Source organism: Leptodactylus fuscus, chromosome 4, assembly GCF_031893055.1.
Source record: "Leptodactylus fuscus isolate aLepFus1 chromosome 4, aLepFus1.hap2, whole genome shotgun sequence".
Lineage (NCBI taxonomy): Eukaryota > Metazoa > Chordata > Amphibia > Anura > Leptodactylidae > Leptodactylus > Leptodactylus fuscus.
Window position 1 is genome coordinate 13,329,249 of NC_134268.1, and position 72,089 is coordinate 13,401,337.

The window sequence follows — 72,089 nt, forward strand, 5'->3', positions numbered from 1 at the left end:
CAGGATGGTGGTATTATGGTGTTTGGTACAGTGGTGTTATCTAGTTACAGGATGGTGATATTATGGTGTTCAGTACAGTGGTGTTATCTAGTTACAGGATGGTGGTATTATGGTGTTCAGTACAGTGGTGTTATCTAGTCACAGGATGGTGGTATTATGGTGTTCAGTACAGTGGTGTTATCTAGTTACAGGATGGTGGTATTATGGTGTTCAGTACAGTGGTGTTATCTAGTTACAGGATGGTGGTATTATGGTGTTCAGTACAGTGGTGTTATCTAGTTACAGGATGGTGGTATTATGGTGTTCGGTACAGTGGTGTTATCTAGTCACAGGATGGTGGTATTATGGTGTTCAGTACAGTGGTGTTATCTAGTTACAGGATGGTGGTATTATGGTGTTCAGTACAGTGGTGTTATCTAGTCACAGGATGGTGGTATTATGGTGTTCAGTACAGTGGTGTTATCTAGTTACAGGATGGTGGTATTATGGTGTTTGGTACAGTGGTGTTATCTAGTTACAGGATGGTGATATTATGGTGTTCAGTACAGTGGTGTTATCTAGTTACAGGATGGTGGTATTATGGTGTTCAGTACAGTGGTGTTATCTAGTCACAGGATGGTGGTATTATGGTGTTCAGTACAGTGGTGTTATCTAGTTACAGGATGGTGGTATTATGGTGTTCAGTACAGTGGTGTTATCTAGTTACAGGATGGTGGTATTATGGTGTTCAGTACAGTGGTGTTATCTAGTTACAGGATGGTGGTATTATGGTGTTCGGTACAGTGGTGTTATCTAGTCACAGGATGGTGGTATTATGGTGTTCAGTACAGTGGTGTTATCTAGTTACAGGATGGTGGTATTATGGTGTTCAGTACAGTGGTGTTATCTAGTCACGGGATGGTGGTATTATGGTGTTCAGTACAGTGGTGTTATCTAGTCACAGGATGGTGGTATTATGGTGTTCGGTACAGTGGTGTTATCTAGTTACAGGATGGTGGTATTATGGTGTTCAGTACAGTGGTGTTATCTAGTCACAGGATGGTGGTATTATGGTGTTCGGTACAGTGGTGTTATCTAGTTACAGGATGGTGATATTATGGTGTTCAGTACAGTGGTGTTATCTAGTCACAGGATGGTGGTATTATGGTGTTCGGTACAGTGGTGTTATCTAGTTACAGGTTGGTGGTATTATGGTGTTCAGTACAGTGGTGTTATCTAGTTACAGGATGGTGGTATTATGGTGTTCAGTACAGTGGTGTTATCTAGTTACAGGATGGTGGTATTATTGAGTTCCGTACAGTGGTGTTATCTAGTTACAGGATGGTGGTATTATGGTGTTCAGTACAGTGGTGTTATCTAGTTACAGGATGGTGGTATTATGGTGTTCAGTACAGTGGTGTTATCTAGTTACAGGATGGTGGTATTATGGTGTTCAGTACAGTGGTGTTATCTAGTTACAGGATGGTGGTATTATGGTGTTCGGTACAGTGGTGTTATCTAGTTACAGGATGGTGATATTATGGTGTTCAGTACAGTGGTGTTATCTAGTTACAGGATGGTGGTATTATGGTGTTCAGTACAGTGGTGTTATCTAGTTACAGGATGGTGGTATTATGGTGTTCAGTACAATGGTGTTATCTAGTCACAGGATGGTGATATTATGGTGTTCAGTACAGTGGTGTTATCTAGTTACAGGATGGTGGTATTACGGTGTTCAGTACAGTGGTGTTATCTAGTTACAGGATGGTGGTATTATGGTGTTCAGTACAGTGGTGTTATCTAGTCACAGGATGGTGGTATTACGGTGTTCAGTACAGTGGTGTTATCTAGTTACAGGATGGTGGTATTATGGTGTTCAGTACAGTGGTGTTATCTAGTCACAGGATGGTGGTATTATGGTGTTCAGTACAGTGGTGTTATCTAGTCACAGGATGGTGGTATTATGGTGTTCGGTACAGTGGTGTTATCTAGTTACAGGATGGTGGTATTATGGTGTTCGGTACAGTGGTGTTATCTAGTCACAGGATGGTGGTATTATGGTGTTCAGTACAGTGGTGTTATCTAGTTACAGGATGGTGGTATTATGGTGTTCAGTACAGTGGTGTTATCTAGTCACAGGATGGTGGTATTATGGTGTTCAGTACAGTGGTGTTATCTAGTCACAGGATGGTGGTATTATGGTGTTCGGTACAGTAGTGTCATCTAGTTACAGGATGGTGGTATTATGGTGTTCGGTACAGTGGTGTTATCTATTTACAGGATGGTGGTATTATTGAGTTTAGTACAGTGGTGTTATCTAGTTACAGGATGGTGGTATTATGGTGTTCAGTACAATGGTGTTATCTAGTTACAGGATGGTGGTATTATTGAGTTCAGTACAGTGGTGTTATCTAGTTACAGGATGGTGGTATTATGGAGTTCAGTACAGTGGTGTTATCTAGTTACAGGATGGTGGTATTATTGAGTTCAGTATAGTGGTGTTATCTAGTTACAGGATGGTGGTATTATGGTGTTCAGTACAGTGGTGTTATCTAGTTACAGGATGGTGGTATTATTGAGTTCAGTACAGTGGTGTTATCTAGTTACAGGATGGTGGTATTATGGTGTTCAGTACAGTGGTGTTATCTAGTTACAGGATGGTGGTATTATGGTGTTCAGTACAGTGGTGTTATCTAGTTACAGGATGGTGGTATTATTGAGTTCAGTACAGTGGTGTTATCTAGTTACAGGATGGTGGTATTATTGAGTTCAGTACAGTGGTGTTATCTAGTTACAGGATGGTGGTATTATGGAGTTCAGTACAGTGGTGTTATCTAGTTACAGGATGGTGGTATTATGGAGTTCAGTACAGTGGTGTTATCTAGTTACAGGATGGTGGTATTATGGTGTTCAGTACAGTGGTGTTATCTAGTTACAGGATGGTGGTATTATGGTGTTCAGTACAGTGGTGTTATCTAGTCACAGGATGGTGGTATTATGGTGTTCAGTACAGTGGTGTTATCTAGTCACAGGATGGTGGTATTATGGTGTTCGGTACAGTGGTGTTATCTAGTCACAGGATGGTGATATTATGGTGTTCAGTACAGTGGTGTTATCTAGTCACAGGATGGTGGTATTATGGTGTTCAGTACAGTGGTGTTATCTAGTTACAGGATGGTGGTATTACGGTGTTCAGTACAGTGGTGTTATCTAGTTACAGGATGGTGGTATTATGGTATTCAGTACAGTGGTGTTATCTAGTTACAGGATGGCGGTATTATGGTGTTCGGTACAGTGGTGTTATCTAGTCACAGGATGGTGGTATTATGGTGTTCAGTACAGTGGTGTTATCTAGTTACAGGATGGTGGTATTATGGTGTTCAGTACAGTGGTGTTATCTAGTCACGGGATGGTGGTATTATGGTGTTCAGTACAGTGGTGTTATCTAGTCACAGGATGGTGGTATTATGGTGTTCGGTACAGTGGTGTTATCTAGTTACAGGATGGTGGTATTATGGTGTTCAGTACAGTGGTGTTATCTAGTCACATGATGGTGGTATTATGGTGTTCGGTACAGTGGTGTTATCTAGTTACAGGATGGTGGTATTATGGTGTTCAGTACAGTGGTGTTATCTAGTCACAGGATGGTGGTATTATGGTGTTCGGTACAGTGGTGTTATCTAGTTACAGGATGGTGGTATTATGGTGTTCAGTACAGTGGTGTTATCTAGTCACAGGATGGTGGTATTATGGTGTTCGGTACAGTGGTGTTATCTAGTCACAGGATGGTGGTATTATGGTGTTCAGTACAGTGGTGTTATCTAGTCACAGGATGGTGGTATTATGGTGTTCAGTACAGTGGTGTTATCTAGTCACAGGATGGTGGTATTATGGTGTTCGGTACAGTAGTGTCATCTAGTTACAGGATGGTGGTATTATGGTGTTCGGTACAGTGGTGTTATCTAGTTACAGGATGGTGGTTTTATTGAGTTTAGTACAGTGGTGTTATCTAGTTACAGGATGGTGGTATTATTGAGTTTAGTACAGTGGTGTTATCTAGTTACAGGATGGTGGTATTATGGTGTTCAGTACAATGGTGTTATCTAGTTACAGGATGGTGGTATTATTGAGTTCAGTACAGTGGTGTTATCTAGTTATAGGATGGTGGTATTATGGAGTTCAGTACAGTGGTGTTATCTAGTTACAGGATGGTGGTATTATTGAGTTCAGTATAGTGGTGTTATCTAGTTACAGGATGGTGGTATTATGGTGTTCAGTACAGTGGTGTTATCTAGTTACAGGATGGTGGTATTATTGAGTTCAGTACAGTGGTGTTATCTAGTTACAGGATGGTGGTATTATTGAGTTCAGTACAGTGGTGTTATCTAGTTACAGGATGGTGGTTTTATGGAGTTCAGTACAGTGGTGTTATGTAGTTACAGGATGGTGGTATTATGGTGTTCAGTACAGTGGTGTTATCTAGTTACAGGATGGTGGTATTATGGTGTTCAGTACAGTGGTGTTATCTAGTTACAGGATGGTGGTATTATGGTGTTCAGTACAGTGGTGTTATCTAGTTACAGGATGGTGGTATTATGGTGTTCAGTACAGTGGTGTTATCTAGTTACAGGATGGTGGTATTATGGTGTTCAGTACAGTGGTGTTATCTAGTTACAGGATGGTGGTATTATTGAGTTCAGTACAGTGGTGTTATCTAGTTACAGGATGGTGGTATTATGGAGTTCAGTACAGTGGTGTTATCTAGTTACAGGATGGTGGTATTATGGAGTTCAGTACAGTGGTGTTATCTAGTTACAGGATGGTGGTATTATGGTGTTCAGTACAGTGGTGTTATCTAGTTACAGGATGGTGGTATTATGGTGTTCAGTACAGTGGTGTTATCTAGTCACAGGATGGTGGTATTATGGTGTTCAGTACAGTGGTGTTATCTAGTCACATGATGGTGGTATTATGGTGTTCGGTACAGTGGTGTTATCTAGTTACAGGATGGTGGTATTATGGTGTTCAGTACAGTGGTGTTATCTAGTCACAGGATGGTGGTATTATGGTGTTTGGTACAGTGGTGTTATCTAGTTACAGGATGGTGGTATTATGGTGTTCAGTACAGTGGTGTTATCTAGTCACAGGATGGTGGTATTATGGTGTTCGGTACAGTGGTGTTATCTAGTTACAGGATGGTGGTATTATGGTGTTCAGTACAGTGGTGTTATCTAGTTACAGGATGGTGATATTATGGTGTTCAGTACAGTGGTGTTATCTAGTCACAGGCACAGGATGGTGGTATTATGGTGTTCGGTACAGTGGTGTTATCTAGTTACAGGATGGTGGTATTACGGTGTTCAGTACAGTGGTGTTATCTAGTTACAGGATGGTGGTATTATGGTGTTCAGTACAGTGGTGTTATCTAGTTACAGGATGGTGGTATTATGGTGTTCAGTACAGTGGTGTTATCTAGTCACAGGATGGTGGTATTATGGTTTTCAGTACAGTGGTGTTATCTAGTTACAGGATGGTGGTATTATGGTGTTCAGTACAGTGGTGTTATCTAGTTACAGGATGGTGGTATTATGGTGTTCAGTACAGTGGTGTTATCTAGTCACAGGATGGTGGTATTATGGTGTTCGGTACAGTGGTGTTATCTAGTTACAGGATGGTGGTATTATGGTGTTCGGTACAGTGGTGTTATCTAGTTACAGGATGGTGGTATTATGGTGTTCAGTACAGTGGTGTTATCTAGTTACAGGATGGTGGTATTATGGTGTTCAGTACAGTGGTGTTATCTAGTTACAGGATGGTGGTATTATGGTGTTCAGTACAGTGGTGTTATCTAGTTACAGAATGGTGGTATTATGGTGTTCAGTACAGTGGTGTTATCTAGTCACAGGATGGTGGTATTATGGTGTTCGGTACAGTGGTGTTATCTAGTTACAGGATGGTGGTATTATGGTGTTCGGTACAGTGGTGTTATCTAGTTACAGGATGGTGGTATTATGGTGTTCAGTACAGTGGTGTTATCTAGTTACAGGATGGTGGTATTATGGTGTTCAGTACAGTGGTGTTATCTAGTCACAGGATGGTGGTATTATGGTGTTCGGTACAGTGGTGTTATCTAGTTACAGGATGGTGGTATTATGGTGTTCAGTACAGTGGTGTTATCTAGTTACAGGATGGTGATATTATGGTGTTCAGTACAGTGGTGTTATCTAGTCACAAGGCACAGGATGGTGGTATTATGGTGTTCAGTACAGTGGTGTTATCTAGTTACAGGATGGTGGTATTATGGTGTTCAGTACAGTGGTGTTATCTAGTTACAGGATGGTGGTATTATGGTGTTTGGTACAGTGGTGTTATCTAGTTACAGGATGGTGATATTATGGTGTTCAGTACAGTGGTGTTATCTAGTTACAGGATGGTGGTATTATGGTGTTCAGTACAGTGGTGTTATCTAGTCACAGGATGGTGGTATTATGGTGTTCAGTACAGTGGTGTTATCTAGTTACAGGATGGTGGTATTATGGTGTTCAGTACAGTGGTGTTATCTAGTTACAGGATGGTGGTATTATGGTGTTCAGTACAGTGGTGTTATCTAGTTACAGGATGGTGGTATTATGGTGTTCGGTACAGTGGTGTTATCTAGTCACAGGATGGTGGTATTATGGTGTTCAGTACAGTGGTGTTATCTAGTTACAGGATGGTGGTATTATGGTGTTCAGTACAGTGGTGTTATCTAGTCACGGGATGGTGGTATTATGGTGTTCAGTACAGTGGTGTTATCTAGTCACAGGATGGTGGTATTATGGTGTTCAGTACAGTGGTGTTATCTAGTTACAGGATGGTGGTATTATGGTGTTCAGTACAGTGGTGTTATCTAGTTACAGGATGGTGGTATTATGGTGTTCAGTACAGTGGTGTTATCTAGTTACAGGATGGTGGTATTAAGGTGTTCAGTACAGTGGTGTTATCTAGTTACAGGATGGTGGTATTATGGTGTTCGGTACAGTGGTGTTATCTAGTCACAGGATGGTGGTATTATGGTGTTCGGTACAGTGGTGTTATCTAGTTACAGGATGGTGGTATTATGGTGTTCAGTACAGTGGTGTTATCTAGTCACAGGATGGTGGTATTATGGTGTTCGGTACAGTGGTGTTATCTAGTTACAGGATGGTGATATTATGGTGTTCAGTACAGTGGTGTTATCTAGTCACAGGATGGTGGTATTATGGTGTTCGGTACAGTGGTGTTATCTAGTTACAGGTTGGTGGTATTATGGTGTTCAGTACAGTGGTGTTATCTAGTTACAGGATGGTGGTATTATGGTGTTCAGTACAGTGGTGTTATCTAGTTACAGGATGGTGGTATTATTGAGTTCCGTACAGTGGTGTTATCTAGTTACAGGATGGTGGTATTATGGTGTTCAGTACAGTGGTGTTATCTAGTTACAGGATGGTGGTATTATGGTGTTCAGTACAGTGGTGTTATCTAGTTACAGGATGGTGGTATTATGGTGTTCAGTACAGTGGTGTTATCTAGTTACAGGATGGTGGTATTATGGTGTTCGGTACAGTGGTGTTATCTAGTTACAGGATGGTGATATTATGGTGTTCAGTACAGTGGTGTTATCTAGTTACAGGATGGTGGTATTATGGTGTTCAGTACAGTGGTGTTATCTAGTTACAGGATGGTGGTATTATGGTGTTCAGTACAATGGTGTTATCTAGTCACAGGATGGTGATATTATGGTGTTCAGTACAGTGGTGTTATCTAGTTACAGGATGGTGGTATTACGGTGTTCAGTACAGTGGTGTTATCTAGTTACAGGATGGTGGTATTATGGTGTTCAGTACAGTGGTGTTATCTAGTCACAGGATGGTGGTATTACGGTGTTCAGTACAGTGGTGTTATCTAGTTACAGGATGGTGGTATTATGGTGTTCAGTACAGTGGTGTTATCTAGTCACAGGATGGTGGTATTATGGTGTTCAGTACAGTGATGTTATCTAGTTACAGGATGGTGGTATTATGGTGTTCAGTACAGTGGTGTTATCTAGTCACAGGATGGTGGTATTATGGTGTTCGGTACAGTGGTGTAATCTAGTTACAGGATGGTGGTATTATGGTGTTCAGTACAGTGGTGTTATCTAGTTACAGGATGGTGGTATTATGGTGTTCGGTACAGTGGTGTTATCTAGTCACAGGATGGTGGTATTATGGTGTTCAGTACAGTGGTGTTATCTAGTTACAGGATGGTGGTATTATGGTGTTCAGTACAGTGGTGTTATCTAGTCACAGGATGGTGGTATTATGGTGTTCAGTACAGTGGTGTTATCTAGTCACAGGATGGTGGTATTATGGTGTTCGGTACAGTAGTGTCATCTAGTTACAGGATGGTGGTATTATGGTGTTCGGTACAGTGGTGTTATCTATTTACAGGATGGTGGTATTATTGAGTTTAGTACAGTGGTGTTATCTAGTTACAGGATGGTGGTATTATGGTGTTCAGTACAATGGTGTTATCTAGTTACAGGATGGTGGTATTATTGAGTTCAGTACAGTGGTGTTATCTAGTTACAGGATGGTGGTATTATGGAGTTCAGTACAGTGGTGTTATCTAGTTACAGGATGGTGGTATTATTGAGTTCAGTATAGTGGTGTTATCTAGTTACAGGATGGTGGTATTATGGTGTTCAGTACAGTGGTGTTATCTAGTTACAGGATGGTGGTATTATTGAGTTCAGTACAGTGGTGTTATCTAGTTACAGGATGGTGGTATTATTGAGATCAGTACAGTGGTGTTATCTAGTTACAGGATGGTGGTATTATGGTGTTCAGTACAGTGGTGTTATCTAGTTACAGGATGGTGGTATTATTGAGTTCAGTACAGTGGTGTTATCTAGTTACAGGATGGTGGTATTATGGAGTTCAGTACAGTGGTGTTATCTAGTTACAGGATGGTGGTATTATGGAGTTCAGTACAGTGGTGTTATCTAGTTACAGGATGGTGGTATTATGGTGTTCAGTACAGTGGTGTTATCTAGTTACAGGATGGTGGTATTATGGTGTTCAGTACAGTGGTGTTATCTAGTCACAGGATGGTGGTATTATGGTGTTCAGTACAGTGGTGTTATCTAGTCACAGGATGGTGGTATTATGGTGTTCGGTACAGTGGTGTTATCTAGTCACAGGATGGTGATATTATGGTGTTCAGTACAGTGGTGTTATCTAGTCACAGGATGGTGGTATTATGGTGTTCAGTACAGTGGTGTTATCTAGTTACAGGATGGTGGTATTACGGTGTTCAGTACAGTGGTGTTATCTAGTTACAGGATGGTGGTATTATGGTATTCAGTACAGTGGTGTTATCTAGTTACAGGATGGCGGTATTATGGTGTTCGGTACAGTGGTGTTATCTAGTCACAGGATGGTGGTATTATGGTGTTCAGTACAGTGGTGTTATCTAGTTACAGGATGGTGGTATTATGGTGTTCAGTACAGTGGTGTTATCTAGTCACGGGATGGTGGTATTATGGTGTTCAGTACAGTGGTGTTATCTAGTCACAGGATGGTGGTATTATGGTGTTCGGTACAGTGGTGTTATCTAGTTACAGGATGGTGGTATTATGGTGTTCAGTACAGTGGTGTTATCTAGTCACATGATGGTGGTATTATGGTGTTCGGTACAGTGGTGTTATCTAGTTACAGGATGGTGGTATTATGGTGTTCAGTACAGTGGTGTTATCTAGTTACAGGATGGTGGTATTACGGTGTTCAGTACAGTGGTGTTATCTAGTCACAGGATGGTGGTATTATGGTGTTCAGTACAGTGGTGTTATCTAGTCACAGGATGGTGGTATTATGGTGTTCGGTACAGTGGTGTTATCTAGTTACAGGATGGTGGTATTATGGTATTCAGTACAGTGGTGTTATCTAGTTACAGGATGGTGGTATTATGGTGTTCAGTACAGTGGTGTTATCTAGTCACAGGATGGTGGTATTATGGTGTTCGGTACAGTGGTGTTATCTAGTTACAGGATGGTGGTATTATGGTATTCAGTACAGTGGTGTTATCTAGTTACAGGATGGTGGTATTATGGTGTTCGGTACAGTGGTGTTATCTAGTCACAGGATGGTGGTATTATGGTGTTCAGTACAGTGGTGTTATCTAGTTACAGGATGGTGGTATTATGGTGTTCAGTACAGTGGTGTTATCTAGTCACAGGATGGTGGTATTATGGTGTTCAGTACAGTGGTGTTATCTAGTCACAGGATGGTGGTATTATGGTGTTCGGTACAGTAGTGTCATCTAGTTACAGGATGGTGGTATTATGGTGTTCGGTACAGTGGTGTTATCTATTTACAGGATGGTGGTATTATTGAGTTTAGTACAGTGGTGTTATCTAGTCACAGGATGGTGGTATTATGGTGTTCGGTACAGTGGTGTTATCTAGTTACAGGATGGTGGTATTATGGTGTTCAGTACAGTGGTGTTATCTAGTTACAGGATGGTGGTATTATGGTGTTCAGTACAGTGGTGTTATCTAGTCACAGGATGGTGGTATTATGGTGTTCGGTACAGTGGTGTTATCTAGTTACAGGATGGTGGTATTATGGTGTTCAGTACAGTGGTGTTATCTAGTTACAGGATGGTGGTATTATGGTGTTCAGTACAGTGGTGTTATCTAGTTACAGGATGGTGGTATTATGGTGTTCAGTACAGTGGTGTTATCTAGTCACAGGATGGTGGTATTATGGTGTTCAGTACAGTGATGTTATCTAGTTACAGGATGGTGGTATTATGGTGTTCAGTACAGTGGTGTTATCTAGTCACAGGATGGTGGTATTATGGTGTTCAGTACAGTGGTGTTATCTAGTTACAGGATGGTGGTATTATGGTGTTCAGTACAGTGGTGTTATCTAGTTACAGGATGGTGGTATTATGGTGTTCAGTACAGTGGTGTTATCTAGTCACGGGATGGTGGTATTATGGTGTTCAGTACAGTGGTGTTATCTAGTTACAGGATGGTGGTATTATGGTGTTCAGTACAGTGGTGTTATCTAGTTACAGGATGGTGGTATTATTGAGTTCAGTACAGTGGTGTTATCTAGTTACAGGATGGTGGTATTATTGAGTTCAGTACAGTGGTGTTATCTAGTTACAGGATGGTGGTTTTATGGAGTTCAGTACAGTGGTGTTATGTAGTTACAGGATGGTGGTATTATGGTGTTCAGTACAGTGGTGTTATCTAGTTACAGGATGGTGGTATTATGGTGTTCAGTACAGTGGTGTTATCTAGTTACAGGATGGTGGTATTATGGTGTTCAGTACAGTGGTGTTATCTAGTTACAGGATGGTGGTATTATGGTGTTCAGTACAGTGGTGTTATCTAGTTACAGGATGGTGGTATTATGGTGTTCAGTACAGTGGTGTTATCTAGTTACAGGATGGTGGTATTATTGAGTTCCGTACAGTGGTGTTATCTAGTTACAGGATGGTGGTATTATGGTGTTCAGTACAGTGGTGTTATCTAGTTACAGGATGGTGGTATTATGGTGTTCAGTACAGTGGTGTTATCTAGTTACAGGATGGTGGTATTATGGTGTTCAGTACAGTGGTGTTATCTAGTTACAGGATGGTGGTATTATGGTGTTCAGTACAGTGGTGTTATCTAGTTACAGGATGGTGGTATTATTGAGTTCCGTACAGTGGTGTTATCTAGTTACAGGATGGTGGTATTATGGTGTTCAGTACAGTGGTGTTATCTAGTTACAGGATGGTGGTATTATGGTGTTCAGTACAGTGGTGTTATCTAGTTACAGGATGGTGGTATTATGGTGTTCAGTACAATGGTGTTATCTAGTTACAGGATGGTGGTATTATGGTGTTCAGTACAGTGGTGTTATCTAGTCACAGGATGGTGGTATTATGGTGTTCAGTACAGTGGTGTTATCTAGTTACAGGATGGTGGTATTATGGTGTTCAGTACAGTGGTGTTATCTAGTTACAGGATGGTGGTATTATGGTGTTTAGTACAATGGTGTTATCTAGTTACAGGATGGTGGTATTATGGTGTTCAGTACAGTGGTATTATCTAGTCACAGGATCGTGGTATTATTCATTTCTGGCATGGTGTTGCTATCCAGTGATATCTATGTTGATGTTACTAAGATAAGATAAGGTAATCCTTTGATAGTCCTACCATAGTACGGTATAATGGCTTTACTGTGTGATAAACAGTATGGTGGTGTTATTTAGTTACAGGATGGTATTGTTGTTTTATGGTTCGGTGGTGCTATTCACTGACTATATCTTGGTATTATCCAATGACTATGTGGTGACATTATCAGAGCGGTTGTATTGTTGTTATTTTTCCTTTACCTTATAGTGGTATTATCCTGTTATTGTATGTTGGTATTATTATGGTACAGTATGGGGGTGTTATCTAGCCACTCTATAGTACTATTTCTTATTTTTGGCATGTTGGTATTATCCATTTACTCTATAGTGTTATTATTATGTTATAGTATGCTGACGTTATCCAGTTACTGTGGGGTTATATGATTGTGTTACAGTATAGTAGTATTATCTAGTAGTATTATACAGTAGTGATATACACAGGGGTGAACCATTTGTTTCTGCCGCCTGAGGCAGATGTCAGAAAGCGCCCCCCCCTGGAAGGGGAGGGGCCGAGGGGAAGGGGGCGGGGTCGAGCGGAGCGAGCATCTTTAGCAGGCAGAGAGCATGCAGGGAGAGGACCTGCTCTCTGCCTGAGCGTGAGGGGCGGCCGCTGGAGCAGCGCTGCTCCAGCAGCCTCCCCAATCCACTGCTCAGTGACGGTGTCCCTAAGCCAGTCCAGGACAGCTTGTCCTGGACTGGCTTAGGTCAGCAAAAATGCCGGCCTCCCCGAGGCCCTGGCATAGTGCCGCCTGAAGCGGTCACTTCAGATCGCCTCATGGGAGGTGCGGCGCTCACGGGAGGTGCGGCGCTGGATATTTCGGGTACTATTGCGTTATGGCATAATGTTACTATCTAGTCATTCATATTTAATTATGTTATGGTGGTGTTATCCAGACATGGTATTAAGTTATTGTTACTGTATTGTGTTACACTATGGTGCTGTTATCTAGGCACCGTATTGTGTTATTGTTACCATACATCCCAACTTTCAAAAACAAAAGAGGGGCAAAATGTGTGGCGCCCTATGTACGTTGCAGCAACTTTAGCTCCACCCACTTCTACGTTGACGCCGCCCATCCTCATCCATTTTTCTTTGTGTCCCCACATAGTATGATGCTCCTACAGTCACCCTAAAATTATATGCCCGTATATTATAATGTTCCCCTGCAATGGCCCCACATTATGAAGTCCCTCTCCTCATGCCCCAGTTTAAACCTAAGGAGGTACATTAAACTGGGGCAGCTGGAGGCGGACATCTTACCCCCAGCTTAATGTCTCCCCTTCATCTGCCACCAGTTTAATACCCCTCCTTCATATGCCACCAATTTAATGTCCCCCTTCATCTGCCTCCAGTTTAATGTTTCCCTCCATGTTTGCCACAGGTTTCATGTCCCCCTACATCTGCATCAGTTTTCATGTCCCCCCTCCATGTGCCCCCAGTTTCATCTTCCCCCTTCATCTGCCTCCAGTTTAATATTCCTTCTTCATCTGTCCCACTTTAATGCCCCCATTCATCTGCCTCTAGTTTAATGTCTGCACCTTCATCAGCCTCTAGTTTAATGCCCCCCTTCATCTGCCAGGATGCAGATGAGTTGAATCTGGGACATAGCTCCAGCTGACTGGAACCACAGGACACAACCCACAATCTGGAACTGTCCCGCAGAATCCAGGAAGTTTGGGAGGTATGTTATCACCATGGTGTTATTGTTACTATATTGTGTTAGGAGTTTTTTTTTTTTTTCTGGTATGTTGGTGTTATGCAGGCACTAGATGGTGAAGTTCATGGTTTACATGACCCCAGACTATAATAAGTAGAGACTGGGAACATGTGTAAACATAACATACAGCCATACTCACCTCTCCTGGGCTCGATGATGATCCCAGTCCTTTTCTGAGTCTTCCAGCCAATTGAATGACATCAGTGACCCCAGGTACTAAACCTGTTTCTTATCCTGACACATCCCCTTGGTCTCTGCTTATTAGACTCTGGGGTTCCTGGTTGAGTTTGACTGAAACCAAATTTTTGAAAAATTTACTGCAAATAGGTTCACTCCTCCCTACTTAGTACATAGAGGGGCCGTACGATGATCTCTATGATCTCTATGTACGCCCAATACAATCCGAGGCGTGCAGAAAGCGCCACGTCCCGGGATCCCTCCATATGTCAGCCGCTCTTATTACTCCTCGGCACAGACGTCAGGGAGTAAATGCAGCTCTGAGCGATTTGTTGGGTTTTCGTGAGATTCCGCACATGAAGGCTTAATAACTTAATAACTTTGCTGGGTGTCTTTGCGGCGTTGCTCACATTTTGGAGTTTTTGATGAATGGCGCCTTATGCCTCCGGAGCCGGTTGGATATATTTCATTCATATGCAATCCCCCTGCGATTTGTTTCCAGTCTTAGGTGTCTAATGATTTATGAAAAGCTTTAAACAACCCTCCAGTAACTATCACTTACTGCTCCGCTACTAGCAGAGATTTATCGCACCGCAGAGGAATATTGCACAAGAGGCAGATGTAAAGTTCACGTCAGCGGTGACATCCATATCAATGAGCAAGTGACAGCTGTCAGCCCCGTATAGGGAACATGCCTGTTTAACCCTTCCAGACCAGGAATCGGATACTCGTGATCAGACAGATAGTTCTGCATTAGCTTAACTATGGATACACCGTTTTACCAATGTGTCAACCCTGGTTACTCACCTCTCCTGAGCTCTGCCATGGCATCCCATGCAGGGTCCTGTCCTTGTGCCGCTTTTGCTCTCCGGGGGCTTCTGAGGGCTGTATTTGGGTCTCAGTGGTCACATGGGTTGGACTAGCATAATGATACTTGTGTCTAAGTGTCCTGACTAGTGGCACACACCACATAACCTCTGAGCCTCGATGATAGGTCTCAGCATCCACCAGGAGGTGTAATAAAAACAGTTCCTTGGATTGAACAAGTTTAGCCTGAAACATAACTATCAAGTAAACCTTGCAAAGAGGGACATATCTTGAGGGGGTGCAAAGGTGCATTTTCACCTGGGCCCAGAAGCCTTAGGGGGCCCATAAGCACTGGCATCAGTATTGAGATTGTAGTTTCCATCTGGTCCATAAGCCAAGGAGATCCACAGATTACCCTAACAATACTAAGATGGATGAAACTCCTTAGTACCCGTAACCATCACTATCGAGAATTCACTGTAGGGATGAGGTAGGGGGCCCCGGACAAAAGATTGCATCGGGGCCCATAAGATTCTAGTTATGCCACGGCTTGTGAATATTCTCGAGATGAAATTTGCAATTTTTGAAAACACTGCTCTTTAATAGAATTAGATTTGCAGTAAAGCCACTAAACAATGCATGGAGCTCTGTACACTGTCTAGTACCAGGCTTGGTGGTAGTCCCAACAGCTGACTGATGAGGGGCTGAGCAATGTCCCCATTGAACAAACATTGAAAAAGCCTAGAAGACTCCTTTAAGCATGCCAATTTTCCACATCAAAAATTCAATTCAGTATTGTGACATGTTAGCAGAATCCTCAACAGGCAGCAATGCACATCATTTAGGATGTCTTTTATAGTATTGGCCTCCTCTGTTGGAACAAACTGATCTTATTTGGTCCCTCAAACTTTACAACTTGGAGGCACCTACAAACTCTGTACCACATCGGACCATGCCCTGCGAGTCTCCTTCATGGTAGCCAGCTTAAAAATAAACAACAAACCCTTACTTAGAGAGAATATGTCTCCAGATCAACCCAGTCCTGCAGATAGATCTGTTGGAGGACCAAAACAAAGGGAAATAAAAGCAAAAAAGTGGTTACACCCGGAGTCCAAACCATAAGTATGGAGTCCATCATTGTAAAACTGGTCAAGAAATACAGTATGTGCTCAGTAATGAATCACCAACGGAGACTCTAGCATCAGAGACATTGATTCACAAGGGTAAAAGACTGCTTAATTGAGGTGACAGTAACCTATCTATCTGCAGGGCTGGGGTGATATGCTGGTTCTGGTGACAGTAACCTATCTATCTGCAGGGCTGGGGTGATATGCTGGGTCTGGTGACAGTAACCTATCTATCTGCAGGGCTGGGGTGATATACTGGGTCTGGTGACAGTAACCTATCTATCTGCAGGGCTGGGGTGATATGCTAGTACTGGTGACAGTAACCTATCTATCTGCAGGCCTGGGGTGATATGCTGGTTCTGGTGACAGTAACCTATCTATCTGCAGGGCTGGGGTGATATGCTGGTTCTGGTGACAGTAACCTATCTATCTGCAGGGCTGGGGTGATATGCTGGTTCTGGTGACAGTAACCTATCTATCTGCAGGGCTGGGGTGATATGCTGGTTCTGGTGACAGTAACCTATCTATCTGCAGGGCTGGAGTGATATGCTGGATCTGGTGACAGTAACCTATCTATCTACAGGGCTGGGGTGATATGCTGGTGCTGGTGACAGTAACCTATCTATCTGCAGGGCTGGGGTGATATGCTGGTTCTGGTGACAGTAACCTATCTATCTGCAGGGCTGGGGTGATATGCTGGTTCTGGTGACAGTAACCTATCTATCTGCAGGGCTGGGGTGATATGCTGGTTCTGGTGACAGTAACCTATCTATCTGCAGGGCTGGGGTGATATGCTGGTTCTGGTGACAGTAACCTATCTATCTGCAGGGCTGGGGTGATATGCTGGTTCTGGTGACAGTAACCTATCTATCTGCAGGGCTGGGGTGATATGCTGGTTCTGGTGACAGTAACCTATCTATCTGCAGGACTGGGGTGATATGCTGGTTCTGGTGACAGTAACTAGAGATGAGCGAACACTAAAATGTTCGAGGTTCGAAATTCGATTTGAACAGCCGCTCACTGTTCGAGTGTTCGAACGGGTTTTGAACCCCATTATAGTCTATGGGGAACATATACTCGTTAAGGGGGAAACCCAAATCCGTGTCTGGAGGGTCACCAAGTCCACTATGACACCCCAGGAAATGATACCAACACCCTGGAATGACACTGGGACAGCAGGGGAAGCATGTCTGGGGGCATAAAAGTCACTTTATTTCATGGAAATCCCTGTCAGCTTGCGATTTTCGCAAGCTAACTTTTTCCCATAGGAATGCATTGGCCAGCGCTGATTGGCCAGAGTACGGAATTCGATCAATCAGCGCTGGCTCTGCTGGAGGAGGCGGAGTCTAAGATCGCTCCACACCAGTCTCCATTCAGGTCCGACCTTAGATCCGCCTCCTCTGGCAGAGCCAGCGCTGATTGGCCGAAGGCTGGCCAATGCATTCCTATGGGTATGCAGAGACTCAGCAGTGTTGAGCCAGTTCTGCTCAACTACACCATGTGCCAGTCAGCCCATCAGATGTAGCAGAGCCGAGGGTGCATAAGGGTTCTAGTGCACCCTCGGCTCTGCTACATCTGATGTAGCAGAGCCGAGTGTGCATAAGAGTGTACATCAGATGTAGCAGAGCCGAGGGTGCACAAGGGTTCTAGTGCACCCTTGGCTCTGCTACATCTGATGGGCTGACTGGCACACGGTGTAGTTGAGCAGAACTTGCTCAACACTGCTAAGTCTCTGCATACCCATAGGAATGCATTGGCCAGCCTTCGGCCAATCAGCGCTGGCTCTGCTGGAGGAGGCGGAGTCTAAGGTCAGACCTGAATGGAGACTGGTGTGGAGCGATCTTAGACTCCGCCTCCTCCAGCAGAGCCAGCGCTGATTGGTCGAATTCCGTACTCTGGCCAATCAGCGCTGTCCAATGCATTCCTATGGGAAAAAAGTTTATCTTACAAAAATCACAATTACACGCCCAATAGAGCCCCAAAAAGTTATTTTTAATAACATTCCCCCCTAAATAAAGGTTATCCCTAGCTATCCCTGCCTGTACAGCTATCCCTGTCTCATAGTCACAAAGTTCACATTCTCATATGACCCGGATTTGAAATCCACTATTCGTCTAAATTGGAGGTCACCTGATTTCGGCAACCAATGACTTTTTCCGATTTTTTTCAATGCCTCCAGTGTCGTAGTTCCTGTCCCACCTCCCCTGCACTTTTATTGGTGCAAAAAAGGCGCCAGGGAAGGTGGGAGGGGAATCAAATTTTTTTGGAGTTTGCCACGTGATGTTCAATTCGAATCGAACACATCGAACAGCCTGATATCCGATCGAACATGTGTTCAATAGATATGCTGGATCTGGTGACAGTAACCTATCTATCTGCAGGGCTGGGGTGATATGCTGGTTCTGGTGACAGTAACCTATCTATCTGCAGGGCTGGGGTGATATGCTGGTTCTGGTGACAGTAACCTATCTATCTGCAGGACTGGGGTGATATGCTGGTTCTGGTGACAGTAACCTATCTATCTGCAGGGCTGGGGTGATATGCTGGTGCTGGTGACAGTAACCTATCTATCTGCAGGATTGGGGTGATATGCTGGTTCTGGTGACAGTAACCTATCTATCTGCAGGGCTGGGGTGATATGCTGGTTCTGGTGACAGTAACCTATCTATCTGCAGGGCTGGGGTGATATGCTGGGGTCTGGTGACACTAACCTATCTATCTGCAGGGTTGAGGTGATATGCTGGTTCTGGTGACACTATCCTATCTATCTGCAGGGCTGGGGTGATATGCTGGTTCTGGTGACAGTAACCTATCTATCTGCAGTACTGGGGTGATATACTGGTTCTGGTGACAGTAACCTATCTATCTGCAGGGCTGGGGTGATATGCTGGTTCTGGTGACAGTAACCTATCTATCTGCAGGGCTGGGGTGATATGCTGGTTCTGGTGACAGTAACCTATCTGCAGGGCTGGGGTGATATGCTGGATCTGGTGACACTAACCTATCTATCTGCAGGGCTGGGGTGATATGCTGGTTCTGGTGACAGTAACCTATCTATCTGCAGGACTGGGGTGATATGCTGGATCTGGTGACAGTAACCTATCTATCTGCAGGGCTGGGGTGATATGCTGGTTCTGGTGACAGTAACCTATCTATCTGCAGGGCTGGGGTAACATGCTGGTTCTGGTGACAGTAACCTATCTATCTGCAGGGCTGGGGTGATATGCTGGTTCTGGTGACAGTAACCTATCTATCTGCAGGGCTGGGGTGATATGCTGGTTCTGGTGACAGTAACCTATCTATCTGCAGGGCTGGGGTGATATGCTGGTTCTGGTGACAGTAACCTATCTGCAGGGCTGGGGTGATATGCTGGATCTGGTGACACTAACCTATCTATCTGCAGGGCTGGGGTGATATGCTGGTTCTGGTGACAGTAACCTATCTATCTGCAGGACTGGGGTGATATGCTGGATCTGGTGACAGTAACCTATCTATCTGCAGGGCTGGGGTGATATGCTGGTTCTGGTGACAGTAACCTATCTATCTGCAGGGCTGGGGTAACATGCTGGTTCTGGTGACAGTAACCTATCTATCTGCAGGGCTGGGGTGATATGCTGGTTCTGGTGACAGTAACCTATCTATCTGCAGGGCTGGGGTGATATGCTGGTTCTGGTGACAGTAACCTATCTATCTGCTGGGCTGGGGTGATATGCTGGGTCTGGTGACACTAACCTATCTATCTGCAGGGCTGGGGTGATATGCTGGTTCTGGTGACAGTAACCTATCTATCTGCAAGGCTGGGGTGATATGCTGGTTCCTATTTCATTAATATAAAACCAGATATAGCCATCTGTATAATCCAGTATTCTATGGGTTTTGGTGGCGGTTGACCATAGATCTCTGTAATATCCCACAAAACCTTCGTCTCCCAACATAAAGATGAAAAAAAGTTAAATATATATTTAGGTAGTAATAAAAGGAAAAAGGTGGATTTAGTCCCATTTGCCATAACAGAAGTGAAAGCTGCTGATCCTTTTATCTCGTAGAATATGTACATGTATTATTTAAATGATACATTGGAAGTAAAGGAAAAGTCGGAATATTAGCGGCTAATGTCTGGGTATTATATATTAATAATGAGCCGGCTGAATACTGATGTCTGGAGTCGGCTCTTCATTCTCTTCTAAAGCTGTAATGATATTTCTACTGTCAACCAAACTGAATCTCTGGGCAGAGATAAGATGAGTGTCAGGGGCAATTCTCCAGATCCCCGAAAGATGGGACACTATTAGTGCTTATGGTTTGGTTAAAAAATAAATAAATAAATAAATACAAGGATCCCAGGGACTTTCTACAGCCGGGAACGTGAATATGACCCTATTCAGGGATGGAGAGAATCCGTGTACAGTTATTGTATGCTCTATCCTTAGGATCGGTGGAAATTTAACAAATGGCCCCCACATGGATTAACTGTTGGTGGCCACTTCCAATGCCTGTACTGTATACTACATAGAGATGAAAGCTCTATGTCCTCTATAGTGGTAGGGCGCCATTGATGGCAGTGGGAGCCAAGCTCCAGTATTGGATCCTGGACACCATACAGGGACCAAAGTCATGTGTTATGGCTCCGTGCCATCACCCACCGTTCTCCTAGAATCAACATTTGGCTACAGGAATACATAAGTTATACAGAATCCTTTCCTGCTAAGATATATATCAAGTTCCTCAGATCCTCCAGGGATTGTAGCATATCAGACTGCATATACAATGGGCCAGGATTGGGGTTGAGCCGATCTTGAGATTTCAGGATCGATTTTAAAATCCAATTTTCGATCACTTTCCAGCCAATCACGATCATAAAATTTGCTCAATCACCGATCGGCATCCGATCTTTCCCGATCCCGATCGCTCAACCCTACTCAGCAGTTTTTCTATGACTAGGGTTGAGCCGATCTTGAGATTTCAGAATCGTTTTTAAAATCCGATTTTCGATCATTTTTCAGCCAATCATGAAACTTGCCCGATCGCCGATCGGGATCCGATCTTTCCTGATCGCTCAACCCAAGCCAGGATCCCTTTAAGGCACTTACAGTAGACAGGAGAAAAGTGTTTGGTGTTCTGTATTTTACTGTTATTTAGATGTGATCTCACTTTCTTATCTCTGTACGAATTGTGCTCTGGATTTAGCCTCAAAAGTACCTCCTGTGGAGTATGGAGAGTCTTAAAGGCCCCTCTACCCATAAGAAGATGCCGATGTCAAGACTAGAAATGAGCAAGAATCAGGATTGTCTTAAACCTTCCAAAAATTTCAAGTTTGGCCAAATGCACAATTTCTGGAGTTTGTGTGATATGAATTCGGAAATATTGAGTTTTATATTCTAGGGTCTCTTCAAGCCTCGGAGTATAATAATTATGGGTCAGGAGGGTGTTTTTAAAAAATAATAAGGAAAAAAACACTTTTTTTTTGATCTTCCAGGACCATCCTTAGATGATATCATGGAAAAATCTGGAAAACACTCTCAGGTTTGCCTTTGACTGCACCTCCGTAGTTATTTGTGGATCATTTACATCAATTTGACAATAAAGTGTATTTCAAAATATCATGGCATCAACGCTCCCCACTGGGGTTGAGCCGATCTTGAGATTTCAGGATCGTTTTTTAAAATCCGATTTTCGATAATTTTACAGCCAAATTTGCTCGATCGTCGATCGGGATCCGATCTTTCCTGATCCCCATCGCTCAACCCTGGTTACTTTATGTTTATGGAGTAGGCTTGAGCCGATCTTGAGATTTCTGGATCGTTTTTAAAATCTGGTTTTCGATGATTTTCCAGCCGATCCCAATCCAAATCGCGATCGTGAAATTTGCTCCATCGCCGATCGGGATCCGATCTTTCCCGATCCTGATAGCTCAACCCTAATCCCCACATGACCACCGAGGTCCAATCACAAGCCTCAGTGATGACCTGAGGTCAATGCCATTGAGGAGCGAGTTGAGGACGTCACAACAATGCCCAGGACAGATGTTTTAGGTTCTTTTTGTACATGTTCTGTGGCCTTTGAACATTATTCTTTGTATATATTTTTTTTTTTTTATTTATTTATTTTTATTTATTTTTATTTATTTTTATTTTTTTTTGGGGGGGGGGTGTTACATCTTTTACCCTGGTACCCGAACCTTTGTCCTGCTTTTGTTCATGTACTTGAGAAAAAATAACAAGGATTTTTTGGAATGCTTATAACAAAAGGTAACAGATTTTCCTCCCTGAAGGCTCCATGTGAGATCTCATATCTAACACTTTGATCTTTCCGGCAGGACAATATCCAGTATTCTCTATACAGCGGCAATGTTTGTAGGTTTATAAAGCCAGGACTATAATCCCTCTATACCACCTACTGGATGACAGGTCCCTATAAATTTGGGCTTCGAAGCACTTTGCAGATAACATATATCACAGATGTCTTCTTTCTACCTTCCGAACAGCGAGACCCTCGAGGGATTTACATTTCAGACATTCGGGTAAGTCATCAGCTTTCCCTATCAAATATACATGCAATGCAAATTTATTGATGTCTCCTGTGGTCTTCTTCTATAATGATCCCATCACATAACAAACGGGGGAAAAAAAGAAGAACGAGAGAAAGGTCAAGCGCTAAGGCTGTGATGTGGGCAGTTTAACACGGAGGACATGTTTCCATTGAAAGGGTTGCAGATTCATTAGATAATGTCAGGAATGAGCTGCCAAACACCATGAAATGTGCAGGGATTTCAATGCATCTTAAAAGACAAAAGCGCAGCTGAGAATCAGCCACAACACTGTGCAAACCCAGCCGTCTCCATAATCGTCTTCAACCCCCCTCAGGTCCTTCTGTTGCCCTCAACATCACCTTTACTACAGTGATATCATAGACACCGGTGGCCTTGTTCTACGCCAAGTCCTATAGCTGCAGAATATGGAAATGGTACATTTATGGCGCTGCCGGGTGTCATTTATGTGACACCGGGTGTGCAAAAATAGAAAGAAGACATGTCCAAAAATCCACTGATCTGTGGCTGCCTATTCAAAAATGAACATTGCAATGTCGCCACGACCTCAAGATGGGCACCTATGGTATTCGTCTCGGCTGAAAGGGGTGCAACCAGTCTGATGGTCCAAATCCTGGTGTCCAGGTCAAATCTAAAGGAAAGTAGATCAAATCAGTGTAACACAGTGTTACCTACTGGTGAGTCCTCCATTACTGGTTGAAGATGTCTACATGTGTATCAGAAGTTCTTCAGATTTTCTAAGCACAACATAGGCTCTTGACAAGTTATCAGTAACCCCTTGTTCACATCTGCATTTGTATTCCATTTGGGGGAGTCTGCATGGGTACCCCCCCTAACGGATTACCAAATGCATTTGCAGTGAAAGCACACAGACCCATAGACTATAATGGGGTCCATGTGCTTGCTGCCAGATCTCCGCAGGGAACATGCAGAGAGGAAAGTAGTTTGCAATCTACTTTCCTGTCCGCATGTTAAGTGTGGAGATCTCATGGCCAGCACATGGACCACATTATAGTCTTTGGGGTCCGTGTACTTTTACTGCACATGTGGATGGATTACCAAATGCAGATGTGAACAAGGGGTCAGTCATCGAATAACTCGAACACTCAATGCCAAGTATCAGGACGTCCTTGCACCCAATGTGACTGCCGAAGCCCAAAAAATGGACCTCATTGTTTTCCAGGACCATGACATTACCCAGGAGGCTAAAGCACCACTATGGAGTCCAGGAAAGGTGAGAGAAGATCAGTATCAGTGTCATAATTAGAGATGAGCGAACACTAAAATGTCCGAGGTTCGAAATCCGATTCGAACAGTCGCTCATTGTTCGACTGTTCGAACGGATTTCGAACCCCATTATAGTCTATGGGGGGAAATGCTCATTTCAGGGGTACGCAAAATTCGATAAAATTATACTTACCAAGTCCACGAGTGACGGTCGGGCTGGATTCTCCTTGAAGTCTTCTCCTGGCGCAGCGTAACCGCGTCTTCTTCCAGCTGGAATTCACTCTGCCTAGGCATTGGGGCCTAGGCAGAGCCGACTGCGCATGTGAGGGCATGCCCGCGCATGCGCAGTCGGCTCTGCCTAGGCCGGATGCCTAGGCAGAGTGAATTCCAGCCGGAAGACGCCGCGGGGACGCTGCATGGAGAAGACTTCTAAAGGTAAGAGAAGAACCAGCGTTGATTGGTAGAATGTATAGCATTCTGCCAATCAACGCTGGTTCTGCATCGAACCTTAAACTTCGAACAGCTAGTAGTGTTCGATCGAGTACGAGTATCTCGAATACCGTAGTATTCCATCGAACACCTACTCGATCGAACACTACTCACTCATCTCTAATCAGGATGTCCTTGCACCCAATGTGACTGCCGAAGCCCCAAAATGGACCTCATTGTTCTCCAGGACCATGACATTACCCAGGAGGCCAAAGCACCACTATGGAGTCCAAGAAAGGTGAGAGAAGATCAGTATCAGTGTTCATAATTTATTTTTAATGTAGATTGTGGTCTCCATATTGGGCTCACAATGTACATTTTTTCCCTATCAGAATGTTTTTGGAGTATGGAAGGAAATCCACCCAAACATGTGGAGAACATACAAACTCCTTGGAGATGTTGTTCCTGGCGGGATTCAAACCCAGGACTCCAGCACTGCAAGGCTGCAGTGCTAACCACTGAGCCAACCTGTTCATTATTTTTATTCACCTCTCCTTGGCCTGAAGAGACCCAGACTATAATGAAAACTCTTCCAATGGGTGAACCTTGTGAATTGTTTTTGCAAAACAAAGCTTGCAATGTTTGTCCATCTCGCGGTGCAGCAATCCTATAAATGCATCGGAGCTGTGCACACCAAACCATAGAAGATTTTTGCTATTTCCTTTTACAGATGCAATATTGTGAACATCCATTTACTGTTTAAGCCGAGAAGCATGAAAAGCATCTTGGCAGCTGTCAGGCGGTGTCATCCGCCCGTCTCCGCCGCTGTGACTAATCAGACTTAAAAATATATAGATTTAGAGGGGGGGTAAAGTCTTTAATTGAATGTAACACCACCCGAATGGTTGCGAACACATAGCAATCCTATGCTGGCGCGATTAATGATGGCACCCAGAGAACGTGTTATCATCAAACATTATCATACATTGCAATACATTTACACCGGTAGACGGGGATTACAGCCGCTCGCTTCGGTGCACGCATCAACGCCCGCATTTTAACAGCTTTGAAATGTTTGACTGTATGATAACTATGATAGGAAACCGAAATCCCAATTTACTGACATGACTTGAAAACTATCAATTACCGACTTTCTTGCTCAGCGTGCTCGGCCTTTCATGGCGGCCTCGCTCCTTCACATGTGCTAATTGCAAGGTTATTAATATACTAAGAGAACATGAAAGAGAATAAACAGCTCGTGAACTTTCTTCTAAAGGAAATCAATTATTTTTCCCCAAAGAGAACGAAAAGCATCGCCGACTTATTTTGAAATTCTTGTTTACATAGCAAACAGCTTATCGCTCGTGTATCTGAATGCGAAATCCGGAAAAAATTCGCTGGAATCGTAATCTTAACCCTTCGCAATTAGCAACAAAGTATCAGTATTAGAACGTTATGTTATGTTGCGGAGAGATCCACAAAACTCAGAAATTAGGCATTCTGGAAAATGTTATTATTTCATATATCTTGATGGCAAATCGGAAGCATCCCATGGGTCAGTCGGTTAGTAGTGTGTGTGCACCGGACGTTTCGATCCCAACTTAGATCTTTATCAACAGGTATCTACAGCATACATTGCGTTTACGCCTTAATGACGTTTTCAGGATTTTTTCTACATGTGTGTTTGAATATTATGATTTAAAAAATGTTGCATCCTTCAATGATACATAAGGCTTTATGTGTATGGTATTTTTATTTTTGAACTTTAAAAAAAACATATACAGGAAAATATTAAAATATATTAAAATATTTTGTATAGAATATTTTATATTTTATTTTATGCTATTTTCTATGTTCATGAAACAGTTTTGTGGGGCTATAACCTGTGATGCGGGAGTGGTGGCGCTTCGACAAGTAGTTAAAGAAAATATGTGATAAAATTCTGGCTGCCTGTCCTGCAGTCAACACAAGGGGGCGCTCTATAAATCTGGATTCAGTGAGTAATCTCTATCAGTGACTGCATTCATTGAGGTTTTAATCATTTTGTTATGTACAGTTATAGTATGTGATAGGAAAGGGGTTTAGTGCTCTATTTGTGGCATGAGATGATCAGCTTTTCAAAACAACGTAATACCAGAATATGGGAACCCAGTGGTTGTGCTGTGAATTGCAGCCTGCCAAGTGTTTTGGAAATTGAGATCATTCACTAGATTTGAGCTAAGTTTATAGACACATCTGTAGATTCTAGAATTCTGATTATTGAGACAATCCACGAGAATAACATTTAAGTCATTTAAGTATTATGGTTAGGGCTGAGCCGATCTTGAGATTTCAGGATCGATTTCAAAATCTGATTTCTGATCATTTTCCAGCTAATCCCGATCTCGATCATGAAATTTGCTCGATCGCCAATTTGGATCCGATCTTTCCCAATCCTGATCGCTCAACCCTAGTCAATGCTTCTCTATGGGAAAAGTCACTTTTAGGGTTGAGCCGATCTTGAGATTTCAAAATCCGATTTCCGATCATTTTCCAGCCGATCCCGATCATGAAATTTGATCGCCGATCAGGATCCGATCCCCATCACTCAATCCTAATTATGGTTATTTAGTTATATTCAGCACTGTACAGAGAGAATCTAATCCTATTGCTCCTTGTCCTCAATCTCAAGCACTTTCTTAAAGTGATTTTTCTACGAATTTAACAATATTAACATTTGTAGACAATTAAATACAATTTTTGAAGACTTTTCAAGATTTTCTCTACCATCTTAGCAGTGACATCTGTTGTCTTGATCTGTTGGCAATGGATACGACTAGGAATGAATGGAATTTTCTATGGTCTGAAACCAATCCATAACTTCCTTATTGTACCCCTGCCTAATAACCTGTCCACAAAGAGGACCTCGTGGCCAGGCTTCAGACCATAGAAAGTTCCTGCATTTATGGTCAACAGATGTCACCATTACCATGGTCGGAGAAAATCGTTCAATCTCTAAAATCTCTTTAATTTTTTAAGCAAATGTTTATTTCTATTTGCAAAACTGTTTCCTTTTTAACCATCTACACATTTATACGTGGTTACATTTGTGTGACAATTCCTTTAAGACACATAGTGTTACATACCAGCAACTTAATAACAGTTGACTGACTATTCCAGGTAAGCAACCTTGGGATTCTCTGTGTGATAGTCCACCTATCCTTGCGGAGGTTAAGGTTACAAAATGTACAGTCCCTAGACTTTGCTCCATATGAAATCCATTAGTGACCTGAGATGTGTCTTTCCTCTTCACTTGACATTTTATGAAATATTTGGTTCAAGATCACAGTTTCTAAAAAGTCAAATAAGGAAAATGCTGCACTTTCAGCTTTCAGAAATAGAAGGGTTAATATTTATTTTTTGAGCAGTATAAAGAAAAGAGAAATGTAAATCCCATCAATATTTGGTGTGACCTTTGCCCTTTGGAGGAGGAGTCCTGGAAGTGATGATCCGGCCCCCGCAGAGCTCAACATCATCCAGTCTGTCTGGGATAATATGAAGAGACAGACGGATTGGGGCAAGCCTACACCCACAGAAGATCTGGGCTTAGTTCTCCAAGATGGCGACAGGAACAACCTACCTGCCCAGTTCTGCCAAAAACTGTCCGAGAACTGATGGAACGTAAAGGGCAAAGGTCACACCAAATATTGATGGGATTTAAATTTCTCTTGTCTTCATTCATTGAATAAAATAAACTATTAACCCTTTTATTTCTGAAAGCATTCTTATCGTGCAGAATTATTCCTCCACCTTTTTTTGCACAACACTGCATGTTCTGTTCCTGTCTATTACAATTTCAGCCATGATAGAGGTTCCTGTCCATGTGCAATATACTGTAGAATGACAATGAAGGTGACACCTTGTATAAGAGGCAATATGATAGCAAATATCATTTTATGGAATCCCAATTGCGCGGGCCGGCCGGCAGTTCTCCAATTAATATCCTCATTGTATGGATTAGAAGGGCTCCCTGCTCTAAGTGTCACCATTATTTTAGAAACCAATTACTTGTTGAGATTATTTTTATTTCTTGAGTACACAGCCGCCTCCGGAAAGGAACATATTACTCTTGTGACTTCATGCTAATTATCAGTAAAGAAGAATTTTCGGCATCCTTCCTGGCCTTGCTCGCAGGCTTCTTCCTACTGATTTATTCTAACAATTACCTGCTATGTAAGCTCGGACAATCTAACGTAGCGAGGTTGCAAATTGATCTCCCTTCTCCTCTGTCCACCTCATTTGAGATGGCTGATCATGTTAACAGACGGAGGTCTGGGCAGTGTGAGATCTCCCATGGAGCGTGAGGCCATGGACTGCGGCAAGGCTACAAGAAAGGCTGCAATGTGTCTCCAAAGGAAAAAGAAACAATGTGTCGACAAGTGAATGAGTTCTTTTTGTTGTTGTATTCCTAGCAATGTATCTAAATGGGAGATGGGAATGTGTCATGGTATGTCTAGGCAGATTTGTCATCCCGTCGCCTTGTACAGCTGGGCGAGCAGTGATGCTGACCATTAGAGATGGGAGAACCTCACAAGATTCGTTTTTGCTGGTTATCTATTTGGAAGATGGTCTAAAGTGGAGCTTTAATTATATTCTGAGGTCTCTGAAGACCCCGGAGCATAGCAAGTGGACGCTTAAGTGGCTTGTACCCACCACTGCACTGCAACTTCCATAAGGCATCAAAAAAAGTTGCCTTTGTTGCTGGCCTGACCTATGGCTTGTTCACATCCTTGCTGATATGCTGCCTGACACTGACCCTTCAGCCTCTACTTGGCCCCTTCGTCCCCAGTCAGCTCCCACCTATATCGGGACCATTCAGAGAAGTAGCAACACCAGCATGGGGGTTAAAGAATGAAGACCAAGGAGGTTACTTAGATAATACCCTTGGGAATGGTCCAACATCAAACCAGTTGGGTAGAATAGCAGATCCATGACCTATTTCCAGGACACATATGGTCTAACTCACCTTTCCTGGGCTTTCCTGGGCTCCATTTTGTAATTTGTCTCTCATCACCCCTTTTAGACCTCCTCCAGCCTCTTGAGTGACATCGGCAGGCTTAAATGCAACCGTCGTGTCATTGGTGTGTCCCACATGACCAACCACCACTGACGTCATTTAGGAGGCTAGAAGAGGCCTGGATAGGACACCGGGGAGAGGTGAATAACAATAATATGTGTAATTACTTCCACTTATTATATTCTTGAGTATAATAATGGTTTGTGGGTGGCAAACTCCAAAAATTTCGGAAAAACAAAGTCTCGTTACAAACCAGTTCACTCCTTATTTTGCCTAATTTTTATTATATTCTTACTATATTTATAATCGGTGTTCAGCATTGTAAACGTATGGTGCTAGGAGCCAAAATTTAAAGGGAATGTGTCATCTATTTGTGACCTATTTTTTAAACCAAGTTTTCCATGTCACTATCGATATTGAAAAAAAGAAATTCTAAATCCAATTTCCACCATAGCCAAAGGCCAAATAAAAAAGATTGATGTTTTCCAGTTCTGTAGGGGGTTTCTTTGCAGCAGTCGCTTCATATCCATCACAGACAGGATTACAACAGAAGATAACACCTAGATACTTCTCCTCGTTGCCTAGAGACCACATGCCTAGTAGAACGCAATTTGCATAAACACTAGCAGGGCTTATATCTTTGGAATGGCTGAACAAATATGTATACAGAAAACACCAATATGTTCGGGGTGACCGCGCCGATCAGATGAGGTTTGTCGGTACATGAAGCTGCACCTTACAGCAATGTCCAGGATTGGAGTAAACCCCATCCAGGGGTCTGAAGGATTGTAGAAACCCTCGTCTGTGCGTTTATAGATACATTATTCAATGTATTCTTTGAAAAAACAACTTTTCATAAAACTAGACACGAAATAACTAAATCCGCAGGACATGTACACACAGGCAGAATGGATCGGAATAAAAACTGTTTCTATTATAAACAACACACAAAAACGCATAGAATAAATATCCTCTTAAGCAATCCATGTAAAGAATGTAAAGTATCGTCTCGAGCGTTTGGAGAAGATGAAAAAAATACAGTAATATTGTTGTTGTTTTTTTATGAATCACTCCAAGTAATGAATATAAATGAAATGCAAATGTATCGTTATTTACAAACGATACAAAAACAAAAGTTTACATTGTAACAAATTCCAAAAGTTCACAAAAACACCCAGCACGCTCAGGGCCAAAAATCAGACGGGCGCTTAAAAGGTTTACATTTGTAGATTAAAGCAAGGTCACTACTAGAGATGAGCGAACAGTGTTCTATCGAACTCATGTTCGATCGGATATTAGGCTGTTCGGCATGTTCGAATCGAATCGAACACCGCGTGGTAAAGTGCGTCATTACTCGATTCCCCTCCCACCTTCCCTGGCGCCTTTTTTGCTCCAATAACAGCGCAAGGGAGGTGGGACAGGAACTACGACACCGGTGACGTTGAAAAAAGTAGGCAAAACCCATTGGCTGCCGAAAACATGTGACCTCTAATTTAAAAGAACAGCGCCGCCCAGGTTCGCGTCATTCTGAGCTTGCAATTCACCGAGGACGGAGGTTTCCGTCCAGCTAGCTAGGGCTTAGATTCTGGGTAGGCAGGGACAGGCTAGGATAGGAAGGAGAAGACAACCAACAGCTCTTATAAGAGCTAAATTCCAGGGAGAAGCTTGTCAGTGTAACGTGGCACTGACGGGCTCAATCGCCGCAACCCAGCTTTCCCAGGATCCTGAATGGAATACACTGACAGTGTATTCCCGTATACCCCATATATACACCCCAAATCCCCGTTCCAACGGTGTGCCCCCCCACCTTCACCCCAGAAATACCCTGCAAGTCCCCTAGCAATAGAATTGGGGCTATATACACCCACTATTTTTGCTACTGGTATATAGTGCCATTGTCTGACTGGGAATTCAAAGAATATATTGGGGTTACGTGCACCCACAATTTTTGCTACTGGTATATAGTGCCAATTTCTAACTGGGAATTCAAAATGCGCAAGGCTCCCGGAAAGGGACGTGGGCGAGGTCGGGGGAATGGTTCTGGGGAGCAAGGTAGCAGTGAAGCCACAGGGCGTCCCGTGCCTACTCCTGTGGGGCAGCAAGCATTGCGCCACTCCACAGTGCCAGGGTTGCTTGCCACATTAACTAAACTGCAGGGTACAAACCTTAGTAGGCCCGAGAACCAGGAACAGGTCTTGCAATGGCTGTCAGAGAACGCTTACAGCACATTGTCCAGCAGCCAGTCAGACTCTGCCTCCTCTCCTCCTATTACCCAACAGTCTTGTCCTCCTTCCTCCCAAAATTCCCAAGCTTCACAGAACAATAACCCCAACTGTCCCTGCTCCCCAGAGCTGTTCTCCGCTCCTTTCATTGTCCCTCAACCTGCCTCTCCACGTCACGATTCCACGAACCTAACAGAGGAGCATCTGTGTCCAGATGCTCAAACACTAGAGTCTCCTCCATCTCCGTTCGATTTGGTGGTGGATGACCAGCAACCCACCCTCATCGACGATGATGTGACGCAGTTGCCGTCAGGGCATCCAGTTGACCGGCGCATTGTGCGGGAGGAGGAGATGAGACAGGAGTTGGAAGAGGAAGTGGTGGATGATGAGGACACTGACCCGACCTGGACAGGGGGATGTCAAGCGGGGAAAGTAGTGTGGATGTTGAGGCAGGTGCAGCACCAAAAAGGGTAGCTAGAGGCAGAGGCAGAGGTCAGCAGCTTAGGCGAAGCCAGGCCACACCCGGAATCTCGCAAGATGTTCCAGTTCGTACCCAGCCCCGAAAAACTCCCACCTCGAGGGCACGTTTCTCGAAGGTGTGGAGTTTTTTCAAGGAATGCGCCAAGGACAGATATAGTGTTGTCTGCACAATTTGCCTCTCGAAATTGATTAGGGGCTCTGAGAAGAGCAACCTGTCCACCACTTCAATGCGCCGTCATTTGGAATCCAAGCACTGGAATCAGTGGCAGGCAGCAACGGCAGGACAAAGGCCACCTGCCGTTCACGCCACTGCCACTGCCTCTGCCACTGCCTCTGCCTCTGCCACTGCCACTGCTGACTGTGCTGGCGATGCACTCCAGAGGACGAGCCAGGACACCACTTCATCTGCCTCCGCCACTTTGTTGACTTCTCCCTCATCCTCCCCTGTTCCTGTCTTATCTCCTTCTCCTGCACCATCAAAGGCACCATCAGGCGCTTCTTTACAACAACCCACCATCTCTCAGACATTGGAGCGGCGGCAGAAATACACTGCTAACCACCCACACGCGCAAGCCTTGAACGCCAACATCGCTAAACTGCTGGCCCAGGAGATGTTGGCGTTCCGGCTTGTTGAAACTCCCGCCTTCCTGGACCTGATGGCAACTGCGGCACCTCGCTATGCCGTCCCTAGCCGTCACTACTTCTCCCGGTGTGCCGTCCCCGCCTTGCACCAGCACGTGTCACTCAACATCAGGCGGGCCCTTAGTTCCGCGCTTTGCACAAAGGTCCACTTGACCACCGACGCGTGGACAAGTGCGTGCGGACAGGGACGCTACATTTCACTGACGGCACACTGGGTGAATGTAGTTGAGGCTGGGACTGCTTCCCAAACTGGCCCGGTGTACCTCGTCTCCCCGCCTAACATTCCTGGCAGGGACACGAGAAGAACACCCCCCTCCTCCTCCTCCTCTACCGCCTCCTCCTCTGCCACCGCCTCCTCCTCCGCCACCGCCTCCTCCTCCACTGTTAGATTGACCCCAGCTACGAGTTGGAAATGTTGCAGCACTGGCGTTGGTAGACGTCAGCAGGCTGTGCTGAAGCTGATCAGCTTGGGGGACAGACAGCACACTGCCTCCGAGGTGAGGGATGCCCTCCTCGATGAGACGGCAATATGGTTTGAGCCGCTGCACCTGGGCCCAGGCATGGTCGTTTGTGATAACGGCCGGAACCTGGTAGCAGCTCTGGAGATTGCCGGACTCCAACATGTTCCATGCCTGGCCCACGTCTTCAACCTAGTGGTGCAACGTTTCCTAAAGAGCTACCCCAATGTTCCAGAGCTACTGGTGAAAGTGCGGCGCATGTGCGCCCACTTTCGCAAGTCGACAGTAGCCGCTGCTAGCTTAAAATCTCTCCAGCAATGCCTGCATGTGCCACAACACCGGCTTTTGTGCGACGTCCCCACACGCTGGAACTCAACGTTTCAGATGTTTAATAGAGTGGTTGAGCAGCAGAGACCTTTGATGGAATACCAGCTACAAAACCCTAGGGTGCCACAAAGTCAGCTGCCTCAGTTTCACATCCATGAGTGGCCATGGATGAGAGACCTTTGTGACATCCTACGGGTCTTTGAGGAGTCCACAAGGAGGGTGAGCTCTGAGGATGCGATGGTGAGCCTTACAATCCCGCTCTTGTGTGTTCTGAGAGAATCCCTGATTGACATCAGGGATAACTCAGATCACACAGAGGAGTCAGGGATAGCATCCGATCCGTCACAGCTGGAGAGTAGGTCCACACATCTGTCCGCTTCACTGCGTTTAATGGAGGAGGAGGAGGAGGAGGAGGAGGAGGAAGAAGAGTTGTCCGATGATGTGATGGTGATACAGGAGGCTTCCGGGCAACTTTGAATCGTCCCATTGTTGCAGCGCGGATGGGTAGACATGGAGGATGAGGAGGAAATGGAGATTGAACTTTCCGGTGGGGCCAGAGGAGTCATGCCAACTAACACTGTGGCAGACATGGCTGAGTTCATGTTGGGGTGCTTTACAACCGACAAGCGTATTGTCAAAATCATGGAGGACAACCAGTACTGGATCTTTGCTATCCTTGACCCCCGGTATAAAAACAACATCTCGTCTTTTATTCCGGTAGAGGGGAGGGCCAATCGCATCAATGCTTGCCACAGGCAATTGGTGCAGAATATGATGGAGATGTTTCCAGCATGTGACGTTGGCGGCAGGGAGGGCAGTTCCTCCAGTAGGCAACCAAGTTCTCACCGGTCCACACAAACGAGGGGCACACTGTCTAAGGTCTGGGACACCTTGATGGCACCCCCTCGCCAAAGTGCCGCCACGGAGGGTCCTAGTGTCACCAGGCGTGAGAAGTATAGGCGCATGTTGCGGGAATACCTTTCCGACCACAGCCCTGTCCTCTCCGACCCCTCTGCGCCCTACACGTATTGGGTGTCGAAGTTGGACCTGTGGCTTGAACTTGCCCTATATGCCTTGGAGGTGCTGTCCTGTCCTGCCGTCAGCGTCCTATCTGAGAGGGTGTTCAGTGCAGCCGGTGGCATCATCACTGACAAGCGCACCCGTCTGTCAGCTGAGAGTGCCGATCGGCTCACTTTGATAAAAATGAACCACCACTGGATAGAGCCTTCATTTTTGTGCCCACCTGTGTAAAGTACCCCAACATGAAACTCCATGTCTGTACTCAACCTCTCCAATTCCTCCGCATCCTCATACTCATCCACCATAAGCGTTGCACAATTCTGCTAATACTAGGCTCCCTCCACCCTGATTTCCCCCAACTCTGCTGGTTAGAGGCTCCCTCCACCCTGATTTCCACCAACTCTGCTGGTTAGAGGCTCCCTCCACCCTGATTTCCACCAACTCTGCTGGTTAGAGGCTCCCTCCACCCTGATTTCCACCAACTTTGCTGGTTAGAGGCTCCCTCCACCATGAATTGGTCCAAACTGGGCTGTTTAGAGGCTCCATCCACCATGAATTGGTCCAAACTGGGGTTTTTAGAGGCTCCCTCCACCATGAATTGGTCCAAACTGGGGTTTTTAGAGGCTCCCTCCACCATGAATTGGTCCAAACTGGGGGTTTTTAGAGGCTCCCTCCACCATGAATTTGCCCAAACTGGGCTGTTTAGAGGCTCCCTCCATCATGAATTGGTCCAAACTGGGGTTTTTAGAGGCTCCCTCCACCATGAATTGGTCCAAACTGGGGTTTTTAGAGGCTCCCTCCACCATGAATTGGTCCAAACTGGGGTTTTTAGAGGCTCCCTCCACCATGAATTTGCCCAAACTGGGCTGTTTAGAGGCTCCCTCCACCATGAATTTGCCCAAACTGGGCTGTTTAGAGGCTCCCTCCACCATGAATTGGTCCAAACTGGGGTTTTTAGAGGCTCCCTCCACCATGAATTGGTCCAAACTGGGGTTTTTAGAGGCTCCCTCCACCATGAATTGGTCCAAACTGGGCTGTTTAGAGGCTCCCTCCACCATGAATTGGTCCAAACTGGGGGTTTTTAGAGGCTCCCTCCACCATGAATTTGCCCAAACTGGGCTGGTTAGAGGCTCCCTCCACCATGAATTGGTCCAAACTGGGGTTTTTAGAGGCTCCCTCCACCATGAATTGGTCCAAACTGGGGTTTTTAGAGGCTCCCTCCACCATGAATTGGTCCAAACTGTGGTTTTTAGAGGCTCCCTCCACCATGAATTTGCCCAAACTCTGCTGGTTAGAGGCTCAATCCACCCTGATTTTCAAAACAAATGTTGGTGCCAACCTCAACTTACTACAAGGGCCAAATTCACTGCTGGTGACAAGCTCTCCTCACTGCAAGTGCCAAATACACATGTTTCAAGGTGTTTTCCTACTGTCAGAGAGGTGGTATTGAGTGTGTAAAGTGTGTAGTTGTTAGGCTGTGATGTTGGGGTAATAGAGGGTCTTTGGTGTGTTAGATGCCCCCAGACATGCTTCCCCTGCTGTCCCAGTGTCATTCCAGAGGTGTTGGCATCATTTCCTGGGGTGTCATAGTGGACTTGGTGACCCTCCAGACACGGATTTGGGTTTCCCCCTTAACGAGTATCTGTTCCCCATAGACTATAATGGGGTTCGAAACCCGTTCGAACACACGAACATTGAGCGGCTGTTCGAATCGAATTTCGAACCTCGAACATTTTAGTGTTCGCTCATCTCTAGTCACTACGATTGTTCTGTATGGGGCAGATACTGACTATGGAATACGTGACAAGGCCGACATACAATTCACATGGCTTCAATGTAACGTGACACATGAAGCGACCTTCAGAGACTCACAGTTAAAAATATACAATAGCGTTGTGGGTAAAACTCCTATCCACAACTAGATTTCTCCATGGCCGGCTAAATTTCATCATCTGACTTTAAAACTGTGTAAAGGGAAGCAGAATCGGGGCATGGGAGGATGAGCTTGCGGAATTCATGATTTTGTGATACTCTATCATAAGATGTCTACCTTATATATGTCTATGTGTGTCCATCCAGTGGTTATGATTTGGGAATTTTGGATTTATCTCGGATGATCTAAATGTTGCAACACGCATTGCGGTAAATTATTATCTTCTGGAGTCTCTTCTGACCTCAGAGTATAATAGCTGGAGGCCATGGGAGAGGTGATAAGAATAAACAACGTTTATACTCACCTTCTGTTACCTCTTTTGGGCCTCATTGTCGCTGCCTCCTCGTGGCGTCCGGTGCTTTTCTGTGATGTCATGTGCTGAGCTGTGATTGGGCCATAGAGGTGACATGGGTACACTGAGCGTCATGACATCATGTTACTGCTGTGGCCCAAGGGCCCAGGCCTACGCAGTGAACCCGGACACATGACGTCACAGAGGAGCACCTGATGCGGCAAAGAGGCCCAAAGAGATAGGTCAGTATCAATATTTTTTTTATTTATTTATTGGACTAAATTTCACGATCACAATCGGAATTCCGATCCCGTCGGGATCAAGGTCGGAGGTTATCTCAAGATCGGCTCAACCCTACATGAGTATTTAGGTAAAAAATAGGGTTGAGCGATCATGTTCGGAAAAAAATCGGATTCTGATCGGCGATCAAGAAAATTTCACGATCGCAATCGGAATTCCGAACACAATCTTTTTAGGTGGGATCGAGATCGGTAGTATTTCCCACAATGCCTTCACACTGAGTATATAGTGTATACTCAGTGTGAAGGCTCCACTGCGGTTCCATAGGAATGAATGGAAGCAGCCGGCACACAGCCTTAACCCCCTGCGCGCTGGCTGCCTCCATTCATTCTAATGGGAGACTAAAGTAACATCTCTAGTAGCTACTCACCTCCAGAGATGGCTGCTCCGGTGTTCTTCGCCTCGCTGCCGCTCCACGCTGCAGTCTTCTTCGCCTCGCTGCCCCCTGCCATCCAGGTTAGGAGAGTATAGGCGGGTTAGGAAATCTTGAAAAGTCAGGATCGGCTCAACTCTAGTAAAGAATTATCCACACTTACCTTTATAAATTTTATTACGTTCTCCAAGTTTTCATTTAAATTCAATACAATATTTTGACAAGCTAGTGAAATACTTGACAGGCCATAATGCCCATCACAACCACTGGGCGGACATAGACAGACACACATAGTATAAAACATTCTATCAGGGTCTGTTTTTTCCAAGCAGATCATCTTGTGCCAGTCCTCATTATATGTAGAGCCGAGAAGAAAAGGAAGGATTGCTACATTTTAGAAAAAAAAAGAACCCCAGTTCCCAATATAAACATTGATCTTCTCAGCAAAATTTTCAAAATTAACACGGGTACAGCATCACATGGCGACTGCCTCTACAAGAGCAACTCAGCAGCCCCTCAACACCCCTGCCGTCGGGTTAAGCCTCCAGGCACTGGACCATACAACCCCATAGGCACAGCAATGGTAGATACTATGTAGCATTGCACCAGGTGAACACATCTCAAACCATTCACCTGATGGAAGTTCTGACTGCTCCCCAGGTAAACCAGAGAATACCCTGAGCCAAAGGGCCCTGCATATCACCCTGGAATTGCACATGAGCACTCAAACCTATACTCTATAGACACAATAGTGTAGAGTGGACATATTGGCGCATAGTCAGGCCAACCAGTATCCTTCTACCCTGGGCCCCATCTTCTCAATCACATGGCAGGGGCCCCAATAACCAATGATCTTGCAGCATCTACTGCAGTCTGAGCTTTGCTTTTGTTGGGCACATGTCCAACCTGCAGATCTAAGGGGGCTCTAATTCAAGGCAGGACCAAGTCAGCGGGCTACTCCCATGATAGAGGCAAGGGCTAAGACAATTTACATTGATGAATTTTTGGAAATTTGTGAACGAGTGTCGGGTAATATTTGCATGTAGTGGGGGTCTTAAATAGTCTTACTGGCACCCCTGTCTGAGACTGAGTTAAGGTTGTAAGGAAAGGGCTGGGGTAAAAGAACTGGATTGTTGCCCCAAGTGATGGAAGGCATCGCTATGCCTTTAAGGGGCCAAAAGCCCTTATTGCCAGGAAGGAAGGATTTCAATAGCTGTTGAGACTCGCAACGAGGCTAGAAAAAAAAAAAAAGAGACATTGCGAATTCTCCACTTGTTATTGCCATAGATCTTGGCTATGACAGGAGTTCACTTGCATCTTGTATGATGACTTATCAGATCTGTCTTGAGAGGCGTCTGTCTAGGACTTGCAGCTTTATAAGATGCTATGATGAGGCTTCGGGAGCGCAGGACTATATCTCAGAGGTAATGTTGTAGAGCCACAGCACTGCTGAAGCAAGGCAAATGAATGCATTTTCCATTTCCTAAATTGTTCTTTTCCCAGATGGGCCCTCAAGGATACTTTGCAAACGGATAAAGTAAAAGAAATTCAGTGGGCTCTAAAAGGTCAATGATAATAAAAAAAGAAACGTGAGATCATTTTACATTAATGTCCTAATTGTTTTTATTGCACAATTTTATCCAAATGTCAAACTTAATCTACACGTCCCCCGTCCCAGGTTGCAGTCTTTTAATGAACCTTTTTATTCCCCTATAATATCGCTCTTCTTACAAACATGATTAGCTTCCCGGATTGTGTCATGGTGGCTCGGCGAGACGGGTTTAGGGTCTGGGATCGTAGAATGGGCCGAGAGACTGGTAAGGAAAGGAAGTTACAGTCTCAGGACAATGTTAGTGATTAACTACGTGATGGAAACCGAAGATACATACAGTATATTTTTGAGTTTTTACTTTGCGTTGTTTTGTTATTGTAACAATTCTGTTGTTAGTTTTGATTTGGAAACTTTTACACAAAGCCGAGAGATAATCCGTCTCTCCGGTGGATACAGGAGATGAAAGAATAAACAGGATAATAAAGAGACATCGCTACGAGACTTCTGATAGGGCGAAGAAGTCTGGCAAACATCCCAAATTTCTGCCAACCGGCCATTAGATCGTCCCCTTACAATAGATGTGACTCTCATAAGAGAACTATCATCATTATACATGTGATTCTCATTAACTTAAAGGTAACTCTACAGAACATTATGTGGACTAAACATCAGACCTTCTTCTCCTCCAAGGCGGCGCTTAGCAACTTTTTTGACTCATCTACCTAAGAGTCCATTCACATGGAGGAAGTTGGTGCTGATTCTGGTGCAGAATCCGCGTCAGAATCAGCGCTGAAAAAAAAGCCTCCCATTGACTTCAGTCCCAACTTCCTTATTATGAATGGATCCTAAAACAATGTTTATGGACTTTAGCAGTTTATTGCATTACCTTTAGTTACTGTATATAGTCGTTTGTCTATAAAGCTACTTTCACACTGTACCCCCCCCCCCCCATTACATATAGCACAATCACTAGGAAAGCTTTTGGCCCATAGGCTGTTCCCTACCTAAGGCAAATATAAACATATATATATATATATATATATATTTACCTTGATGATTGCTTCTGCATTAAATCATATAGTTTGTTCAGTCCTACTGTAGTTCTATTACCTTTATGGTCATGTAATACTGATATAGTACTGTGGAGCGGTGAGGAGTTGGGTGTCTATTATGGTCATCTGATCTCTGCCCTTGTTCATATACTGGGGAATATTTTTTGCCTATTGAATATATCATTTCTACCTAAAACAGGAATGGGTCCAAACCGACGTCAGGATCTGTTCATACTGTGTGAACACAATATCATATGTGCCTTTCAGTTCAAATGTCGAAAGTATCTGTAAGGCCTCATGCACTTAGCATATACTAAAGATATATCTATCTGGAGTCCACGGGTCAGAATATGCTGAAATTCCTTTTGTCTACTTTTATGGAATAATATAATCTGCTACACTCTCCTGTACAAATACAGTAACAGACATATCACATATCACTTATATCACTTACAGTGAAAGTCAATTGGAAACATCTGAACCATCTGACTACAAAGTATCTGACTACTTTGCTAATACAAGTAGTGCCAGGTAACATCAAGAGCATTGCTGCAAATACCTACTGTATATAAGGATACAAGAAAATGAGGTTCTTGGTATTTGCACTTTGATCAAACTGCATTTAAGCCCATCTGATAGCAACAAGCTGACCTCTATTAGTTACTGACCTCTACATTTACCATTATACTTAAAGATAAGATAAGATACTGAAGCATAGCTCCTGGAAGGAATTGAGGCGTTGGAGCAATGGCAGTGTGACATATCCACACATGGCAAAAGATCCCATATACCAAAATTGTACCAAGGTAAAACACACGCCAGTTTTTCTGTGAGTTATTGTAAATCTGTCAAAACCTAGCGCCATGACCTCGCCCACCTTAGCCTCCGACTTGTTCCTCCCATTTTCTAATAAACCGCGATCAGATTGGAACAAAGATGAATTTTTAACACCCCAAAGTGCCACTTTTGCATCAGGAAACCGTTGTTCTTATTTTAGCAAATCCCCCCATTATTTCTCCTTAGCAGACTGACATCTACTTACGGAAGCAAAAATAAAATCAATACGACTTTACCTTGAAGGGTTCTCATCCCTTTAATTCGAACTGAACCCATTAGAGAAAAAAGCTCGAGGGGGGAAACATGTTTAGCGGAATCTGTCATCGTTCACATTGTTATCGAAGCCTTAAGAAGCGACGAACTGTAGAATTTCCATCAATATCAACATTTGTTCAAGTCTTGGGCTTGACGATAAATATTTCCAGGTTGCATAACCAGCAGGATGATATGAATTGACGGAGACAATGGAGACTATTCCTTTTGATGTTAAATTAGGAGTTATCTGTTTTATGTTTTTTCGCCCCCAAGAATTTTGATGTTCTATCCCCTACTTACTGTACACAGAACTCCATTGTGTTTGATTGCACTTCCACTAAAAGCATCAAAACAAATTGAATTCTTCAGAAATATACCAGCTGTCAGCGCCCGGCCGAGTTACAGCTCATAAAAGGTTTGCAGCAACAAGCACGAAATTCTGTCTAAAAGCACTAAAGAAACGAGACAATGGCTGGCAATAATTGATTCCATCTGCAAGCAAATAGACATATTTCATGCTACTCTATCGCTACTGATGAGAACAGAACGCTTCCCCTTGTCTTCTTTAAAGAAATTATTTATTTGATTGCATTAAAATCCTCCCGCTAGAAGTAAATATCTCTGCACACAACCGTTCTGGTATGTGTGTAATGGACAGAAAGATGGAAGGCGGAATTTTGTATCAGATAACGGAAAAAATTGACTTATAATTGGATGGTAATAGACTTGTTTTCCAGGTTGATACCAATGTGGCTTCTTTATTCGTTTAGTTACAAGAGGCATGCAGACTATTTGTAGAAGTTTGAAATATGAGCCTTGTTTGTACGAATGTAGAAGACGAATAAAAGGTCAAAGAAGTTGTGATAGCGGCATAATAGTTTGCAACAGTGTTGCGCTTTCAAGAAATAGGAGCTGCCTAGCAATTCAGATGAATTGTTGGATGGTGCATGCTATGAAGGTCCCTTGGTTACTCCCCAATTTGCAAATAAACAGGTCACCGACCTGCTTTCAATCAACTATAGCACCCCTGATCACACAGCTAGTGCAGGGACTCCTTCATAGCTCTAAGTCCCTGTGTTAGATGCTGTCCATGTGCCCAGCAATTCAGATGAATTGTTGGATGGTGCCTGCTATGAAGGTCCCTTGGAGACTCCCCAATTTGCAAATAAACAGGTCACTGACCTGCTTTCAATCACCTATAGTACCCCTGATCATGCAGCTAGTGCAGGGACTCCTTCATAGCTCTAAGAGTCCCTGTGTTAGATGCTGTCCATGTGCCAAAATCTTCCTTTACTGTCTCACAGAACATCCTGACATGAGCCACGATTATTAATAATTGAGAAGGGTGTCTTAGGAGGTTCCATGAATCAAAATAGAAACTGCAGTTGAATGACTTACAGATTTTATTTTAACATATCATACCAGGCAGTGTAGTGCAAATAATAACTCCTGTTTTTTTTGCTATTTTTATCTTAAGTTTTAAATAAAATAGTCAAAGAGGTTTATACAAGGTTATAAGGGAGATTTTTGTTATTTTCAAAGAGTGCTTTTTTCTTTGCTTATGTGTATTAGTAATGGAACTGTCATTAACAGCTGTTGGGACATAGTGATAGCCAATAAAAAGCCTCACACTAACCCCATTACTATTATCATGGTATCAAATGCCACCTGGGGTAATGAACAGAGATGGTTACTCTAAGTACTCTTGAGATTTGTTTCAGTTTGGGTTCGGTAAACTCAGATCCCTGATTAACTTCAGGTAAAACCAATTTGGTACGAACCACACCTTAAATTGGCTTAAAACATAGTGGAGAATACTCCTTGGGCTCCTAGGACCCTATCTGTAAAATATAGTGTAGAATACTGTCAGGGCTCCTAGGAACCTATCTATAAAACAGTGTATAATACTGTCAGGGCTCCTAGGAACCTATCTATAAAACAGTGTATAATACTGTCAGGGCTCCTAGGAACCTATCTATAATACATAGTGTATGACACTGTCAGGGCTCCTAGGAACCTATCTATAATACATAGTGTATGACACTGTTAGGGCTCCTAGGAACCTATCTATAATACATAGTGTATGACACTGTCAGGGCTCCTAGGAACCTATCTATAATACATAGTGTAGAACGCTGTCAGGACTCCTAGGAACCTATCTATAATATATAGTGTATGACACTGTCAGGGCTCCTAGAAACCTATCTATAAAACATAGTGTATGACACTGTCAGGGCTCCTAGGAACCTATCTATAAATCATAGTGTATGACACTGTCAGGGCTCCTAGGAACCTATCTATAAAACATAAAGTATGGCACTGTCAGGGCTCCTAGGAACCTATCTATAATACATAGTGTATGACACTGTTAGGGCTCCTAGGAACCTATCTATAAAACATAGTGTATGACACTGTCAGGGCTCCTAGGAACCTATCTATAATACATAGTGTATGACACTGTCAGGGCTCCTAGGAACCTATCTATAATACATAGTGTATGACACTGTCAGGACTCCTAGGAACCTATCTATAATACATAGTGTATGACACTGTCAGGACTCCTAGGAACCTATCTATAATACATAGTGTATAACACTGTCAGGACTCCTAGGAACCTATCTATAAAACATAGTGTATGACACTGTCAGGGCTCCTAGGAACCTATCTATAATACATAGTGTATGACACTGTCAGGACTCCTAGGAACCTATCTATAATACATAGTGTATGACACTGTCAGGACTCCTAGGAACCTATCTATAATACATAGTGTATAACACTGTCAGGACTCCTAGGAACCTATCTATAAAACATAGTGTATGACACTGTCAGGGCTCCTAGGAACCTATCTATAATACATAGTGTATGACACTGTCAGGGCTCCTAGGAACCTATCTATAATACATAGTGTATAACACTGTCAGGACTCCTAGGAACCTATCTATAATACATAGTGTATGACACTGTCAGGGCTCCTAGGTACCTATCTATAAAACATAGTGTAGAATACTGTCAGGGCTCCTAGGAACCTATCTATAATACATAGTGTATAACACTGTCAGGGCTCCTAGGAACCTATCTATAAAACATATTGTATGACGCTGTCAGGGCTCAGAGGAATCCAATCATCCAGGGGATGGTGGAAGTATTAGTATGATGGTAGTAGTCGTCACAGTGGAGACATCTGTCCAACCATAGTCTTTATGTAAGTACACACAGGAGCACTTCCTACCTCTTCTTGTAAATTATATAAGAAATATCAATGAATTCCATCTAAAAATACGGCCAGTGGTCTTAAAACTGTTTCAGACATGAAGTGGATTTTACCATGAGTAAAGAATAGGGGATTATATATAATTATATTTTCTTTAAGCCCAAGAACCTTTTAGTGTGGATTAGAGAGTTGGAGGCATATCCTGTACTTTCCTAACAATCTCAAACCAACTTATCGACTCCCACTAATCTCTTGACAAGTAGCTCTTACTAGTCGTCCTTTTCACATATAATTCTCCATAATTACACAAGTATTTTGATCGTTCATTTTGCACAGCTTGGGCGACTCCTAATGTTCCCAATATTTATTTGTATGCGCTAATCTCCGCGTGATGAAGCCAAAAGACGACAATTCTGAAAATTAATTAGTCTTATATCGTTTCTTGGCTTCTCCCTTTTCCTGAGATTGGATTAGACTAAATAAATTGTACGCAGGGAGCGGGGATTAAATCAAATGTGTTGTTATTTCATACCGCACAAAGTACCTGCCAATGATTGGTGGAAAGTCGTGAATTTTTAGATGTCACTCGTTTATTCATTTAGTAAATGTCTCGTCTTCTTCGGAGAAACTTCAACTAATGAGTATTTTAATGATGGAAGGTAATAGATCAGACACAAGTCACTGCAATGAAATCTAAAACGCTCCGTAAGTCATCTCTTTTCTACTCTAATCAGTTTTAATGATATATGGCCGAGGTTTTCGAAGCATCCAAGGAAGCGAGTCTTCTAGAACCTGTCGCAAAGACTCCTGACGTCTCAAGACATTGTGTATGGTTGTTCTTGGACGTGAAGGAGACCTTGGATCTGTAAATACATGTAATCTTTATCTGGTCTGGGGTCTGATTCATTTTAGGGTCTAGTCTAGGATTTGATTCATTTTAAAGGTCTAGTCTGGTGTCTACTAGAGATGAGCGAGTAGTATTCGATCGAATACTACGGTATTCGAAATACTCGTACTCGATCGAGTACCACTCGCTGTTCGAATGTAAAAGTTTGATGCAGAACCAGCGTTGATTGGCCGAATGCTATACAGTCGGCCATTCAATGCTGGTTTTCTCCTACCTTTAGAAGTCTTCTCCTTGCAGCGTCCCCGCGGCGTCTTCCAGCTCTTCATTCACTCTGCCAGGCATCGGCTTGTAGTGCGGACATGCGCAGTCGGCTCTGCCCAGGCCCGATGCCTGGCAGAGTGAATGAAGAGCCGGAAGACGCCGCGGGGACGCTACAAGGAGAAGACTTCTCGGAGGATCCAGCCCGACCCTCACTCGTGGACTTGGTAAGTATAATTTGATTGAATGTTGCCTACCCCTGAAATGAGCATTTTCCCCCCATAGACTATAATAGGGTTCGATATTCGATTTAAGTAGTCAAATATTGAGGGGCTACTCGAAACAAATATCGAATCTCGAACATTTTACTGTTCGCTCATCTCTATTGTCTAAGTAAGGGCGGGTTCACACGGGCAGAACTTTTGCAAACCCATTTGTGAATGAGTTTGAAAACTGACTGCCGGTTTCCTTCTGCTGTCTGGTTTCTCAGGCAGAAGATGGAAACCTGCAAAGTGTAGACTGGGCGCAGGTGTGAACCTGCCCTACGGTTAGGGTCAGACTAACCTTTTAAGGATGCAAAGCAATTTGTATATTAAAGGTTGTCAATTGTTTTTATTTTATTGCCAAAATAACTCTGTGAGGTCTTATTTTTTGCGTGACAAGCTGTACTTTTATTTGTCACCATGTTAGGAGACATATAATGTATTGATTAGCTTTTATTAACGTTAGAGATGAGCAAACAGTAAAATGTCCGAGGTTTGATATTCGCTTCGAGTAGCCCCTCAATATTCGACTACTCGAATCAAATATCGAACCCTATTATAGTCTATGGGGGGAAAATGCTCGTTTCAGGGGTAGGAAACGTTCAATCAAATTATACTTACCAAGTCCACGAGTGAGGGTCGGGCTGGATCCTCCGAGAAGTCTTCTCCTTGCAGTGTCCCCGCGGCGTCTTCCGGCTCTTCATTCACTCTGCCAGGTATCGGGCCTGGGCAGAGCCGACTGCGCATGTCCACACTACAAGCGGCCCGATGCCTGGCAGAGTGAATTCAGAGCCGGAAGACGCCGCGGGGACGCTGCAAGGAGAAGACTTCTAAAGGTAGGAGAAGAACCAGCGTTGATTGGCCGACTGTATAGCATTCAGCCAATCAATACTGGTTCTGCATCGAACTTTTACATTCGAACAGCGAGTGGTACTCGATCGAGTATGAGTATTTCGAATACCGTAGTATTCCATCGAACACCTACTCGCTCATCTCTAATTAACGTCTATGGAAAAAACTCACAATGGTATCATCATTTTTTGCATTTTGTTTTTACGGCGCTCTTTACGATTACGGCGACATTAGATTTATATTAGTTTTATTATGTTTTACCGCTTTTACTTTTTTGAGAATGAACTATTTATCGATTCACCGTATTCTGTAGCTTTGTTACTGTTTTGTTGATGGAAATATATGTCAGGGCTCTTTATTTGCAGGACAAGTTGTACTTACCAATGTTTGGTATGTTTGAGATTTTGATTCCTTTTTTTTTTTTTTTTGCTATTTTTTGAGAAAAGCGAGGTGACCAAAATATATTATAGTACAAACTGCAGTTTTTGTTTTTTTTTTAATTTTTTGGGATAACACTATTTTTGATTAACAGAGATTTGATAACATGGGAATACCTATCATGTTTGTTTAATTGTTTTAATGTTTACTTTGTGTGTTTTTTAAATGTTTTTAATTTTGAACTTTTATTTTTATACTTTTTACAAGGGGACTTGAGCCTGGGATCTCTGAACCCCAGTGCAATGTTCATAGCACAATGTAAATAGTATTGCAACACATCTCACCCTCCTGGCTGCCGTGGCATCTCCTTGGATCCTACGATCTTATTGTGGGGGATCCGAGGAGTGGCAGGGGCCGCTCTTGCCCCCGGAAACCCTGAATTCCATGATTGGTATTGATAATGGCATCCAAGGAGTTAATCCGCCTGAGTCTACTAGTCCCAGGCCTCAGTTGTGTAGGGAGTAATGCCATGGGTAGATGAACACAGCAGAGGTCCTCAGTGAAAAACAGGATAAGGGCCCTTCCAGTCCAAGATCATGCAACCCCCTTATGTCAAAGAATAAATATAAAGCATGAAGTTTATTAGGTCTCCCCCCTACATGCAATGTAATAGGCAATGTTATTCAGATGACAGTGGGCCCTCTTACTCACTGGGCCCCTCTGCAGCTGCAATGGTTGCACATATGTTGTGTCTACTCCTGGGTCGGGGGTTGGGTCTGGATCAACATAGGGGTTTATTGTTCTTCTTTCCATTCTGATTCATGTATTATTTTTTATATTTTTCCTAGTTTTATCATTTTTTACTATTTCTAGCGGAGAACTTTTGCTTTTAATCATACTTTAACTATAAAATTATTTGATATGAGCTCCCACAGGTCACCCATGGGCTCGACATGCAGGGAAAATGATGTCATCTCTATACTATCAGCCAAAAACAAATGATAATTTATAAAGATTTTTTCTGTTTAACCCTCCTTTAAGAAAATCTTTAAAAAAACAAAAATTCTTTGAGTCGCTATATTCTGATACCTGTAGCTTTTATAGATTTCTGTGGAGGGGATACATAGGGCGTCTTTTTTTGAGGGCCAGAAACATGTTGAGGAAGGTCTATTGCTTTGATGGCTTTTGCTACAATGTTTCCAAGTCTGAGAGCCCTCAATCTTGTTCTGGGTGCTGGAGATCCACCCTAAAATGGTGGTGCCTATGAATTGAGACTATGAGACCTGGGGGTTATGGCCACCACTCATCTCCAAAGCCATCGCCCATTTTGAATTTTATGGAATATGTCAGAGGGGTTAAGTTTACTTGATCTTGATTTTTATTTCCTTTGATAGCTGACATTCTGTGCATCATAAATCTGTTGCCCCTGCCCTCTGGTGCACTGGAGTTAGAAGATTTATGAAACACGGCCTCCTACTGTTAACCCTTTAATGGACAACTATCAGTTGTTCAGCAGCATAGAGTCAAGGAGCGAGTCTGAGGGACAAAGGGGTCGCGATAACTACAATGTGGGGGGCAGTGACAGTGTCTGGACATAATGGGAGTTTGTGTACACAGATATGATGTGATCAAGTATTCATGGTGGTCTGGGCCACATAGAGAAGGAAAGGGAAATGGAAGTGTTGCAAAAATTGTATGATGCGATGTGGCTGATAGTAGTGAGGAGAATTTATACACAGCTTACAGGGCCCATGACCCTGTAGGAACACCCCTGCTTAAAGGAGTATTCCCATGTAGCATACTCACCAGTCTTCACTTCTGTAAAATCTTCTTTCTTCCTGGTTTCTTGCATCATTTGGTGGGCAGGGTTTCACATGCAACCTACCATTTAGCTCCGCCCCCAAATTTATGTGTAGCTCCGCCCACCCATATTGGACTATGAAGTACAGGCAGCAGCAACTCCATTCTGTGTTACATACAGAGACTGCCTGTCTCTGCCATAATGAACACAAATGAGTTAGCTAGCCTGATAACTGGGAGAACAGAAGACAGTTCAGAAATGAATGCAGCTCCTCTCCTGTATCTGATAGCAGGGTACTAGGTCATGTGGTGTAGACACAGGAATAGCTAGATACACAGGCTCGCTCCCGTGCACTTAGCCCCTCCTCCCTCCCCCCTGAGAGCAGCAGATACATGACTTGACTTTTGAGCAGATAAGTCAAGGGATGTGTCAACAATGAATTGAATAAAGTAAGATAGTGGACAAACAAAGCAGTTTTGCTGAAGCAATGTATTTAGGAAAAGTCTTACATTCACATTAACAAGCAGTATAGATAGGATCCTTGTGATGGGACAACCCCTTTAAGACCCTCTTTATTGTGATTGGTACAATTCCCAGTGTCTAGACATTTATCACCAATCCTGTATATTTTATAATATCTACAGTCTACAAATTCTCCAATATCCACATAAACACACCAAGGATACCGTGAGTGCCCCAAGTGATCGCTGAGGTCGAATCAAAGGATCCCTGGAGACTGTGACATCACAGAAGAGGCCCAAAGAGGAGCAAAAACACCAAGACTGTTCACCGAGAGCCCAAGAGATGTGAGGGAAGGGTTAATAATGCTTGATATTTTACGACACCTCCCCTGGACTTCGGCTTATTATCCTCCAATGTGTGTACCCCAAAAATCTCTGTTTTGGCCAAACCCAATATTTTTGGAAAAATTCCCAAAAAGGCCAGCTCGCTCTTCTCTAGATGCCACCATTGTACATGTAGCATAATCTCTATATTATAAGACCGAAGCGCCTCTTGTACGATACAGCAGCCTAGGAGACGTTTCAAGACGTCTTCGGCACCAGTTTTTTTTTAGGGCAATGTCATTTGCAGTCGTGAAATGTAGTTACATACTGTAAGCTTAAATTTATATCAAGAAATCCATGGGCAAAAATAAATTGAACTGTACATCAAGAAATGCTGTTGGACAAACAAAATGTCAAGTGGTCTGACAGTGAATATATTATCCTCTCCCGGTCACTATTGATATCCTTTCAGAACTGTCAGAGGAGATCATCAATAACTCGCAAAAGCAACTTGTTTATTGCCCTTTTTGTAACTTTTAGCTGCGCTTAGTTTTTGTTACAAATGTCTTTTTTGTTGTTGTTTCTTATTGCCTTCAATAAAAGTGATATAATAACAAGTGCGGAAATCTAAGAAAGTCTCTGTACAGGAAACCACATGTAACATTGTCTCAACGATTCTGTAAATCTGGGGCATAGACAATGGAAGGTTATCATGGCCAAAGTCATCTTGAATAGACCTTCTGGCAACAAATATCGTTATGGAATTCTATCATTAAAATGCAATTTTTTATCCCTAACACATAGGAATAGCCTTAAGAAAGTCTATTCTTCTCCTACCTTTAGATGTCTTCACGACGCCGTTCGGTAGAAATCCTGGTTTTCTTCGGTATGCAAATGAGTTCTGTTGCAGCACTGGGGGCGTCCAGCGCTTACTCCATCCTCCATCTTCATCTGGAATGGGCTCTCTCCACGCTGGGTTCAAATTTTGGCTCTGCCAACTGCACATGCCCGCGGCCATTTTATTGTCGCCACTTACACAGTAAGCTGGGGTAAGTGGCCACAAGAAAATGGCCGCGGGCCATGAGGCCCGATGGCAGAGCCAACTGCGCATGCATAGAAGTTTGAAGCCAGCGCTGGAAGAAGACATGGAGAGAGATCGTTCCAGAAGAAGATGGAGGATGGAGACAGCGCTGGACGCCCCCAGTGCTGCGAGAGAACTCATTTGCATACAGAAGTAAACCGGGATTCCTACCAAACGGCGGTGCAGAGAAAACATCTAAAGGTAGGAGAAGAATAGTCTTTCTTAAGGCTATTCCTATGGGTTAGAGAGAACAAATTGCATCTGATGAATTGATAGGATCCCTTTAATTTTTTATTAATTTACTTAGCTGTTGTGGGTTATTGCGGTCAATGGATCCAGGGGGTTCAGCAATGTCACGAGGTCCTTCAGTGGCAACAGCTAAGTAAAGTAACAATCCGCAGACAACCCCTTTAACATGGGATATTGGTATATGGACAAGTCCAGCCAAGTTGATATGTGTGGGAGGACACATTGTATCCATGGACAAGAAAGATACTTTTCATGAAGCTGAAGTTCCATCAGCGCTACATTGGTTTATTCGCAGCGTCCTCTTCCTATGTCACAGAAGCAGGAAATAATTGAATGTTGTTTTTAAAGATCCCTGAAATTACAGAAGATATTTGGCAGAACATGGGACGAAAAAAATAACAAAAAAAATAAAAATCGCCGACTTCTTAAACATTGAACTGTAAGTACACCACTTCTGAAGGGTGCGGGGCATGGACTTGGTCTGCATGATGGATATCAAAACGATGAAATCTGTAAATGAACTCACTAAGGAGATACTTTTTGTTCTTTTGCCGTAGACCTATAGATGTAGCCGTGTTTACATTTTGGACCCCATAGATCTTATATTGATGGCCTGTCCTTAGTATAACCCCTTCTAGGACTATATCATAAACCAATGCAACATTGTGACTCCAAAGACTGCAATTTACACCATGACCCCCTAGGTGGCCACACATGGAGCTGGTCACTTCTTACCGGAGATCACATCACAGATGACATTTATCTGGATGTTCCCGGCCTGGCGCTAAGTTAAGGATGAACACATCTGTATCTGGTGACACGTATTATATCTTAACACTCTCAGATACTATTAGGTGATCTAATCACTCCTCAATTCTTTTGAAAACCAGATAAAACTTTTTTCCTAAATTTTTTTCTCTCTAATATCTCTCATTAACCAGCATTGAATACATTATATTAATACCGATTCTCTTTTTTTGGCCACTTTTTTGGCATCCCAACACAACTAAGGGTTAGTTCACATAGGGAGCGGAAGGGCGGATTTTTGCACCGAGAGTGACGTGGGTAGCCGTGACGCCTGCTGTGACGGTCGTGGCTTCCGACAGTTGCGGCTTCCCCCTCCGGATTAGGTTCAAATTGAATGGGCCGGCACCAGAGGTTGTTGCTGCAAGGAGGACACCGCGGCTCAATGCTAGCGCTCTCCATAGACCACCATTGTGAGGGGGTGGATTATGACGTGGATTGGGCCCGAAGGGTTTTACAGCATGTGGAGATAAACAAAGTATCCAAACAAACCAACCCTTCTTATGTTTGAGTTTTTGGCAGGACTGGGCCGGGAGGTTGTTCCCGCCGCCATCTTACAAATCTAAGCCCAGATCTTCTATGGATGTAGGCTTGCTCCAATCCGTCTCTCTCTTTATGTCATCCCAGACAGACTTGATGATGATAAGATCAGGGCTATATCTTTATCGTCACTCCACTTTACCCTCCTCTAAAGGGTAAAGGTCACACCAAATATTGCAGGGATGTAGCCTTTTTTTTTTCTTCTTTCACTTAATTGACAAAAACAAACTATTAACCTTAGTATTCTTGGAACCTTTCTTACGTTGCAGTATTTTTCCCTGATAACTTTTTGTAGGATTTGCTGATGAATTTGACCATTTTGCTGTCATTTGATGGACTATAATGGGACCCGCTTTATATACAAATACAGCGAATGCTATCAATGAACTGCTACAGCGATAATTCATGATGTTCCTTTCATCTTCTGCCTTCGTAACATTATAATTTTAGCAAACTTTTATATTGCTGTCATCGCCGTCCAAATTACAGTATTTTGAAGACAGAAGTGAAGCCAAGTACACGGAAGGAAATATACAAAATGATTCTACGTCTTCTCTAGATCTGAATGCCACAGGTGAAAGGATTCAACAAAAAAGTCGGAGACGTTTGTTTGTCTATCAATTCCGTTTGTAACATCTTATAGAAGACGTTATGTTTTTGAGATTCCGGTATTTTTTAATGAATGTTTCTTTAGTGATACATTTTATTATAATTGTTTGTTTTTCTGCTACTTGAAAAAAAAATTCCATGGACCCAAATGGAAGGAAGAAGCCCACCAATATACATTGGGGCAAAGTTCTAAAGACTGATGTATCGCATGAACAACCCAACTGATGAAGAGGCTGCAAAATCTACTCCATTAGGGATCTGATGTAGATTTCCATTCTATCTCCCACCAGTGTCCTCGCCAAGTTTTTTAGAAGCACCCTGTATTGGATAGAAGCTTGGGGAACATGTTTGGAGCTAAAACAAACCTTGTTGCCGAACCTACACCTCCATATCATCCCTCCAAAACAGAAAACTGGCGTAGAGGGAAAATGTAAATTTCTCCCACTGTTTGCAGTTGGGGTTGAGCCAATCTTGGGATTTCAAGATCGTTTTTAAAACCCGATTTTCGATCATTTTCCAGCTGATCGGCAATCATGAGATTTGCTCGATCGCCGATTGGAATCCGATTTTTACAATCCCAATTGCTCAACCCTAATGTTAGCTTTTCCCACAATGATTGTCCAGTAGCCAAGCATTGTGGGAACTAACATGAGACCTTGATCGGGATCGGGATCGGAATTCTGATCGCGATCGTGAACTTTGCTCGGTCTCTGATCAGAATCCGATATTTTCCGATCCCGATCGCTCAACCCTATTTACAGTGTATTTCTTACTTCTCTAACCCTAACATCTAACCCTGATACATTTTGTTTCCTTACAGAAGACCTTTCACTATCTCCACCAGTTCTAGACATCTGTTAATAGTCGTCACTCCACTGATTCCAGCACAGTTGGATTTTTCTCTCTAGTCCCCACCAATCCTGAGCAACAAGTGGTTAGTTTTGGTGCCTGGTGTGCTATGTAAGTGTCATGAGGGCGGTGTCAGGCATGGGGTGTGATTCAGAGCTCCAATCACAGTGACACCCCTTGTCTGCTCCTGCCTGACCCCAACCTTCCTGACAGTACAGAGTCACAATAGCATATCAGGCACCAAAACTAACAGCATTGATTGCTCTGGAATGGTGGGAGCTAGAGAGGAAATTTCAACTTTGTAGGAATCAGTGGAGGTGTGTGTGTGTGGGGGGGCTATTAAAGGATGACTTGTTGGAGGTGGTGAACGGTCGTCTTTCACCTCTTCATGACCAGGCCATGGGTGTATTTTTTCACTATTTATACCTCCTATTATTTGTCTGACTTTGACACTATTTTGATATTTTTTGGTGAACCTAGTAACATTATATTTTTTTGTATATTATTTATTGCTGATTTTGCTTGCCTACGGTTGTTGCTTGCCTGATATATTAGCCCCAGTTACGGGAAGGCTTTGGCTGGGGGTTTTACAATAAATTCTGCATTTCATCAGAATAGTCAATAGCCAGTTGCAGCGGACCCTTGTGTTTAAAGGGGTTGTCCGAGTTATAAAGAAAATTGGCAACTGCAGGGAATGATTTAATATAACTAAACAACCTATACTTAGCCATTCTCTACATTGCCGCTTGTAGCGATGAGCGCCAATCCTCTCCACGGGGAATTGTTTACACCTCTGTATACACACATCAGGGCTGCAGGTAATCACCGGCCTCAGTGGTATACAGCACGGGATGTTATTATCTGTATACTCTGTGTACGGTTTACAGTCATTCTCCGTTTTGCAACTTTCTCAACCTTATATAGTGCAGTAAGCAGGATACTTATGTTATAGGGATATGCTAAATGTATGGCTCACTTACAAAATCAGTCTGACTATAGACAAGGGGGTAACTGTGCAAAATCTCTAATATTGTATGAGTGCACTATTACTGGATTGAAAGGGAATCCCGGACTAGTGTTGGGAAAACCTCTCAGTTTTTGTTTCAGGCAGCACGGCCTCAGTAATCAAGGACAAGACAAGGTCAGAAACAAGAATCGGGAAGATCAGTGTTCTCCATTCACTCAATGACCTAACACTTACATCTTCTATTATCAGAACCTCCCCCGCTCGTATACAAGACTTCTCCCGAGCTGCACCACTTCTCTGGACTTCTCTACCCCGCACAATCAGATTAACTCCCAATTTCTACAGTTTCAAGAGCAAACTAAAGACGCATCTTATCAGACAGGCCGATCACAATTCCTAATGTAAACCCTTCTGTACCATAATTAGAATCCCTAAAATGAACCCTCCTCTGTCCCCGCTCCCACATTACCCCACATGATATAATGTCATCTCAGGATAACTTTATAGGTCCAAGCTCCATCCACATGTTACAGGACACAACTAGTGACGGCTCCTACAGGTTTATGTTTGTGTAATGACAGTCACCTCTATTACAACATTGTCTGACCTCTGTATAAGCAATGCCGCCCCTGCTACCTCTTGTGTCACCCCCTCTACCTCATAGATTGTAAGCTCTTGCGAGCAGGGCCCTCAGTCCCATTGTGTGAAATGACTTTCTTTGTAATGTATCTTTCTGTATTTGTACCCTACAAATTGTACAGCGCTGCAGAATATGTTGGCGCTATAGAAATAAAATGTATTATTATTATTATTATTATTATTATTATTATTATTATTATTATGAGTATGAACAGACAAATATGGCGCCAGAAAACAGGCTAAAGGTTGACAGACAGGAAAACCATCAGCATGCACATTGCAGTACGGTACACCATCAGAAACCTTCGCAGGAACAATCTAAGGCAACACCTAAGATCCCTCCGACTTAAACAGTTACCTGTGGACACCTACGGACACTTATGGACCCCATAGACCATACTGGAGTGCAGGACTTTTCTCTCCTGCGACATAGTGTCATACGGAGACTCCAACGCAGATGTAAACGAGCCTAAGCTGTGAACCTATATTGCTCAGGCGTCATACTGAGGACAGCAGGTATAAATAGGAGAAGACTGCTTAGGTTTGGCTGGGAAAGTTTCCGATGTTTGCACATAAGCCCTTCCCGATGCAGCGGCGGCCTCACAACACTCGGCACTATTATTGGTTTGGTTGCTATTATGGACCTAATAAAACTCCCTTTATATTCCTTATTTTACAATTCTTCATACTGTGACCCCATTATCAGCATTCTTTCAATATATGTTCCCCCCGTGCACGCCGCCTTTCACTAATATGATTTTGGCGTTGTGTAGGGCGCGCTGCCCTTATCTCCACTGCTGCGAGCCTCTTTTATTTATTTAGCTGTCGGCTTGAACATGCCATTTCAAAGAAATGTGTTTGACTAACCTTGTTTCACTTGATTTCATACTTAGTATGGGCTACCATAGGTATTGTGCAGAATTGCTTTTTGCTTGTTAAAACACATACTTAAATTAAACCGCTTATCTCGTGAGAGTAGATGGTTAAAGGAAAAAAAATGGAAAAAAAAAAAAAATCTTATTATTGCAGGCAGCCCGAGTGCGGTCGGAGAGTTGGAGGGAAGGTATTTTTGTAGGTCATCTGATTACAAAGATTAACACAATGATGATTACATTAGAATGCTTCAAAGTGCAGCGCAACATTGTTTCAGATAATCCTAAACAAACTGTAGGACTGTGTTTGCCCGAGGCTCTAATAGAAATCCAAATACCTTATACAGAACATAAGCCAAATGGCAACTCTTAGTTGTCAAATAAGAACGGTGGGGGGAAAAAAAATCATGAATTTTTCATTGATTTTACTATATAATTTTATCAGTTTTATTTTGTGTTATTTTAATTAATTATTATTATTATTATTATTATTATTATTACTTATTTATAAAATTCTTGTTAGGTTAAACGATATATATATATATATATATATATATATATATATATATATATATATATATATATATATTCCCCGGGGTATTTATGTGCTATGGTAAAGAGGTCTCCGGAGGCCACATAAGTAATAGGTTTGGAGCGTTTTGAACTTGTGACATTTCTATTTTTATAGAACAGCGCACTGCAGATGGAGAATGAGATAAAGCAAACAAAAGCATATATATATTCATATTTGCTACATAATATATCTATCTGTATATATATATATATATATATATATATATATATATATATATATATATATATGTATATCGTGTATACTCGAGTATAAGCCGAATTTTTCAGCACAGTTTTTGTGCTGAGAAAGCCCCCCTCGGCTTATACTCGAGTCAGCAATCCCTGGATCCCTGTGTCTCAGAGTACCCGGTCTACTGAATATAGGGGATCTGCAGTGCTCCTGTTCTGTCGGGAAGGGGTTAATAGGAGCACTGCAGATCCCCTATAGTCAGCCAGGCTGAATTCCAAGTGGAGGAAGAAAAAACAGCCCTCAAGCTCAGGGAAGGGGCAGACAGACAACCAAAACACCCCCTCCCCTCCCCCATCACCCAGCATCTACTGCACCCAAAAACTCCGACCATTTTAATTTTTGAAATTTTCCAGTAGCTGCTGCATTCCCCCCCTCCCCCCCCAGGCTTATACTCGAGTCAATAAGTTTTCCCAGTTTTTTGTGGTAAAATTAGGGGCCTCGGCTTATACTCGAGTATATACGGTATATATATATGTACAGTGGGGCAAAAAAGTATTTAGTCAGTCACCAATAGTGCAAGTTCCACCACTTAAAAAGATGAGAGGCGTCTGTAATTTACATCATAGGTAGACCTCAACTATGAGAGACAAAATGAGAAAACAAATCCAGAAAATCACATTGTCTGATTTTGTAAGAATTTATTTGCAAATTATGGTGGAAAATAAGTATTTGGTCAGTAACAAAATTTCATCTCAATACTTTGTTCTATATCCTTTGTTGGCAATGACAGAGGTCAAACGTTGTTTTCTGTAAGTCTTCACAAGGTTGGCACACACTGTTGTTGGTATGTTGGCCCATTCCTCCATGCAGATCTCCTCTAGAGCAGTGATGTTTTGGGGCTGTCCCTCCAAAGGTTTTCTATAGGGTTGAGATCTGGAGACTGGCTAGGCCACTCCAGGACCTTGAAATGCTTCTTACAAAGCCACTCCTTCGTTGCCCTGGCGGTGTGCTTTGGATCATTGTCATGTTGAAAGACCCAGCCACGTTTCATCTTCAATGCCCTTGCTGATGGAAGGAGGTTTGCACTCAAAATCTCACGATACATGGCCCCATTCATTCTTTCATGTACCCGGATCAGTCGTCCTGGCCCCTTTGCAGAGAAACAGCCCCAAAGCATGATGTTTCCACCCCCATGCTTTACAGTAGATATGGTGTTTGATGGATGCAACTCAGTATTCTTTTTCCTCCAAACACATAAAGTTGTGTTTCTACCAAACAGTTCCAGTTTGGTTTCATCAGACCATAGGACATTCTCCCAATACTCTTCTGGATCATCCAAATGCTCTCTAGCAAACTTCAGACGGGCCCGGACATGTACTGGCTTAAGCAGTGGGACATGTCTGGCACTGCAGGATCTGAGTCCCTGGCGGCGTAGTGTGTTACTGATGGTAGGCTTTGTTACATTGGACCCAGCTCTCTGCAGTTCATTCACTAGGTCCCCCCGCGTGGTTCTGGGATTTTTGCTCACCGTTCTTGTGATCATTTTGACCCCACGGGGTGAGATTTTGCGTGGAGCTCCAGATCGAGGGAGATTATCAGTGGTCTTGTATGTCTTCCATTTTCTAATTATTGCTCCCACAGTTGATTTCTTCAATCCAAGCTGGATGCCTATTGCAGATTCAGTCTTCCCAGCCTGGTGCAGGGCTACAATTTTGTTTCTGGTGTCCTTTGACAGCTCTTTGGTCTTCACCATAGTGGAGTTTGGAGTCTGACTGTTTGAGGGTGTGCACAGGTGTCTTTTTATAGTGATAAGTTTAAACAGGTGCCATTACTACAGGTAATGAGTGGAGGAAAGAGGAGACTCTTAAAGAAGAAGTTACAGGTCTGTGAGAGCCAGAAATCTTGATTGTTTGTAGGTGACCAAATACTTATTTTCCACCATAATTTGCAAATAAATTCTTACAAAATCAGACGATGTGATTTTCTGGATTTGTTTTCTCATTTTGTCTCTCATAGTTGAGGTCTACCTATGATGTAAATTACAGACGCCTCTCATCTTTTTAAGTGGTGGAACTTGCACTATTGGTGACTGACTAAATACTTTTTTGCCCCACTGTGTATATATATATATATATATATATATATATATATCAAAGACATAATAATTTCTATTAGTTTAGAATTCAGATAGAACTCTCCAGCACCGCCTCCATCTTCTTCAGGAACGTCCTCTTCATGCGCCTTCTTCTGGCGCGGGCAGTCAAACTTCTGGGCCTCAGGCAGAGCCGACTGCGCATGCCCATGGCCACAAATAAAATGGCCGCTTACACAGTAAGTAAGCGGCCATTTTCATGTGGCCTATGGGCATGCGCAGTCGGCTCTGCCTGAGGCCTACAAGTTTCACCGCCTGCGCCAGAAGATGACGCATGAAGAGGACGTTCCTGAAGAAGATGGAGGCGGCACTTGAGAGTTCTCTCGCAGCATTAGGGACGCCCCCAGGGCTGTTTGAGCGCTGGGGCCCGCCCCCAGTGCTGCGAGAGAACTCATTTGCATACCAACGAAAACCGGGATTTCTACGGAACGGCGGCGCAGAGAAGACATCTAAAGGTAGGAGAAGAATAGACTTTCTTAAGGTGATTCCGATGTGTTAGTCACAAAAAATTCCGTCTAAATGATAGGATCCCATTAATAATGTAGGATTAGATTGACGACTGACTTAAATAGTCTCTGTCATCTCAACAAACTACATGTGATTATTTTTTAAAAATTGGAAACTGACTGCAGGTGACAAGATTTAGATGACTTTTGCTTATAGAAGTCTATGGAGAGGGGAGGGGAAAGAGTAAGCAGGAAGTGCAGGGGGTAAAAGAAGAAAGACAAGCTTTGACTGTGATAATCTTAAACTGTAGAACTTACTATGTATATCCATAATGAGATGAAGTCATGGCCTGCATATCCCAACCTTATACATTGATCTGGTGTTTCTCAGCAAATTCTACAAAACCGAACATAAGGTTCTTAGTATACATATTGATCAAGGTGTATAAGCCCACTGGCCACTTCACGGTGACCACTTTATAGTGGGTCCCTACCTACTGGGTGAGGCGCCCACAGGGGGAGCGACCCAGTGATCCGGCAACACCCCTGCCACCAGACCAAGCCATGAAGTGGCCAGTGGGCTTATACATCTTGATCAATAACTATACTAAGAACCTCATGTTCAGTATTGTAAAATTTGCTGAGAATTTGATGTCAACTAACGTACTGTAGGAGACAAATCATGTATTTTCCACTGATTTTATGGCGCATTTTTATCATATTTATTTGACTATTTTGTATATTATTAGTTATTCTTGTCATTTCTCTCCCACTGTGTGGTATGTTCAGGATATTCCCCGGAGTATTTATGTGTGATGGTCAGAGGCCTCCGGAGAGCACATAACTAACATGTTTGGAGCTTTTTGAACCTGTGACATTTCTATCTTTAGGAAGCAGCGCGTTGCAGAAGGAATGTACAGTATTAGGTTAGAAATAATTTATAATTAGATTGAAAACTGACTCCTGGAGTTCTAACAAACTGCATAAAGGAATAGAAGAAATATTGTAATGTATCTTATCAGAGAGATGGTTATAGCTGCTCTTATCAGGCTATTGTTAATTCATCCCTCTGCTAAACTGACTGTGACATTGCCATATGGAGAGATTGTAAGTCACATGATTCTATAGAAGTCTACAGAGAGGGAAGAGGGGAGGAGGAAGTGCAGGAGATCAAATAAGTAAGACAGGCTTGGACTGATACTGATGATATGAAGCAAATTGTAGAGCGGTGTTTTCCCTTGGCTTTAGTAGAATACCTTATACCAGGGCTCTCAAACTCAATTTACCCCGGGACCGCTGGAGGTAGAGTCCGGGTGAGGCTGGGCTGCATCAGGTTTTCCCCTTTTTTATTTTTCTAAAAGTCGCCATATTCTGACAGCCGTAACTTTTTTATACGCCCGTGTACGGGGATGTATAGGGCGTCTTTTTTTGCGGGGCCGGGTGTACTTTTTAGTTCTACCATTTTCGGGAAATGTTATTGCTTTGATCACTTTTTATTCAAATTTTTATCAGAATCAAAACAGTGAAAAAACGGCGGTTTGGCACTTTTGACTATTTTTCCTGCTACGGCGTTTACCGAACAGGAAAAATATTTTTATAGATTTGTAGAGCAGGCGATTTCGGACACAGGGATACCTAACATGTATGTGTTGCACAGTATTTAACTACTTTTATATGTGTTCTAGGGAAAGGGTGGTGATTTGAATTTTTAATACTTTTTATTTTTTTTTTATTTATTTTTTTTTACTTTTTTTTAAAAACATTTTTTTGCATTTATTAGACCCCCTAGGGGTGTTGAACCCCAGGGGGTCTGATCACTAATGCAATGCATTACAATGCTAATGCATTGCAATTCATTGCAAAAAATAATCCTTTCTTTTGCAGGCTGCATACACCAGCCTGCAAAAGGAAATCACTGCAGACAAGTCTGGTAGACTTGTAAAGGCTCCCGGCTGTCATGGCAACGTGACTTCGGCCCTGGAGCATGCTACAGGCGCCGGCGATCACCGGCAAAATGGCGCCTCCGACAAAATGCGCCGCCAGGAAAATGGGGCCTCCAGCGCCTTTGACCGTGACGCCGGAGGGGTTAACGCTTAAAGCAGTAAACACCCGGCGGCTACGGTTCCCGGATGTCGGGTTGTCCGCCAGGGGCCGCAAACTATTGTCCCGAGGGTCGCAGTTGGCCCGCGGGCCGCCAGTTTGAGACCCCTGCCTTATACAGAACATATAGCCTAACCTACCTAGGATCAGGACACTACTACGGTTGAGCCGATCTTGAGATTTCAGGATTGATTTGCAATTCAATTTCCGATCATTTTCCAGCCGATCCCGATCGTGAAATTTGCTCGATCGCCGATCGGGATCCGATCTTTTCCAATCCCGACCCCTCAACCCCAGACACTAGATATCACATGGTCACCTATATAGGGTTACTTACCCAAAAAGGTTCTCCTTCACCTCCATACCATTGCACATCTACGACATCGGCAACTACTTCATCTACAATGTCTGCTCAGTTCCAAGTCCTTTATCGCCTCGAAGTTGAACTATCCTAAAAAGTAACATAAAACCCCATTGCAGATAAGATCTATACAACGCCTGTACTTCAAATTGTCCACAGGCAATAAAAAAGAAAAACCCAATGAATGGATAACATTTTTCTTTTCAGTTTCAGAATTTCAGAGGACTCTCGGTCTCTCCAAAAATCTCTGTTCTCTTTTATAAATGTATTTTTGGGAAATAAGAAAAGAATGGAAATAATAAAAGGGAGAGAGAAAAAATAAAAGCGACTTTTCTCTGCCTTTAATTAGCGCCGGAATATTGTGAAACGCAAAACAATTGAACAAAATAAATCTTCTATAAATGAGCGAAAGGATATTTCAGCTGAGGAATAATACAAAACATTTATCGGAGCTTACCTGATTTCTGTAGCAAACAGCTGGCGAGCCTGCTGTGTTTTTGTATGCCATATATGCCCTATTCTTCAAGGCTTTGTTGATGTCCCTTAAGCGTCCAATATATAATTGTACAAAAACCTCTGAGACATCAAAAGAAAATGTTTTTGATGTCGGCTTCAATGCGGAGTTTTACAAAGCGCTCGTTGCAAGTGTTTGTCATGTATAGCGCCACATGAGATGGAAAAGTAATACTCTTAAAATTGCCGTAACTAAAAATAATGCAAGTCCCCCCCCCCCCCCCCAGGAAAGCTATGACATGTTATGTTTAAAGGCGTATGCTTATTTATTGGAAAGTAAAGTAAGAATAAAGTAATGATAATGATACAATGTATCACCGAACAATAATATGTAGAAGCGCGGCCTTCTTTACCTTGACCCAAGACCATTGGTGCAAGAAGACCAGCTTTACATGATTTTAGATACTTCGTTGGGAGATATCTACATGATGATTGGCCAACTAGTGGTCGTGATGTGAACTGTTGTATATCAAGAACATTTATTGAATGCTAGCCGATGCCTGCGACTTCGTCTGCGTGTTGTTGGTGTCCGTCTATATTCAGCAAATTGTTCCCATCGATGGTTCACCTGCTCCGGTATTTCGGCAGTTCTCAAGCTGTCCTACTGCTGAACTTGATCCTCACGCCATGCCTGTGATTGTTACAGCATCTCAGCTGGGACTCCATATAATGAGCATGTTGTTGGCGTCGATGATCTGCCTACTCCAGCGCTTCGGTAGCTCTGAAGCTGGCCTGCCATTGAACTTGTTCCTCGCACCGTGCCTGTGATTGTTACAGCATCTCAGCAATATGCTGGGACTCCATATAATGAGCATGTTGTTGGCATCAATGATCTGTCTACTCCGGTGCTTCGGTAGCTCTGAAGCTAGCCTGCCACTGAACTTGTTCCTTGCACCGTGCCTGTGATTGTTCCGGCTCTCAGGGACACCATATAATGAGTGTGTTGTTGGTGTCGATGATCCGACTACTCTGGCATTTTGGCTGTTCTAAGAGCCACTTGACGCCAAGATTACTCAATCTCTCTGAGATCTGCTTGAGGAGGACTCTGTTTACGTCTGGCTTCCTTCAAAGCTCTTATGGTTTTAGAATTTTGCAACAAATTAGATTTTCTATTTCCTGACATCTTTAAAATTAGCAAACTGACAATTTTCGATTAAAGGGGCTGCCTGGAGAAGATCAGATAATATGCAAATACTTGTTCACAATGGACTCAGGGTTATCTGTGTGTTTACATAGAGATATAACATACCTGGCTTTATCAGCAAACTCCCATTAGCTGAGAGAGTCCTGCTGGCAAGAGCAGTGTAATAGTATGTGAAAAAAATTCATAACAGTCGTGAAGCCATGTCATTTACTGGGATAAAAAGTAGCTGATGTGTTAATCGAGGTTACAAACTATCTGTGTGCCAAATTTCTTTCAAATCCGTTCAACCGTTTTTGCGTGATTGAGTAACAAACATACAAACTTTCACAGAGGATGTATGGTGGGGGAATTTGAGTCCCTTATGAAATTTGTTGGTAGGTAAAGGTGGACACATCTGTATATGGAATGCAAAAACAAAATTGGTCATTATAATAATTGTCTAAACTCAGTTCCAGATTGTCACACAGTACAACCCAAATACAGGGTACAATGTCATATGGATTTAGTAACCTAAGTGTTCTTATCCTTATTTGTCTCCTTCCTTCACTTTCCTGTAGACTGGACCTGTCCAAATAGGAATGTCACAAAATCATAGTGTTTTTGTGATATGATATCACATAGCGATATGCTGTCTATCCTATGTTTGTCTATGGGTGGCCTTTTAAGGGTTTTGCTAGCAGGTCACAATATTGCATTAAATCAGCTTTATATAAATTAGAGCTACAATGGAAGTTAAGGTTGGACACGTCTGTAAGTAGCAAACTTTAACTTGACTCCAACCTGTTGTAGTTCACACTCATGGTGCTTCTTACAGGGCTTATATGAGATCAGAAAAAATGAGCTGGGTTGTCACCCTGCCCTCCATGGGTGGAGATCTTCTACAACCAAGACCCTTCAAGGCTCATAAACTGAATCTATTGCTCATTGAACCAGGGCTCGGTTCTTTACGGGTTTTCCAAAAATTTTGGAAAAGGAAATTTTTTTAGGTTCTCCATTCCTGAAAAACGTCCTTTCAATGGGCATCTAAGGAGGACATCAACTTCATCACACTTTCAACCCGAAGGATCAAAGCATGATGAACTAAAGGCTGAAGAAGATGGGAAGGAAACTAGAACACCAGAGGATTCCACCACAGAGCCCGGAAAAGGGAACTAAATGTTTTTGTTTAGAATTTGAAGACATTTCTAAGGATCCAGGTTCTTACCCCTCCACTTTACTTTGCACTTCTGATTCATGCACTTCTCGTGAGGTTAACATATCACTAGCTGACCCTACCATGGTGCCAACCTGGAATCTAGGCTAGCCAGTAGATACATTGTATATTATGTTTCTTTTACCCAGAATAATTACATTTTGCTGCCTCATTCTTGATTTGATCTACATCTAAGAAGAAATCCGAAGATGAGCTCATTGTCTACATTTTCTACCTTCTATAACAACCACCATAACAACATCCTCCTGGCCCCTACAGAACAACAGCCGCTTGTCATTAACAATCTATTTATATCACACATACTCTGGTAGAAGTCAGCGTCGGCGCTCCTGCTATATGGTAATGAGGGCTGGTTGCCTACCGACTCCATCCCTAGAGCCACAGAAAATCTGTAATCATCCGCATGTTACTGTTCCTTCGGAGGAGGGGAACACAATATCTTGGGACCATTTCTGCTTTCTACGTCTCTTCTTTTGATGGTAAATGAACTTAAGGTTGAGAATTGACGAGATGATGGTAATGAATTCAGTTCTTGAAGCCGTAATATGTCATAGTATGTACCTTAGAACAAAACTAATAAAGCCTATTGAATCCCCGAGCAAATAATATTATTCTGATGTATCTCAGAAAATAAATATACTTACTAAGTCCCAATACTCTCATATACATGCAGATGATCAGAGGCAATCTGCAAAAATAACATGCTCAGAGATACGGACCCCTGTCATGGACAGAAAATGAGAAAATGGGCATTGTTTCTCCTTAAAGGGGATATCTTATGCCAGACAATCCCTTTAATAATAAGTTAAGATAATCCTTTAATAGTCCCTCAGTGGGGAAATTTCAGTATGTTACAGCAGCCTAGTAATACAGATACAGGATAATACACAGTAATATATTACAGGAGATACACATATGCTGAGAAAAATACTAGGAATCCATAGCAGCTAAGGAAAGAAAGAAAGAAAGAAAGGAAGAAAGAAAGAAAAGACTTGGGGATCATTTAGTTCTCTGTGCGGAGTGTCTTCGCTTGGTCTGATGTAGATTATACAGCCTGGTCGCGGTTGGAAGGAAGGACCTGCGATAGCTCCTTCTCACACTTGGGGTGAAGCAGACGGTCACTTACAGTGCTGCCAAGTCCCATCAGGGTCCCATACATGGGGTGGGATTTGTTCTCCCGCATGGAGGTCACCACAGACAGTGTCCTTCTGTCACCCACCACCTGTACTGGGTCCAGGGGGCTCCCCAGGACAGAGCTGGCCCTCCTGATCAGCCTGTCAAGTCTATTTCTGTCCCTGGTTGATATACTGCTCCCCCAGCAGGCCACACCGAAAAAGATGGCTGAGGCAACCACAGAGTTGAAGAAGTGTCCCCTGGACTCCGAAGGCCCTCAGCCTCCTGAGCAGGTAGAGTCTGCTGTGGCCCTTTCTGTGCAGCACCTCCAGGTGATCAGCCCAGTCTAGTTTATTATTGAGGAGCACACTAAGATACTTATAGGTCCTGACTATCTCAATACATGTCCCTTGGATCTCCACCGGGGTCGGAGCACTTCTCTGTTTGCTAAAGACCACCACCATCTCCTTGGTCTTCCCAGCAGTAATCCTGAGCTGGTTCTGCTGGCAACATTCAACAAAGTCCCAGTTTAAGTCCACTGTTCCAAATAGCGTGCACGCGTGGGCGGCCGCTCACCTATTGCAGCCGCCCCGTTCAGCCAGAATTAATGCACGCGCACTCAACTCAGATCTTCGTCTGGAGACTTAATTTTTACGGCATTTACTGTGCAGCCTGTATTCTGTGGGTCGGTACGGTTACAGTAATATCAAATTTATATCGTTTTTTTACTTTGCAAAAAAGAGTCTTCATATTTTGACCCATAACTTTTTAGATTTCTTTGTATGGGCTGCATAAGGCTTTTTTTTTATTATTTGCAGTGTCAGGTTTAAGGATTGACTATCTTTAGGTGGAGTTCTTTGTTGCAGTTTTTGATGCTTTTTTTTTAAGACAAAGTTACCAGGTCCATACAATATGCTGGACCCACAAAAAATACATCTAATGCAGCCCATTATATGGAAATATTAAAAAGATATGGGGTTCAGAATATGGGGACTTCAAGAAATACTACGGTATTCGAGATACTCGTACTCGATCGAACACTACTAGCTGTTCTAAGTTTAAGGTTCGATGCAGAACCAGCGTTGATTGGCAGAATGCTATACATTCTGCCAATCAACGCTGGTTCTTCTCTTACCTTTAGAAGTCTTCTCCGTGCAGCGTCCCCGCAGCGTCTTCCGGCTGGAATTCACTCTGCCTAGGCATCTGGCCTAGGAAGAGCCAACTGCGCATGCGTGGGCATGCCCTCGCATGCGCAGTCGGCTCTGCCTAGGCCCCGATGCCTAGGCAGAGTGAATTCCAGCCGGAAGACGCCGCAGGGGCGTTGCGCTGGGAGAAGACTTCAAGGAGAATCCAGCCTGACCATCACTCGTGGACTTGGTAAGTATAATTTTATTGAATTTTGCATACCCCTGAAATGAGCATTTCTCCCCATAGACTATAATGGGGTTAGAAATCCATTAGAACAGTCGAACAGAGTGCAGCTGTTCGAATTGGATTTCGAACCTCGGACATTTTAGTGTTCGCTCATCTCTAGTTGCCACCTCTCCAGCAGTGTTGCACCTCCCATGAGGCGACCTGAAGCGAGCGCTTCAGGTGGCGCTATGCCAGGGCCCCAGGGAGGGCGGCATTTTTGATTACCTAAGATAGTCCAGGACAAGCTGTCCTGGACTGGCTTAGCACCGAGCGGTGGTTTGGGGAGGCCACTGGAGCAGCGCTGCTCCAGCAGCCTCCCCTCACGCTCAGGCAGAGAGCAGGTAATCTCCATGCCTGCTCTCTGCCTGCGAACGGCGCTAAGCCCCACCCCCTTTGCTCCGCTATGCCCCCTTCCCTCGGCCACGCCCCTTCGCTCCGCCCCCTCCTCCGGGGGGGGGGCGGCTTTCTGTAGTCCGCCTCGGGCGGCAAAAGGGGCAGGTTCACCCCTGCTCTCCAGTCCCTGCAGACGATGACATCACGTACATTAGTCATGTGACTATTGAAGGCAATCCTTGCCTATAGAGAATGCGACCACTAAAGTCTGCCGAGTGACCGTGTTGGTGACATCATTGCTTTCGGACAGACCGGAGCGGTGGTTCGGAGCGACTGGGCAATTAGTATTTTTTTTACTGAAATATTACAAATTTTTGCTTTTAGCCCAATAACCCTTTCTCCTGACACATGGGACGCGACCGCTGCTGCTATTCTGTGTTGAAATATTCTGCTATTGGTTTTTCGGGAGGACATTGACTTCTACAAGCATCTTAATTACATGATAAAGACCATTTAGCTCGCTGGGACGTGGAAGCCGAGGCGAGCTGTGCTGAACTACACACAGCTATTGAGCTGTGGCCTCCCGGGGCCCAGGAATTCTTCGTAAAGATTTTTAGATATTCGCAGTAATATAATTGTCATTATGAGTCCAGGCTGGATGGGGGCGCTCTGTCCTTGGAGCTTTGTGACCTCTCCCAGCAGATACGGGCTTATACTGACTAATCTGTGACACGTCTAGTTACTGTGTGCCGGAAGAAAGACAGAAAATTGTCTCCCGCCGACGCGTTTGGTGCTATTAAGCTTTTCACAGCACAAACACAGATACTATTGAGTGACAACCAATGACAGGCGAGTGCTCAGACGGGGATGAAACCCAAGGCTTGATTCCAAATTCCCAAATCTGACTGGTTTGATGACCTTGAAAGACATAGAAGACTATACAGATTATAAAGCACTGAACTCAGATGGATTGTAATGTACTGGACTATACAGTACAGATATGGTCAGACTTAAAGGGGTTGTCAGGATAAATGGAAATGGGGTGACCTTAAGAAGTACTCATACACCCCTAGTCCTCGGCACAGACAACATGTTCCCCATTCCCTCCAGTGATGGGACAGGCTGAGGTGCAAGTGCTGAGGTTCAGGTGTGGCTGACCTCAGCAGTCACAAGTTCGGTGACCCAACACGGTGGCTCGGTGATTAGCACTGCACCCTTGCAGCGCTGGAGTCCTGGGCTTGAATCCCGCCAGGAACAACATCTGCAAGTAGTTTGTATGTTCTCCCCTTATTTGCATGGATTTCCTCCCATTCTACAAAGACTTACTGATAGGGGGAAAAAATGAACATTGTGCTCCCTATATGGGGCTCACTATCTGCATTAAAAAAAAAAAAAGTTTGGTGACCCTTTTAGTAGTGACATCATCAGATCAGCTCCCGCGCCTCAACCCTTCAGGCACCAGAGACAAGGATTTAAATTTTACAACACCCCAAGCCACAGATGATCCTGGAATATAATATACTACATTGTACAAAACAACAAAGTAGAAGTATTCACCTATACGGGACTGTAAAGAATTGCACTTCACAGCACCGGACTATAGATTAGTGGACAGTATGGGACTAGAACGTACTGCAATACCATCCATCGAACCGCAACATACCAAATTATACTAGAATGATCTTGAGATTTCAGGATCGATTTTAAAATCTGATTTCCGATCTTGAAATTTGCTCGATCGCCGATCGGGATCCAATGTTTCCCGATCCCATTCACTCAACCCTAATTGTATATTATATATACAGTAAGGTTGAGCCGACCTTGAGATTTCAAAATCCGATTTTCGATCATTTTCCAGCCGATTCCAATCCCGATTGCGATTGTGAAATGTGCTTGATCATCGATTGGCATCCGATCTTTTCTGAACCCGATCGCTCAACCCTACTAGAACATTAAGCACTGGAATGTAAAAGAATGTAAGACGATAAAAACATATATGCAAATTATACTTACCATGCATGGTGGGCGGTTCGTGCATTGGTGGTCGTCATCTTCGGTCCCGCCTTCCTCTGGTGTCTTCTTCCAGCGACATCCTCCTTCCACGCCTTTTTCTTTTCCTTTTCACTGGTGGGTTGTGTTTAAATCCCGCGCATGCACAGTAGCACTCCTTCCTGTGCACGCACCGGCGCCATTTTTATCGTAGTCCTAAGGGGAACTGAGCATGCTCAGTATGCTCAGTTCCCCTTAGAACTGCATGAGAGTAATCTGATTTTCGATCATTTTCCAGCCGATTCCAATCCTGATTGTGAAATTTGCTCGATCGCTGATTTGCATCCGATCTTTTCTGAGCCCGATCGCTCAACCCCACTAGAATATTAAGCACTGGAATGTAAAAATATGGCAAACTGTACTATAAACTATACTAGACTATAATGGACTATAAAATACTTCACTATAACTAAGGTAGCGCTCACACTTGCACCACTGTCCACCCTTTGGGTTTCCGCCTAAATTCTAGGAAAAATTGCTTAGGAGACGGCTCGCCGGCAGTCATTTCAATGGGTCTTTAAAGGGGCTCTATCAGCAAAATTAAAAAGGCTCTACAGGCACCGCTAATGGTATTTTAATAGCCCCCCCCCTTCCCGTTTTAAACTAAGATGGTAAGAACATATATGCAAATTATACTTACAGTGGGCGGTTCGTACACGGGTGGTCATCATCTTTGGTCCTGCCTTCCTCTGGTGTCTTCTTCCAGCGACGTCCTCCTTCCACGCCTTCTTCATCTTTTCACTGGTGGACTGTGTTTAAATCCTGCGTGTGCGCAGTAGCGCTCCCTCCGAAAGACTACTGCACACGCACCGGAGCCATTTTTATCGTAGTTCCAAGGGGAACTGAGCATGCTCAGTTCCCCTTAGATCTACGCGAGCATACTGTATGATCGCGAACTGCCTTTGATAAAAATGGTGCCGTAGTGTGCGCAGTAGTCTTTCAGAGGGAGCACTACTGCGCATGCGCAGGACTTAAACACAACCCGCCTTTGAAAAGAAGAAGGCATGGAAGGAGGACGTCGCTGCAAGAAGACGCCAGAGGAAGGCGGGACCGAAGATGACAACCACCAGTGCCTTTTTATAGGACGTGTACAGGACTATGGCGGGTTATAGGACTGTAAAGTACTGGACTATACTGAACAATTTGGAACTATAATACATTGTAATGGACTATAAAATACTATGTCATAACCATAATGGATAACCATAATAAAATATTGGACTCTGCTGGATTATAATCTAGACTATGATGGACTATAGTGCAGTATAATGGATTATATTTGACTGTACTCTACCGTATAATATTGAATGACTGTATTCTGGACTATAAAATACTGACTTATACTAGTCCATTAAATACGACATTATATAGGACTATAGGGTGTTATACTATCTATAGGGGAGTATATACCACCGCCCTGCAGTCTGTACTATATTACACCTCGTGGCCATGTTTTCTATGATATAACCGCCATACTAAGCCCATCTCTCACCGCTATCTCCAGGTAAATCTGTTTTTCTTCTTTGCTGATTTTTTTTTCTGCTAAAGTAAACAGGAACTTCAGCGTCTAAACCGAGAAAATCTTCGGAGATGCGATATACAATATTTATGGAGATTGGAAAATAGGTCAGTTTGACCCACTTGTATATTGGTCAGCGCTGCCCGTCCAGCGGCCCCGGAGAGAGAACAATCCTTTCTTAGACGCCATGGCTGCAGGTAAGTGAGGAGCGGAGATGAGAAATAAATGAGCCCCTCATAGAGCGCGGACCCCGAGCGCTACATTTTATTAAAACATTTATTAATGTCTTCAGGGGACTTCCAGGTTTCATGGTCCTCACTCTCCGCAGCGCTCACTACCCGGCGCCTCCGTCACCTACATTCACCATGCTATAAAATCACATTCAAAGAGAGCGAGGAAATAGGAGCAGGCGGAATCTGGAAATGGGGGAAAATAGATTCAATTATTGTTTACTTCCTGTAATGAGAGGTTATAGTCATCCAAAATACACAAAAATACAGGAAAATGGAGAATAAGGGGGGTGGATATTACATTAGAAGTGAGATAGAGGTGACATAGATAGATAGATAGATAGATAGATAGATAGATAGATAGATAGATAGATAGATAGGAGATAGATAGATAGATAGATAGATAGATAGATAGATAGATAGATAGGAGATAGATAGATAGATAGATAGATAGATAGATAGATAGATAGATAGATAGACAGGTGATAGATAGGAGATAGATAGATAGATAGATAGATAGATAGATAGATAGATAGAAGATAGATAGATAGATAGATAGATAGATAGATAGATAGGAGATAGAGAGATAGATAGGAGATAGATAGATAGATAGATAGATAGATAGATAGATAAATAGATAGTAGATAGATAGATAGATAGGAGATAGATGATAGATAGGAGATAGATAGATAGATAGATAGATAGATAGATAGATAGATAGATAGATGAT